Source organism: Syzygium oleosum, unplaced genomic scaffold (assembly GCF_021117445.2).
Source record: "Syzygium oleosum isolate NSW1041296 unplaced genomic scaffold, Sole_v2.1 Sole_v2.38, whole genome shotgun sequence".
In the NCBI taxonomy this organism is placed as follows: Eukaryota; Viridiplantae; Streptophyta; class Magnoliopsida; order Myrtales; family Myrtaceae; genus Syzygium; species Syzygium oleosum.
Window position 1 is genome coordinate 291,834 of NW_026607522.1, and position 72,089 is coordinate 363,922.

Here is a 72,089-nt window from a genome sequence, read left to right on the forward strand (position 1 = left end):
TTGAAAATTGATTTATATGACTAAGAGCATGGTGAATTTTGTATTGTGGTGCATGTGCATGAGAAAAGCCCGGCTTGATCTCGGGGGCTGACCGAGGCGCATAGCGCGGTCGTGGGAAAGTGTGAAATGTCCAGGTGAGGGACGGAGCCAGGCTTGATCTCGAGGGCGACCCGAGGCGCAGAGCGCGGGTCGTGGGAAAGTGTGAAATGTCCAAGTGAGGGACGGAGCCCGGCTTGATCTCGAGGGCGACCGAGGCGCAGAGCGCGGGTCGTGGGAAAGTGTGAAATGTCCAAAGTGAGGACGGAGCCCGGCTTGATCTCGGTGGCGACCCGAGCGCGATAGCGCGGGTCGTGGGAAAGTGTGAAATGTCCAAGGTGAGGGACGGAGCCCGGCTTGATCTCGAGGGCTGACCTGAGGCGCAGTAGCGCGGGTCGTGAGAATGGGCATGAGGCGCAGTGGCGCGGGCAGTGTGAAAGGACCTGGGAGGTCGTGAGAAAGTTGGCTGGACCACGCATGTTGCATAGTGTTTGATTATGAGGTGAATACTGCTAGGCATGGTATGGGACGTGCCCAAGTGGTTTTACCTTATAATCGAGACACGCGCGAGTGTTATTGTATGATGCATGGAAAATTTCCTTGTGTGATCTGAATATGAGCTCTGCTGGATACACTAATGTGATTTGACTAATGTACAGGTGTGGGCATGTGATTGGATGGCGAGGTAAGTCCATTGATGTGAATTTTATATGTTATGGGGTAGATTGCATGTCGACTTGTCCGGGTACGCATTGGCCTATGTGGGGTATAGGGGTTGCTTATTGAGACTCGTTCTCACGGTTATTATATAACCATTTTCAGATCTGCGACCGTGATTGATTGGAGACGCCACCAGGGTATCTCGGGGATGGAGGACGGGTCAAGTTACTCCATATTTTGTGTGCCCCTCTTTTGTATAGCGAAGTAGGATACCCCACCACTATTCCCTTTTGATGTTGTGTATTTGGAATTATTATTTTGTGCTATCCCTTTGTCATATTTTATTGTCTGGGTTGTTTTAAATTCGCTTCCGCTTGCCTTTATCTCTGATGTTTGAGTTGGGTCGGCGACGTGTCCGGGACGTCGCATTCAATGATCGACCATCGCGGGATGATCGCGGCTCGTAGGGTGCGGGGCGTGACATCCCCGTTGATTTGGTATCAGAGCAAGGTCAGCTCGAACCAAGATGGTCGAAGCTTGGAGTGATAAGGAGCGATGACTTTGGGGTAGCTAATTAGGGAAACTTGTTGGCCATGCGTTACCTAGACTGCTTGGTTGTGATTGCTGAGTGATATTATGCACTAATACGTGAAATGCAGGTGCGACAGGACTTGAGGTTAGTGCACGATCGCTGTTCTTTGTGATTGAGTGGTGTTGTGATTGGCTGCCCGCTTAGTGAATTATTGTTGTGATTCACCGCCTAGGGCTTTAGACTGGTATAGTTGGCCTAGGTCTTTAATTCCCGAGGGAATTATAGCGAGTAAATGGGTGGTGTGAACCCCGTGGAGTATGAGTAGCCGAGGAAGAGGTCGAGGTCGAGGTCGTGTAGGTCCGCAAGTTAGAGTTGCAGAGGATTCCATAGTGGATGGAATTTTGAGGGCACTCGAGGAAGTTGGAATTTTAATGGGAAGGCAAACTGAGGAGCGAAATGCTACTGTTGCCACTGATGCTGAGGCCATTATTGTCGCCGTTAATGGAAATGTTGGGAATCAAGGTCAAGGGCAAGTTAATGCAGTCAGATAAATGCGCCAGCTGGTTAGAAAATATTTGAAATTGAAACTTCTGAAGTTCGATGGTAAAAGTGACCCTGAGGCTACATTGCTTTGGAGGTATTCGGGTGCACTGGTGAGGAGAAAGTGACCCTGGCTATATATCAACTTTAAGGAAATGTAAATGATTGGTAAGAGAGCCCCCAAAGTGGGATATTTCAGAGGGCATATTTCTAAGCTGGGGTGTCGTTATCGAGGCTTTCAATGGGAAGTACTTTTCAGAGAGTGCGCGAGAACAGAAAATGATACAGTTTCTTCGGCTTCGCTAAAATTGAATGTCAATTGATCAGTACGAGGTCGAGTTTGTAAGGTTGTCTAAGTACGCACCAAGGATAGTCAATGATCGTGTGGATAGGACAGAGAGGTTCCAGGATGGACTGAAACCGAATCTCCGCAGCCAGTTGATGCTAATGAACTTAAGGGATTGTAATGAGCTATATGACGAGGCTTAAACGGTTGAAAGGGATATGAATGAGAAGGTTACCGTATATGGATCGCGGTACACGCCGGCTAAGGACAATAGGAACTTTGGAAAGAAGCCTATGACAGAGAAATGAAATTTGTCCCTCTAGTAAGAAAGAACTTGGAAAGCCGAACTCCGCATGCCGGTCTTACGAAAAGAGGCATAGGAATGGTCATTGCCAAGGTAGAAGTGGAGCATGTTGTGGATGTGGACAGTAAGGTCACCAAGTGAGAAATTGTTGAATCGACAGGTTAGGTCACTAATGCAATCGCAGCGACCACAGGTAGGACACTAAGCGAGAGCTACCCTGTAGATTAATCAGAATCGGCTATGGACGTAAGGAAAGATGTACACTGTGGTGGAGAAGGAATCAGAGGATGTGCCGCGAAAGTCTAGAGGCGTTACGTGTTGATATTGGGTACAATAGGCGATGATTTTGAAGTTGTAACGCTAATGGTCATGTACGACGTATAATTGCTTATAGTAGGTAGGCGCAATCGACTTAAGGATTTCTAAATTACTGACGATATTCTTGGACGAGTTGGGATGGATGAGTGTTGCTTAGGGATTACAGATTTTGTAAAGAACTGATGTGAGTTGTTTTTGAGAGACTGTTGGATTGAAATTTGGATGGATTGAGCTTTATCTTCGAGTTGTAAAAAGGTAATTATTTTGTGGATGACTAGTTGGTTGAGGAACCAAGGCTAAACGACATAACCGAGGTGTGTAACCTTCCCGATGTCTTTCCTCGGAATTGCCGGGATTGCCACCTAATAGTGAAGTGGAGTTTGTGGTTGAGTTGGCCCTAGGGATGGAACCAATTTCGAAAGCGCCCTATAGGATGTCGTTGTCAGAATTGAAGGAATTGAAGGTTCAAATGCAAGAATTATTGGAAGAAGGTTTTATTCGTCTATGTAAGTCTCCATGGGGAGCGCTAGTGTTGTTCGTGAGGAAAAAGGACTGGTCCTTGAGGTTGTGCATCGACTATAAATAGTTGAATCAAGTGACTATTAAGGATAAACGCCATTGCCAAGGGTAAATGACCTGTTCGACCAGCTTATAAGGGACATCAATATTTTCTAAGATTGACTTGAGGACCGGTTTCTACCAATTGAGGATCAAGAAGGAGGACATGCCGAAGTCGGCATTTAAGACGAGGTATGGACGCTATGAGTTTACTTGTGATGCCGTTTGGACTGACGAATGCCCCTGCAGCCTTTATGGATTTAATGAATCGGGTATTTAAGGAATTTCTGGATTAGTTTGTGATCGTGTTCATAGACGATATCTTGGTATACTCGCAGAATCCCGCTAAGCATAAGTTACATTTGGAAAAGAGATCTATGGACTTTAAGGGAATACGCACTCTATTCTAAGTTTAATAAGTGCGAATTCTGGCTTCATTGAGTGGCGTTCTTAGGACATGCGATACTGGGGAAGGGATTGTAGTGGATTCGACAAAGATTGAAGCCGTCACGAATTGGCCGAGGCCGACGTCAGTAACCGAGGTTCGGAGCTTCTTGGGTCTAGCAGGCTATTATAGGCGCTTCATGGAAGGGTTTTCGGCACTAGCTACGTCGTTGGCACGGTTGTTAAAGAAGGAGACGAGGTTTGAATAGACGGATGAGTGCGAAAGGTGCTTCCAAGAATTGAAACGAGAGGTTGACGCACCGCGCCAGTGTTAGCGATCTCGTCAAGTCCGGGAGGATTTGAGAATCACAGTGACGCGTCGTTAGGAGGATTGGGATGCGTGCTAATGCAACACGGGAAAGTAGTGGTATATGCATCGCGTCAATTGAGACCGTATAAGCTGAACTATCCGATGCATGACTTGGGATTGACCGTAATTATATTTGTCCTTAAGATTTGGAGGCATTACTCGTGGTAGGAGAAATTTTAGATTTATACAGATTATCGTAGTTTAAAGGTATCGGTTTCTCGAAAAGAACTTAGCCCGAGACATGGCGTCCTTGGATGGAACTCCTTAAAGACTACGATCGCGATATTTTATATCACCCCGGAAAGGCTAATAAGGTAGCGGATGCACTGAGTTGGAAATCGAGCGTTGCGCATATGATGGTCAAAGAATGGACCTTGTTGGAATGAGTCCGGGATTTAGAGTTTAAGTTTGAAGTGAGCCATGTTTTAAAGTCTACTTGCCGCATTGAGGATTGAACAAAAAATTCAGACTAAAATTAAGACTTTACAATATACGGACCCGGAGATTCAGAAGATTTTGATGTATGGATGCCACAAAAAGGAAATCGGATTTTCAGATATCCGAGGATGGGATTCTAAAGTTCCGTGGATGGTTATGTGTGCCAAGTGATACAGAACTGAAGGAAGAGATTCTGTTTGAAGCACACCGTAGTACGTATAGTATTCACCCGGGGAATACGAAAATGTATCAGAATTTACAGCAGCATTATTGGTGGAAAGGCAAGAAAGTAGATGTAGCCAAGCACGTGACCGAGTATCTAACATGCCAACAAGTGAAGACACGGCATTGTAAGCCGGGTGGATTGTTGCAGTCATTGGAAATCACCGAATAGAAATGAGAGCATAACGCGATGGACTTTGTTATGAAACTACCAAGAAGCCAAATGGGCCATGATTCAATTTGGGTTATAGTAGATCGGCTGATAAGATCAGCACATTTTCTGGCAATGCAAAAGGACTTCGCGTTCGGAAGGTACGCAAGATGGTGCGTGCAACAGATAGTTCATCTTCATGGAGTACTAAGTGACGATCACTTCGCATCGTGATCCTAAGTTTACCGCCGCTTATTGGAAAAGTCTTCATACGGCATTAGGAACAAGGTTACAGCTTTAGCACGGCCTATTAGTCGCAGACGAATGGCTAGTCCGAGAGACGATTCGACTTTGGAAGATATCTTTGCGACCATGTGCATTGGATTTTAGGGAAGTTGGAAAGAATAATTGCCCTTGGTTGAGTTTGCCTATAACAATAGCTATCAGCAGAGTTTTAGAATGGCACCATTTGGGGCATGGTATGGCAGGATTTGCAGAACACCGGTTTGTTGGGATGAGTGGGTGAGAGGAGCATCACGGGTCCCAAGTTGGTTCAGCAGTCAATTGAGACAGTCAGGGTGATTTGGGAACACCATGGAACCAAAGATGTGATGTGGGAAAGTGAAGAGTTGATGCGACATCAATACCCCCCATTTGTTTGAATAGTTGGGTTGGATTGTAAATTTCGAGGACGAAATTTTTATAAGGGGGGAAGAGTTGTGACATTCCGGATTTTGACCCATTTTTGGGATTTATAGAACGTGCAATTCGTCAGTGCGCTTATAATAGAATCTCGCCCGGGAACTGATCACTCTCGGGTTCTTGTTTTAAAAATAGAGATTTTGCTAGAATCGCACTCGATCGAATTTGGCCGTTATTTAGACCCCGAACTTGGCAGTAGATTTCCGGGAGTTTCGGGACGAAATAAATTGGACGGTGTCGATATTATTGTGGCCAGCCTCGAGATTGCCAGGAATAGTGGAAAAGTGAAATTTCGACCGGGTGCGGATTTAGACTAGCAGACCTCCCTCGTAGTGTGTTTTGAGTTATTTTATTTTACCCAATTGCCCTATAATATTAATTAGGCTTTTTGTGGGCCGTTAGATTGTTTTTGGATTCGAACCGTGTCCGTTGAATCGCATTCGAGTGCGTTGACTTTCTTTTTTCTCTCTTTCTCTCTCCTCCCCTTTTTCCCGCTCGCGTTCCCCCTGTCCCGTCTACTCTCTCTCTTTTCTCTCTCTCCCCTCTGTCGCGCCGAGCCCCAGACTCCGCACGTTTCCTTTTCCCGTGCGTCTGCCCTCTCTCCTTCCTCTCTCTCTCTCTCTCTCTCTCTTTTTCCCCCTTGCATGCACACGTCCATCACGCATGCACGCACGCCCATTTCCCCCCTCTGACACCCCACCCTCTCTCTCTCTCTCTCCTCTTCCTTCTTCTTCTTTCTTCTTCCTCATCTTCTCTTCTGCTCTTCTTCTTCAGCCCTTCTTTCTTCCTCCCCCGACGAGCCCGCATGCGCCCCCGCTCCGCCCTGGCCGACCCGCCTCGCCAATCGCCGCTCAGCCGGACCGACCTCCGCCGCTCGTCACCACCGCACACCATCCGACCGCCACCTCCGCCTAGCCGCCCGACGCCGCCTTCATCCTCCCGAGCGCTGCGAGCCTGGCTCGCCGCCGTGCTCGATGAGTCCCGGCCGTTGTCCCAGTTTAGCTCCTCAAAGATCGCCCTAACGCCCGAAGCATCTACGCCGCCGCCGCCGCCGAACGCCTGGCCAATGCGCCACCCGCCTCGGCCACCGCCCTCTTCTTCTTCCTTCGTTCCCATCGTCGCCGGGAGCCAGCCTCGCCGCCGCCGCGCCGTCGCTACCTCGCCCACCACCACCCGGGTCCCTTCGCCACCGCCATGCCGCCCGAGCATCGCCGCTCAGGAGCCCTCGGCCTGACTTCTTCTCTCTCTCTCTACTCCTTTCGCTCCACCCCCGCCAGACCTCCACCTCATGCGGCTCGTCGTCGCTGCTCGCCACCACACGCTGCTAGGCCGCTGTCAGCTGTGTCCTTCGCCCGCCCGCTGCGATCGCGCCCTTCAGGCACCAGTAGCAGCCAAATTTCCAACGGCCCGGCCATTGGCAAGTAGCCAACGGCCGGACCCAGGCTCGAGGCCGTGTGGCTGCTTGCCCTTACCAGTGATGCCCCGTCCAGACTGGCGCGTCGCCGGCCGTGGTGGCCTGGCCTTGCCCGTCAGGCCTTGCACCTCGCCCGTTCAGCCTTGCCAGGTGCGCCCGGCATGCCGTTCGGCCACCGCGCCCGCTTGCGGTATGCGCCGTCCGGCCTAGTGTGCCACGTTGGCCGGCCACCGCGCCCGTTGGCCCGTGCTCCGCGCCTAGTTCTAAGATTGTTCACCCGGGCCATTTTAGGCCCAAGCCGATTTTCTCCGGCCAAAACCAAGTAAGTGACTTCCTAAACCCTACCTAGTACTTTGGGTATTTTTAGACTTGTTTAGGGTGAAATTTAGTACCGCTTAGGACTTTAATTAGGTGTGGGCTAATTAGACTCGATTGTGCTTAATTGATGAATTATTGTGGCGATAATTGTGCGGGTGATTTAGTGATTTATCGAGATAAATATGCCTGACTGAATTGTCGTGGCGCTTGTGGGTGAATTGAATTAATTGAATGTGCCGACATGAATGTCGGGTCGGTGGACCGATGTGGGGAGCATGAATTGAGTTGACTGATGTGGCGTGCTAGATTGACATTGGCGAAATGGTGGTGATTGAAAATTGATTTATATGACTAAGAGCATGGTGAATTTTGTATTGTGGTGCATGTGCATGAGAAAAGCCCGGATCGATCGGAGGGCTGACCTGAGGCGCAGTAGCGCGGGTCGTGGGAAAGTGTGAAATGTCCAGTGAGGGACGGAGCCCGGCTTGATCCGAGTGGCTGACCCGAGCGCAAGAGCGGGTCGTGGGAAAGTGTGAAATGTCCAGTGAGGGACGGGAGCCCGGCTTGATCCGAGGGCTGACCCGAGGCGCAGAGCGCGGGTCGTGGGAAAGTGTGAAATGTCCGGTGAGGGACGGAGCCCGGCTTGATCTCGAGGTCGACCCGAGGCGCAGAGCGCGGGTCGTGGGAAAGTGTGAAATGTCCAAGTGAGGGACGGAGCCCGGCTTGATCTGAGGGCTGACCTGAGGCGCAGTAGCGCGGGTCGTGAGAATGGGCCTGAGGCGCAGTGGCGCGGGCAGTGTGAAAGGACCTGGGAGGTCGTGAGAAAGTTGGCTGAGACCACGCATGTTGCATAGTGTTTGATTATGAGGTGAATCTTGCTAGGCATGGTATGGGACGTGCCCAAGTGGTTTTACCTTATAATCGAGACACGCGCGAGTGTTATTGTATGATGCATGGAAAATTTCCTTGTGTGATCCGAATATGAGCTCACTGGATACACTAATGTGATTTGACTAATGTACAGTGTGGGCATGTGATTGGATGGTGAGGTAAGTCCATTGATGTGAATTTTATATGTTATGGGGTAGATTGCATGTCTGACTTGTCTGGGTACGCATTGGCCTATGTGGGGTATAGGGGGTTGCTTATTGAGACTCGTTCTCACGGTTATTATATAACCATTTTCAGATCTGCGACCGTGATTGATTGGAGACGCCACCAGGGTATCTCGGGGATGGAGGACGGGTCAAGTTACTCCATATTTTGTGTGCCCCTCTTTTGTATAGCGAAGTAGGATACCCCACCACTATTCCCTTTTGATGTTGTGTATTTGGAATTATTATTTTGTGCTATCCCTTTGTCATATTTTATTGTCTGGGTTGTTTTAAATTCGCTTCCGCTTGCCTTTATCTCTGATGTTTGAGTTGGGTCGGCGACGTGTCTGGGACGTCGCATTCAATGATCGACCATCGCGGGATGATCGCGCGCTCGTAGGGTGCGGGGCGTGACAAGGAAAACTTATGTTTTTGCAAAAATGGCACCCCCATATAAGATTAGAGAGAGCGAAGGTCACCTCTGTGCCTATTTGGGTCCGTCTTTATAATATCCCCCATGTTCTCTAGACCAAGAAAGGTTTAAGTTATGTCTATAGTGTTCTTGGTAGACCTTTATATATGGACTCGGCCACTGAACAAAAACGGCGGTTGTCTTATGCGAAAGTATGTATCCTAATGAATGTAGATAGCTCATTCCCAAGGAAATTCGATATCGACATGGGTAAGGGCGGCTTCTTTGAGGCCACGGTTCACTACAGCTGGTTACCTGTTAAATGCAAGACTTGCAATAGCTTTGGCCACAAAGATTGTAGAGCTACAAGTAAAGAAATCTGGGTTCCTAAGACCCAAAAAAATGTTGCCCCTCCTAACTCAGTCTCAACTCATCGGGGGACGACAGCTACTGAAGAAGTCGAACGGGTTACTCCGGTTCCATCGAATCCATCTCCCACCCCGAAGAATATTGCTAACCCCATGGTTACCCAGTCGAATGCCCATGCTGATGTAAGGTATGATCCTTCTTCCTCACAATATACGCTAGTTGGTAGAAAGGAAAGAGTATCAAACAGTAGAAACAAAGATGACAACAATACAGTGCCTTCTGATAATAGATTTGCTCCTTTGGAAGTGGAGGCTACTTCGGATTGTTCCGTGGATACATTGGGGGCATTGGGGGATGTAACGGAGCCTCCTGATTTATGAATATTGTCGCATGGAATGTAAGGGGCCTTAATCATAGCCCCAAGAGAAGGGAACTGGTGGACTTTGCTCTATCCCTAGATTCCCAAATTCTTCTTTTGTTTGAGCACAAGATTAAAGAAGAGAATGCTGATTTTATAATTGACAGTAGTTTTAGAAGTTGGAGTTATACTCATAACTATATGTACAGCAACTTGGGTAGAATATGGATCCTATGGAAACCGTCCACGCTTAGTCTAACCGTTTTGGAGGTATCTGCCCAAGTCATACATTGTCTCATTGAAAAACCTGGGGTGGAACCTTTTTTGCTATCTGCCATCTACGGGTACAATACCGAAGTTGAGCGGAGGCTTCTTTGGCGCAATATTTCAAATTTTTCTTCCGGACAAACAAGAGACCTGCCTTGGTTGTTAATGGGGGATTTCAATGAAACAAGGGACACAAGCGAAAGGATTGGCTCGACTCTTCATTGGACTGCAGGTATGGAGGAACTAAATACCATGATTGAAGAACTTGCACTTATTGAACCTCCGTCTACGGGACCTTTCTTCACATGGACAAACAAAAGCATGGGAGATAATTTCAAAGCGAGCAAAATTGACAGAGTCCTGATTAATGCAGAATGGCAGAACAAATACAACCACTATTCAGTCGAATTCCTACTTCTAGGAGTTTCAGACCACTCCCCATGCTTGGTGCGACTTGACACCACATATAGGAGAAGGAAACCTTCTTTCAAATTCTTTAATTTCTGGACCACTAGCCCGGGTTTCGTGCCGTTGGTGTCCACTTATTGGCAACAGGTTATCAGAGAATATAGAATGTTCACAGTGGAGGCAAAGCTCAAAGCACTGAAACAACAACTCAAGGGACTGAATAGATCTCAGTTTGGTGACTTACACTTAAAGGTCAAACAAGCTAAGGAGAACCTAAAACAACTTCAACCGGAGCTTGTGATTGACCCCTTTAATCCCATTACTCGGGCGGAAGAAAAGGCGCAACTGAAAGAGTTACTTGTTCTTAGTAAACATGAAGAGGTTTTGCTTAAGCAGAAATCTAGAAATCTATGGCTGAAGGAGGGTGACAATAATAGTAAGGTTTTCTTTGCCTCCATGATGCGGAGGAGTGCCCAGAACAGGATCAATCATATCAAACTCGAGGATGGCTCTACTATTACCGAGGAGGGTGCTCTCAAGAATGCAATTATAACGTATTATCAGTATCTCCTTGGAAATCCCAGTCTTACTAGCATTCCATACGAGAGATATGCTTCTTTATTTCATGAAGATATCAATACTCTTGTTACCTTTCTTGTAGTTCAGAGATCGGAAATCCTCAGAGTCTTGAAAGGTTTCAACGACTTTAAAGCTCCGGGTCCAGATGGCTTTAATAGTCTATTCTACAAAAGCGCTTGGCACATCATAGGGAAAGACATTGAGGAAGCTATCATGGAATTCTTCTCGTCAAAAAGAATGCTGAAGTCTATAAATTCCACGTTGATTACACTCGTACCGAAGGTTCAGAATCCATCTTTCCTCAAGGAATTCAGACCCATTTCTTGCTGCAATGTCATATACAAGATCATATCTAAGCTTCTTGCAGAACGGATTATTTGCATGCTTCCGAAGATTGTCGGCCTCAACCAAACTACTTTCATCAGCAGACGACAAATCTCGGAGAATATTCTGCTATGCCAAGACCTTCTACACAACTACCACAAGGGAGGAAATGGTAAACGGGTGGCAATAAAGATTGACCTCATGAAAGCCTTTGACATGGTAAAATGGGATGCACTCCTCGGGGTTCTCAAAGCTATAAATACTCCTCACGACTGGGTTGCTCTGATAGTTGAATGCATTACTACTCCGACATTTTCAGTGAACTTCAATGGTGAGCAGGTTGGCTATTTTAAGAGTACGACTGGGCTACGACAAGGAGATCCACTTTCTCCATACCTTTTTGTAATGGTTATGGAAATCTTTAACAGAATTGTTCGTGCGAAAGTTACTGCTTCTTCTTTCAAGTATCACTGGCGTTGCAAAACACAACGAATCACACACGTATGCTTCGCAGATGACTTGTTATTATTTTCCCATGGAGATGTAGATTCCGTCCTTTGCCTTGTAGACGCCCTAATCGAATTTGCAACTCTCACAGGACTGCGTTTCAACCCGGACAAATGTCAAATCTTTTTCTCTAGGTTGAATGAGGATAAGAAGCACCTTATATTGGACCACACGCCGTTTTCTATAGGTACCCTCCCCATCAGATACTTGGGTATCCCCCTTGTTATCAGAAGACTTACCCACACAGACTGTAAGAGTCTTACTGATAAGATCTTCAAGAAAATTGAAAATTGGGGCATGAAGCATATCAGTTATGCAGGGCGTCTACAGTTAGCCAAATCAGTCCTCATCTCCATATGCACCTATTGGATGCAAATGTTCCTACTTCCAAAGCACACTATATACGAGGTTGAGAAGAGGATTAGACAATTCTTATGGGCTGGTAATTCAGCAAATCATGGCTCGTACAAAGTTGCATGGCAAGTAGTATGCTCACCTAAAAGGGAAGGAGGTTTAGGATTGCCTAATTTGAACTTATGGAACAAAGTATTGCTAGGTCGCATGCTGTGGAATCTTATCAATCTTCCATCCTCTTCCCTTTGGAGTACTTGGGTTCACAACACCAAATGCAGAGGCACCCCAATTATGCAGCTCGACATCAAGGGCAGTATGGCTTAGAGCTGGAGATGTCTCCTCAAACTGCGACCCGTTCTAACATCGATTATACCGAGCCCAAAACACTGTTGCCAAGATATATATGATGAACTCAGACATGTGAGACCAACCGTGAAGTGGTATGACCTAATTTGGACTAGCGGCATTAGCAAACACAATTTTATTGGTTGGCTAGTTTGCAGAGATAGACTACCTACGGCAAGAATCGTCGCATAATGGATACCTTCAGTTGATATTCAGTGTAATTTCTGTAGGGCTGGTATTGAAGACAAAACACATTTATTCTTCGAGTGTGAATGGACAAACAACATATGGCGTTGTATCCTAGCACAACATGGGATCAGACGCCTTTTAGAAGGATGGAATGAAGAACTTCAATGGATGATTAGGGCAACAAAAGGCAAAGACTTGGCAGCAAGACTCCTCAAGTTGTCCTTTCTAGCTACCATATATTGCATTTGGATGGAGCGCAACAGCAGACGGTTTCAAAACAAGTCAACTGACTTTCATATTCTTTTGGCTAAGGTTCATAAAAATGTCAGAGGTAGAGCTTCGCTCTACCAAAAAATTAAACCTTCCCAAACAGATGTTGTATTAGCTACTATATGGAGACTTCCTACCTCCATCTTTTTGAATTATTAGCACTTTTTGTAATGTTGGGAGATGCCCCTAAGCTGCTGTACTTCATCTGGTTTATAATACTTACATTCACACAAAAAAAAAAAAAAGCCTTCGAAAAAAGAAGTGTTCTTGCGGGCATCGGATACGACCTCGGTGGGTCCCAGTATGGATTATTGATTTAGGCTTGCATGGATGATCAGAATTCCAATCTTCAATAGCTCCAGTCGGTCATTGACGTTGATAATTAGATTCATCGGGCTTTGGATTTGCTAGCCTCAGGTGAGCATCAATGTTTACTTGTTATCCATGTTGTGAGAAGTCTCTAGCTTTGGACCGACTAGACTAATATCTTTTGATCCACAGTGAGACAGAGAACAAAAATGGCAAAAGCTGTTTTCGGTATAGCTGGAAAGATTATTGCTAATCTGGTTCCTGAAGCAGTAGAAAAGGTTGGAAAGTTATGTGGCATCAAGCATGAACACGAGGCACTCAGGGACACGATCTCCACTCTTTTGGCTATGTTGACGCTACGGAAGAGCAATACCACCGGATGCAAGTTCGGGTTGATCAACTCGATAGAAGCTTTCTCCGATGCACATGATGTGCTTGAAGAATTTAATATAGAAGCTATGCGACGAGAACTGAGGGGCCATAGTAAAATGATGAAGGAGGTAAGGACATTTTTCTCAAGTTCAAACCAGCTTGGTTTTAAAATGAAGATGAGTTGCAAACTAAGAGCAGTGAGGGAGAGAATAGATGCCATTAAGGCTGATAAGGGGTTCCACTTTGACGAGTACCCCAAGGGAGAGCCGAGGAAAAGAGAAGAGACGCATTCGTTTATACGTGAGGGAGAAATTAGAGGGAGAGATGAAGATAAGAAGGCGGTCATGGAATTTTTACTGGATTCAGATGTGCAAGAGAACGTTTCCATTCTTCCAATAGTTGGTTTTGGGGGGATTGGAAAAACAGCTCTTGCTCAATGTGTGTATACTGATGAGATGGTTAGTAAACAGTTTAACTTGAAAATGTGGGTTAGTGTCTCTGATGACTTTGACATGAAAAAAATAGTGAAAAATATGATAGCTTGTGCAAAGAAAAAAGAACCAACTGAGGTTGCGATGGAACAGTTGCAAAGTGTGCTAAAGGAAGAGATTGATGGAAAGAGATACCTATTAGTTTTAGATGATTTGTGAAATAAAAATCGGGAAACATGGCTGCTCTTGAAAACTTTATTGTCGAGAGGTGCTAGAGGAAGCAAGATCCTTATAACTACATGCCTTCGTTTGGTTGCGGAGATCACCGGCACTACACCGCCTCATTTTCTCAAGGGCTTATCTGAAAGTGCGTCTCTTGATTTATTAATGCAAATGGCTTATCAAAAAATTGAGGAGATACAAGATCTTGACATGCTAGCTATTGGTAAAGAGATAGTTAGAAAGTGCTCTGGGATTCCATTGGTTATTCGAACTGTTGGGGGTTTACTCTTCTTTAAGAAAACTAAACTCGAATGGTTACTATTCTAACAATATGAGCTCCCAGATGTGTCTCAAAGGGAAGAAAACATAATGTGTGTTCTTCAGCTAAGTTATGATCATCTTCCTTCACATTTGAAACATTGTTTTGCATTTTGTTCATTGTTTCCAAAAGATTATGAGATCAAGAAGCAGACTTTGGTCAATCTGTGGATGGCAGAAGGATTTTTTGAGCCATCAAAGAGAAGTTAGGATCTAGAAGACATTTTTCATGGATATTTCATAGATCTACTTTGGAGTAACTTCTTCCAAGATTTACAAACAGATTCATTCACGAACAAGGATACTTGCAAGATGCCTTCTTTGATGCATGATCTAGCCTGCTCAGTTGCAAGGTCCGAGTGTTGGGTGGCTTGTTATGAACCTAAATTTATAAATAAAAGAATTCATCATATATCTCATGGTTTAATTTCCAATTTGATAGGTGACCCTCGAATCTCACACTTGAAAGCAAGTTCACTGAGAACGTTTCTTTCCGTGCCTACATCTCACGAAATGGAACAAAGAGATCCAACAACTGAAGTAGATCTACGCTAGCTCATTCAAAGTTTCAAGAGGCTGCGCATCTTGGATCTGCATGCCCTAATTGTCAAGAAGGTGCCAAGGTCCATTGGTAGGTTGAAGCATGTCGCGACCTAAATTTCTCAGGCTAATGGATTATTAAGTCTCAACTTAACTCGGGCCCTCCCAAGCCCTACCAATTCACAACTTAGGGTTTAAGTTTTTAACATGCAAAAGTTTTCATGCTTGGAGTCGCTACTAATCTATTTGTGGTAGGTCGATTAGAAACCTAAATAAAACATAGGGAGATATGTTTTATTCCTACGAACCAGAGATTCTAAGCTCGGGGACTTGGTTACGCTAGATCTAGTCTAACGCCCTTCGGCACCTTTTCTTTTCAAAATATTTATGCAGGCAGTCTGAATCCATTTTATTACCTAATTACTAACATGTGAAGTGTTCATGCAGGTGCGCAAACCACCAATTTAACACCCAAGAAAGCAATAAATAAATTGCAAGATTAGGAGAATGACGTACCTTAGAGCAATGCAAGCATCTGCATTGTTAATAGAAAATCACACAAACAATACTAATATGATTTCTAATTAACAAAACAAGGCACTCAAGATGTTCTTTAGGGTTTGAGCTTTATTAAAATGCAAACTAACCTATATGCAATGACATGCAAAAAATGACATGCGATTAATGCAACCTAACATGCGAACTATATGTCATGCGATGACGTGACCTAATTCTAATGACAGACAAATGATTTATTTTTGGTATTTTTCCAATGAAATTCGAAATAAAAAAAATGTCTAAATTAACATGCAATCTATCTTAATCTGTCCTAAAGTGACTTATTTTTTTTTGGGATTTTCATGGAAATTCGGAATCTAAAAATAACCTAAAAATCTATTAGGATTAGAATAACACCTAATTTAAACTACGAAATAAATTATCTCAAGTCCTAATTTAAATTAAATAATTATCCTATCTTCTAGATACATTTAGGGTTCCCTAAACACACAAAACTTCTAATTTAAATCCTAACTAACATATTTTTGGATTTTCTTTATTTAAAAAAAACAATCAAACAAAAATAACAACCGCATTCAAACAATCCATGCAATCAGCAAGATTCTTCTTATCAAATTTGAATTAGGAAAAGAAATCAAATTAACAGTTATATCTATAATGTTATAGATATCAATGGAAAACTGATTATTCGAATTTGGAAAGCGAATAAAATCTATGATCGTATCCAAGTAATTATGGATAAGATAACTATTTTCCGTATCGCCACGTATTGTACCTTAGGGATAAGGTCGGATAGTCGTCCAAATACATTGCCAAATTAGAAAAAATTTCTAATTTAGGGTATCTTAGAATATTGCGGATATCGCAAATATTATCCTAAGATATCTAATCAATCACGCAATATTCACGGAATATTCAAACTAAGAATTTAAATATTTTGAAAATATACCGGATAGAGATTTTTACCTAATTTGCGGATTAGTTTCCAAATTTGAATCATTGGCGGATCAGGATCGCGGAATGGCCAATGGCGAGTGACCGACGGCGGCTCAAGGTGGTGTTCTGGTCAACCGGGGGCGCAGTGGAGGACTTGCAGCAACTATTGGACACTCGTGCTCGAAGAGGATTCACGACAATGATTGTCGATCTTGGACCACGATGAACGCTTTTGCCCTCGCGTTCTCCTCGTTTGTGAATGATCCAAAGTGCACCCCTTTAGAACCTTCTCGCCACTTCACTCACGAATCACACCTGCACACAACGGAAATTTCTTTCGTTTTTCTATTTTAGTAACAACCGTCCAACGAACACGACACCCAAAGATCTCCGGCACAACTTCGTGCTATTGGGATTGTCCCAGCGATTGGTTCGGTGAAGCTCGGCTTCGCCACTAGCAGCAGTGGGGAAGAGGCTGATGTTGATCTTTTGCCAAGGAAGAGCTTGCGGTAGTGAGGTTCTCGACGGCAGCAACTCGTCGTTGGTGTAGCAGGAGTGTCGGGCATGAGATGCTTCGTGACCTGGCTGCTTCGTTCTCAGCCAGGGGTGCAGTGACCGTGAAGGTTGTTGGCGACGGTGAAAAGGCACGCCGGTGTGGAGGGTCTGCTTGGTCGTGAGGCTCAGCTAAGGGAGGGGCCAAGACTCCTCTTCTCTATTTCGATCCCTCCTCTCAATCTCTGCATCATATTTTTTGTCGTGCTTTCCCTGAACGTGGCACTGTCTCTCTAAATCGTGAAGCCCCTCACGATATCTTCTTCTCCATGTGCCAAACTCTCTACTGTGGCCGTGTATGTAGGGTTTTTTTTTGCTTGCAATTATTTCCTATTTTGATTCAAAGAAAATATTGCAATATCTCTGTGATAATATCAATTCATTCAATTTGAATCTTGATAATGTCAAGATTAACAAATCAATATTTTCCAACTCGACATTTTCCGATGAAAATTTTAGCTTTTATAATGTTCATGGGCTTGGCCAAGAATTTTCTTGAACTCATGCTTAGTCCAATTTTATTAAGTTCAGAGCTGTTCACTTGAGTCCATCCGCCGCCAGTCCAATGCAAATGCAGTTATATAGACTTAAATACTAATTCAAATGCTCCTAATCTATATGCGATTTAATTAATTTTTTGTCTAGGGACTAGGATCGATTCCTAATTTTTTATGCAATGAACGACTAACTGAGTCTCCAAAATTTAGGTGTCAACAAAGCATCTCACGTATCTCAATCTCTCTCACAATGATGCACTCAAAAGGCTTCCTAACTCCATTACGAGATTGCAAAATTTCCAAACACTTAATCTCCAAGGTTGTTCTACCCTTGAAGAATTGCCAAGGGGGATAAGGAAGTCGGTCAGCCTTCGAAATCTAAACATAGATTATTGTTACAGTCTTAGTTATGTGCCACATGGACTAGGGAAATTGAGTTCTCTGCATAGACTAACACGCTTAATTTTGCCCAAAGGTGAAGCTCTTGCTAAGAATTATTGTCGACTTAAGGAGCTAAATGGCTTAAAAGTATCCGTGGAAGCCTTAGCATTGAAAATTTGGGACACTCAAGACATGCATTAGTAGAATCCAGGGCGGCAAACTTGATAGAAAAGCATTCTCTGGAATCTTTGATACTTAAATGGGGCTATCTCATCCTTACCAAAAAAAAAAAAAAATGGGGCTATCTCGATACTGATGATGCAGTAATTGGCAATACAGATGAAGATATATTAGATGTACTGAGGCCGTACTCAAGTCTGTAGAAGTTGACAATCGACAGATATGAAGGTAAGAGCTTTCCAAAGTGGATGATGGATAGCGTCTCCTTGCAAAATTTAGTTGAGGTACACTTCCGGAGATGCGGAAGATGTAAACATCTCCCTCAATTGGGTCGACTACCTAACCTCAAGTCTTTAGCGATTTGGAGGCTCCCTGAATTGGAATACATCGAGTCAGACCATTCCTCCACTTTTGAATTGGAATCCATTGAGTTAGACTATTCCTCCACTTCAACAGCATCATTTCCGAGTCTATTGAGATTAGAGATCCGTCACTGTGAAAACTTGAAAGACATGCCACCAACTCCATATCTTGAGGATTTGATTCTGAAGAAGGTCAACCAAAAGTTGATAAATCAGATATTTGGCCTTAATAAGTTGAAGAGTACGGATATCTCTCAGATGGAGTTTCTAGATTGTTTTGCCGAGGAGTGTTTGCAAAGTCTCACTTCGCTTGAATGTCTTGTCATCAGTGAATGTCCTCGGTTAACTTCCTTCTCACACGGCATGCAACATTTGTCGAACCTTGTGCATCTCTCTTTTTCCAACTGTGAGGAGCTCGATTTATCCAAAGATGAAAGCGACAACATCTTTGATTTGCAAGGACTTAAGAGTCTCCGGTCCGTGGACATCCATGGTGTTCCCAAACTAGCATCTCTCCCACAGTGGCTTCTACAGGCCAGCAATCTCGAGCATCTTTCTATTAAAAAGTGCTTAAATCTGAAGGCTTTACCAGAGGAGATCAAGGCCCTTCAGTCACTTCAACAGCTTGAAATCATCCGGTGCCCCTCGCTGACGTCATTACCTGAAGGAATGCAAGGGTTTGCATCCCTTAGTCAACTAAAAATAGCAGGTTGCCCAGAATTGGAGGAGAGGTGCAAAGAAGATGCAGGCGAGGACTGGTACAAGATTAAGCGTATCCCACACATAACTCACAAGCTCGAATACTATGAACGCCACTTATGACTAGAAATTCTCCACTTTTCTTTTTGTAGGTATGTGGACCATTTCTTCCCAGTATTTACATAAGTAATTACTTTCAAATTATGTTTCGATACTTGATTCAATTGGGGGACATGGACAGATAAAGGTTTGGACACATCGCTGGATGCAGGTATTTACAGGGCGTGGAAACATTGACATCGATGTGGCTGTTCCTTCAGGATAGCCCTCAATGGGATATCCCTAAACAAAGTGCTCGCTTTATTCCCAAAAGTGCAAGAAAAACAAAGAAAATTCATACTCCTCATCCAACTCCGAGCTCATTAAATCTGGCTCTTGACTCACGCTGTAGATATAGTGTGAACTCTACTTATTTGATTTCACAAGGAGTACAAAGCCTGCACAGTTCGATGATCTGGAAGTTGACATGAAATAGTCTCACAGATGAAGTGATTAAATGGTTCTTTGAAGAAGGGCTTCTGGTTTGCTTCTCGTAGAAATAACTTTATCGCAATGTGTTCACATAGAATCAATATTTTTTCATCAACTGCATATTGAATACAGAAATCAAATTTCTATTTCCCTGATGTTCCGTCATTCTTTTTCGTTCATTTTCAGTCCTGGAAATCGATCAAGGTCAGCTCGACATCGTTGGGCTTCGTTCTGATTGGAAGAGCCACCTTCGTTTTTCCCCTATTATTCTTATCCAACTTGGTTAGGAAGTCTAAGTGCGAAAAGATCGATTTGGAGAAGCAGGTTGGAGATTATAATTTTCTAGTTGAATTTTCTGCGTATGAGGTAGTCAGCATGATGGATTTTCCTAATTTAACTCTGATATGCTCAGGTCACAATTTGGTGGGCAGAGCTTATGCATGGCGCTGTCTCCATGGCACTTGCTTATCACCAGGTAAGATGATCGGATAATGCGCATTCCAGGAGACTTTCCACAAGGAATTCCATAAGATTCTTTCTATTCCTAGCAATACGATGAATGTGGTCACCAGAGAAGCCTTTTTTAAGAGGTTTTACTATGTTTCCTCGCCTTCATCCGACACATATAATGCTCTGAAGTTCATTTTCCGTGCGCACAGTTTACTCAGTCCGACACGAAATTGAAAGGCAATGTGTTTATGATCGCAAGAACCATCACGGTCATTCTGTTTAGCCCTGTGGTAAGATGGCGTTTCATATGCCGAGTCTAATTGGTGGCATAACATGTACCTTATTCCTCAAGGTATCATTCTTCGATACAGGTGATGGGGCCTTGACTAAGCCTCTAGTGTAAATCTTGCTTCCCACGACCAAATACTTTGCCAGCACGAAACCTTCCGAGCCATCAAGTCCAAAATCCTTCACTCAGCCACTGCTCAGTAACGGACTCAACTTGGAGTCTCACCAGAACGGCAAAAGCATACTGCAACCGACCAGTTTGTGCAAGCTCCTGAGCACGCACTCTCACGAGATGCACCATTACTGGCGAAAATTTGTTGATGCCTTCATGAGGCCCGTGTTTGGCGGGCGAGGTTTCGTGCCTTCCATCCCATGCTCGCCCACCGATCAAGACGATCATCAGTGGCTCCTACGAAAGCCAAGGATGAGATCAAAGAACTAATGATTTTGTTAGGTGGTTTGTAAATAGGACACATTGATACCCAGGTTTATCTAAGTGTGAAGCTTCACGACTTTGACGAGACTGATGGCGTATACGGGGACAGTAGCGCCAATTTGTTAGGTGGTTTGTAAATAGCACGCCTTCTTTTATTCTTTCACTTTCATTTGCTAACTGCCGCAGTTCATTCTTCCATCTACAATCAGTTTTGTGTGGTTCGGGTAAGTTTTTGGTTGTGAAGGCATCGATTTCCAATCTGATTTTTTCCCATGGTGATTGTTTACATGAATTTCCACAAACCAGCCACTGATTAGTTTCGCCTCTTTCTAATTAGTTTGTGGTGTAAAGCGGTTTTTCCTGCACTAATTTTTAGCAAACGACAATTGACTTGGTCCGCTAAGTGTGTAGAATCCTCCTACTTTCGATCTTTTCCTTGGACATGATTCCGGTAATTCTCGTGTCAGCTAATGTTCACACCTATTTGCCATTGGTTGCAGGCACATTCTTGCCACTTTGCTGTTTGTCGCCGAGATCTTCATCTTCCTTTACATTGGAATGGAAGCGTATCGAGAAGTGGGGAGTTGTCAGCAATAGGTAATGACAAGTCTTTGTTACATTCTACATTTGTCAGGCAAGGTTTGCATGACGGGATCCATCTTCCTGATGTTTCGTGTTTCTTCTTCATTCATTCTCAGTCCTGGAGAAATCGATCAAGGTCAGCTCGATGTTGTGGGACTCTGTTTTGATTGGAAGAGCCGCCTTTGTTTTCCCCCTGTCGATTCTTGTTTAACTTGGCTAGGAAGTCTAAGTACGAAAAGATCCATTTAAAGCAGCAGGTTAGAAACTAGAATTTTCTTGCGGATTTTCCTGCCTATGAGGTAGTCAGCATGATCGAGTTTCCGAACTAAACTCTGACATGTTCAGGTCACATTTTGGTGGGCAGGGCTTATGCGTGGCACTGTCTCCATGGCACTCGCCTATAACCAGGTAAGATGATTGGATAATGCGCATTCCAGGAGACTTTTCACAAGCAATACCATGAGATTCTTTTTATTCCTAACAATATGATGAATGTGGTCGCCCGAGATGCCTTTTTTAAAGAGTTTTTACTATGTTTCCTTGTCTTAATCTGACGCAAATGCCTGCTCTGAAGGTCATTTTCTGTGCGTGCAGTTTACTCGGTCTGACACGAAATTGCGGGGCAACGTGTGTACGATCGCACGAACCATCACGGCCATTCTGTTTATCCCTGTGGTAAGATGGCGTTTCATATGTCGAGTCTAATTGGTGGCATAACATGTAACTTGTTCCTCAAGGTATCATTCTTCGATACAGGCGTTTGGACAGCTGATGAAGCCTCTGGTGAGAATCTTGCTTCCTTCGACCAAATACTTTGTCAGCATGAAATCTTCCGAGCCATCAAGTCCGAAATCCTTCATGCAGCCACTGCTCAGTAACGGACACAACTTGGAGTCTCACCAGAATGGCAAAAGCATACTTTGACCGAGAAGTTTGTGCAAGCTCCTGAGTACGCCTTCTCACACGGTGCCCTATTACTGGCGAAAATTCGACAATGCCTTCATGAGGCCCCTGTTCAGCCAGGAGGTTTCGTGCCTTTCATTCCATGCTCGCCCACCGGTCAATGCGATCATCAGTGGCTCTAACGAAAGCCGAGGATGACATCAAGAGCTAATGACTTTGTTTGATGGTTTGTAAGTAGGACACATTCATACACAGGTTTTTTCAAATGTGAAGTTCGACCACTTTGACAAGATTGATAGCGTGTACGGAGAGCAGCTGCATTTTATTCGACGCAGCCACTTTGCATTTTTGTGATAGAGGAATCTGGTTTCTTCCCCTTGTTTCTCTCTTTTGTTGTTTCTATCTTTGGTCTTGGGCTTGTATTAAGAGAATGAATGGCTTTTGTAACCTCCTCATCGCTGGATGATATCTGAATGTCTGAAATTCATTGCTTCATCAACTGCTTCTGTTCTCTTTTCCAACAGCTGAGCTTTTGAAGCTATCAGAGTTTATGTGCATTGACATCCGCCAGCCTGGCATCGCATTTAGGCATCGATTTAAATATGCACCGCACCATTAAATCGAGTTTCCATCATGCAGGGGCATATTGCGATTCTAGTTAGTAGTTAGAGAGTGAAGGAGGACAAATTTTGTCAAGATATTTAAGTGGATTCTCACTACACAAGGCACATTTTTGCTGGTAACCTAACTACAACCATCCCTTTCAGCACAACATTGCAAGCCATGGACATTTATGAGGGCTTAGCCAATAAATGAAAGTTGGGCCATTGATCTTAACTCTTTCTTCTCCAAATTCACATTTATGAAGTCACATTTAGACTTCTCATAATTAGAGTCTAAAAGAAAGTCTTAAAGAAGGGATGTGGCTAGACTTAACCCTGTTTTAAGCAGAACTGTGGCATCTCAAATTACATTTAGGAATTGATCCCAAAAAAATTACATTCAGGAACATGAAAAGTACAATGCAGCTTCTTGGATGCCCCGCGAGTTAATGCACTACTTTTGTTCTTTTTATCTTCGTACTTTTTTTTTTTTAGCTTGAGGCTACTAGCTATGAAATAAGCTGAGTAATGAATCCATATTGGGTAGAGATGCAATCGTACCCTTGAGCTTGCGGTGGCCATGGTTGCTTGAGCTCACTGTCATAACCGCTCAGATTAGTGGCAGCAAGTAAGTACGGTTTTGAGCTCAAGGCCTCTCAAGCTTTGAGCTCATGACAGCCATGGATGCTCGGTTTGAGCTCATGGGGACCATGGCTACCTAAGCTTTGTAGCTCGAAACTCAAGCGGCCATGACCACCAAGAGCCGAAGCTCGAGTGACCATGCGGCCTCGAGGTTCGCTGCTCAATGGCTGTCGCGAGCTCAGAGCTTGAGCTCGCCATTATGGCAGTTGTGATAGACTCCTCCCTCTCTCTCTCTATCTCCATTTTTCTTTTTTCTTTTCTATTGTCTGATGTGACATTTAATTTTCATGTCAGCAGGCGCGATGAAGAGAATGTACATGTGAAATAACACATCGGAACTTCAATAATTAGATGGAAACTTGATAAGGACCAACTATAAGTATCAACTGAAAGTGGGCACAAACAAAAATAAGTTAGTATCAAAATAGGAATTCGAGTCCAAGTTGATCATTTTAAGCGAAATAGGCCCAATTTCCATCGCAATTCAACCCTATTCCTCCCATCAACCAAATAGTGTCCAAAAAGACAATAGGCCTTTCTACTCATTCAAATGGCTTCCTTCTCGATTCCGCTCTTTTCCCTTTTAATCTCCACCGAAAAAATCACCGAAGATAAAATTAGCAGTTTCATACACTTCATGAAAAATGCTTTCTAGTGTTTTTTACTATATCACATGAATATCACAAGATAGTTTCCCCGTAATTTGAAACCTTTAGTTTATTCCAATCTGTAAATGACTTTGCGCAATCTACTCAGATGCCACATGTGAATTTGACCGTCATAATAGAGCCAAAACTCAACACAAATAAGAATAGAAGACAAAAGACAATCTAACACAAAAACACAATGAATGATTTAGGCCCAAAAAAATTAAAATCTTAAAGTGATAGAATATAGTTTTATTTAATTGTCATAATATTGATACATTAATGCATAATAAATTTCTATCATATGTGATTTAAGGTGTCAAAATAGGTTGAAAGCCCACTTTTTAATCCATATTCACTGGTACGAGTCATGTATGGATTAGCTGCTTCCTCTCTCACCCCAACGGCTTCTTTGTCCGCCAAGCCTACCATCAGGAGGCTTGCTCGCAGGGCAGGCGTCAAGCATCAGCGGCCCGATCTACGAGGAAACCCGATGATTCCTCTAGATTTTTTCGGAAAATGTGATCCGCGATACCATGACCTGCACCGAGCAGTGAGCACGCCTAAAGAAAGACGGTGACGGCGACGGACGTCGTGTACGCGCTCATGAGGCAGGGCCGGACTCTGTACGGGGTAGGAGGGATCTTCTTGGGGCCCAATAGTTTTCTTTTTTCTCTTTGGGTATTTCCGTGATGTATTCAAGGTCTAGTGAAGTTACAGGGTTGAAGACAGAATTCATTTGTTAGCCGAGTTTTGTTGCTAGTGTTCTCTTATGTCAAACGCAGTATTTTTGTTCTCCTTGAATTGTTCTTTTTTTTTTTATTCCTTTTGTTCAATCCTAGATTGTTTCGTTAGGGATGGACTACATTGCACGCCCCAACTGTTTGATAAAATGCTTAACCGAGCAGGCGTTCGCACGAATTGTGACCAAAGTTTTGTTCTTCCGGAAATAACTACAATCGATTACTACCAAGGATCTTTCCCATCAATCCATGGAACTCATACAGCTATGATTCGACGGAGCATGATTTAACTTTCTGAAAATGTTCAGGATGTTGTTGGGTTTGACAAGCTTTATGCTTGTGAAAATGGGCTTTGTTAGGCCTGCTGCAATACGACCAAGTTTGCTTTGCCAAGTTAGTGCGGGAAAATTGGCTGATAAGAATTACCAGTGCTTTGTCTAGGGTGTGTTGTTCTTCGGCACGTATGAATGGGATATGGCAGGTCCCACTTCAGCGTGGGGTTTCTAAACTTTGGTTTTTCTCTGTCAGCACGTGGTGTGTGTAAAAACATAAAAAAATGACTCGGTGAACCGAACCATGAAGTCTCCCCTTCACTCACATGAAGAGTTTAGAGTTGATTAAATGGATTGGTACGAGTTTTCCTAAATTGTATAAAATATGGATGTGTTTTGGTAATATGTGTCGTGTCGGGTATAGGTTGACCATGTATCGAGTCAGGTATGGATCGATAAATCTGTATTACATGGAAATAAGTCAAAATGGGTTAAATTGGCCAATTTAGGCCGAACCATTTTCGACTCGATCCACCCGTTTGACGGACCTACATATGATCCTGTTGTTATCATGGTAATTATTCATTCATGAAAAGGAAAGAAGTAGATCTACCATATCTGAAAATACTGATACAATCATATCATACACAAGAAATTGGGTTCATAATACCATTGACTTTTCAAGCTTGAAAAATAAGTATTATCACAAAACTTTCAATAAGCTGCAGTTATGTTCGACCGAAAAAAAAAGTTACACTTATGGCGTGATAATTGGTTACATGTCATTATTGGATGAGTAAAACGTGTGCTTTGAGCTATATAGTGATTAGGTAAATTGAATTCTTCTGCATGTCAACTATCTAAGGGTGATCATGTAGATGAAACCTCTTATAAATATTATTTGGCTTCTGAAGGCAATATTAATATGTCAGAATGAATAATGGAAATGTAAAGTACTCGGAAAAAAAACCAGTTGATGATAAGAGGGAAAAAGAAAGAGGGTCACTAGCCTTCTTTATACCACAAAACAAGGACATTAGCTGATTTGAAAGATACTTCACAGGGAAGAATAATTTGAGAGCTTAAGCATTTTTGCAATATGTAATGACAATTGGCAAGCTATATTTAAATGTCATATGTGAATTTTCACCATCATAAAAGGGCCAAAACACAAGACAAAAAGAAGGAAAATGACAAATACCACTAAAAATCGTAAATTATGCTCACTGTGATATAAATATCTTCAACTATTTTCCGTGTCATGAAAAATCCAAACTCATACATGTGTGACATATACACCCTTTATTACAATTTCATCCGGAAGATATTTATCACACTGATATAAGTTTGCAGTTTTTTATGACACGGAAAAAAGTTTGGGGTTGTGATAAGTTTAGGAGTTTTAGTGGCAAAAAAATATTTGGGATATTTGCGTCATAGCATGTATAGTTTGGGATTTTTTGTTATATTAACCCTAAAGAAAAAGATAGAAAAGTTAGCAAATTAAAGATAATGACAACAATATAATTAATCTCGTCCCCGAAATATAAAACTCCTAAATAGAAAGAATATAGTATAGAGAATTGTCCTAAGCTAGATAAATTAATACAAAAGAATACTTATTACATGTGATCCCATCATAAGAAACAAAGAAGAAATTTTACAATTACTGTTAGAAATTGTAGACGTGGGTCTAGTCATTACCGACTGTCGTACGTGACATGCTGACGTGGACAACTTTACTTGAACCAACGTTCTAAGTGGACCATTATGTTAGTAATTTCTAGCGTCAAGTGGCCGGACGGACAGTGGAACTTCGCGCAAAATATATTTAGGATTGAATTGATATCCATACAATTAATTTAGGATAGATTTGGTAATGTTCGCTTCCTTAGTTGATTTGACTATTAGATATTGCCTATTTGACTTTTTGTCTCATTGGCATTTCTCTCATTTTGTCCGGCTTTCTTCGCTTTCTTTCCCTTTTCTTCCCATCTAATTTTCCTTCCCTTTCTACCATTCTAAACCTATGTCGCGACACACTTTCGCTCTTCATCAATTTGGTATGAGAGATTGGTTAGTGTGTGTCCTACTGTTGCACAATGACCCAAGGAAATTCAGGAATTGATTTTTCACGCCTGATTCCACATAGGTGAGATTTTAGTGGAACTTGTAGGATTGGCGTCAAGTCTTAAGACCCCATGGAATCATCCGTGAGGTGTTCAAATATTTCACGTAAACGTTTTCTTTCTAAATACTGTCTTCATTAGTTATGAACACTAATTATCAAGATAGTTATAAATTTATAACAACTTTGATCGTCAAAATTATATCATAATTACCAAGATAATTAACCGTGCGAAGTTCAAGATCTTTGTCTCAGACTATTGATTTGTACGAAGCTGTCCAATCTGATCTGAGAAATTTTAGAGATGATAAGAAATGTGTGTCTGAAATTATATCTAATTGAGCGTTTGCTCTCTTCTGCCTGGATTGGTATTTCTTTTTCTACTTTATTTTTTTATTTCTCTTTCTTGCCATTTCATTTTCCTCCATTTGCTATCAGTTTCCGTATTTCGCGAGGATTGTTCTTCCAATATTCGATGAAGATTTAAACAACAATTCAAAGATCAAGCGAGGATTGATGCTCATTATTTTTTAATCTTAACCTTTCTTTTCTTTTTTTCTTTCTTGCTTTTCTGTTTTCTTTTTTTCTTTGATTAAACTTAAGTTTGGAAACACACATGAAAATCTAGACTTAATTCTAGCAGACAGGTACAATAGAGATTAATGAATAAAAAATCACAAATGATTTAGCGTGAGAAGAGTTGGACGGAAATTACTATACTGTTAATTTTGAGCAAGAGGTAGAGCTTCCCTCTACAAAAATATTAGACCTTTTCATGCTAATGTTGTATTGGCTATCACTCTCTGCCCCTTGTGAGTTCAACGAGTGCTTCCCTTGGCATCACACAGAGGTTCTTCCGATTAACCGTGATTTCATCTGTGATCTCTCCGTGTTCGTTTGCCATTGTAACTGTTCTCCACGATCTCCCTTAATGGGTCTACACGTGCCTGAGTCTTGATATAGTCTTTATTTTGAATCGATCATCTTGGTCAGCATGCTGATCGACCAACTCTGGTCTAAGAATCAGCAATCATTTGCCGTTACTTGTCAATATGTGCCAACATTTACACCAAAGTCATCAGCAACATATAAAATCGACCAATCTACAGTCTGCATCGATGGGTTAGCTAATTTTCGGTATAAACAAAGGCCAACGAATAACTTCTTACGGGCTTGCCTTCAAAAGCTCAGTAAGCATAGGGGAATTTTCAGCATTTCTTTATTTATTCTTTTGTGGTGTTTTCATGATGAAATGACCAATGAAGAAGTCCATTTAGTATAGAGGAACGGCGTAATCAAAATAAGATTAGAAGAATTGCGATAAATTATCAGGTATCGGAATGGGAATTGATTCAAAGATTATTAGATTTAGTGACACATTTCAATTGAAATGTATGTTCTCTTTTTGTGGTATGAATTATCCGTTCAAATTGCTGTACATAATAGCAAATTAGATAAGTGTTCTTACCACATCAAACTTTCTCCATGCAAAATTTCTCTGTCTACTATTCATTAATCTCCATATCTACTTGCCTTTTTCAATGAACTTACTACCATTTGATTCCCATTAATTCTCACCTTGCCCATGTTAAAAAGAATGCAGTAATGCATCTATTTCATATCCAATGGACCACTATTCCCATTGACCAAATAGTGCCAAGAAAGACAATGGAGCTTTTCTATGCCCATTCAACTGGCTCCCTCCTCAGATGACCAAACATGCCCAGAATCAATGATTTGGGCCCAAAAAACAAAACTAAAGTGATAGAATGTAGTTATTTCTAATTGTCATAATTTAGATACATCAAAACAAAATAATGTACATTACATGTGATCCCCAGTATTATCATGGTAATTTATATATTCATTCTAAAAAGAGAATAGTAGATCTGCAATATCTGAAACTTAAAGAAAAATTCCGGAAATACCAAAACAAACATACCATACATAAGAAATCGGGTTAACCAAAAAAGTTTTATGCACTTTTCAAGTTCGAAAAACAAGTATAAACTTGAATCAGGTCCACTTATGGTGTATAAAAAGGCGTTCCATGCCATCGTTGGAAGAGTAACAAGTGTACTTAATGCTATTTAGGGATTACATAATTGAATTCTTCCGCATGTCAACTATATAATAGTGGTCGCGCAATTAAAATCACCTATAAGTATTATTTGACTTCTGAAAACAATATCAATATGTCATGAATGAATAATACAAAATAAACAATTCCGGTTGATGTTACAAGGGAAAAAAGAAACAGGGTCACTAGTCCTTTTTTTACCAGAAAACGGGGACATTATTTGATTTGCTAGTTACTTAACAGAGGATAACGATTTGAGAGCTTTAGCATTTTGCAATTCGTAATGACAATTGGCAAGCTATTTGGATGTCATTTATAACATCATGTAAGAGCCAAAACACAAGACAACCAAAGAAAAATGATATTTTGCCCCCCAAAATAATGACGACAACATTGTTAATTTTGCCTCCAAATAAAAAAACTCCTAAAATGACATAATATGATATTTCTAATTGTCTTACGTTAGATAAGGGATAATGTGACATTTCGAATTTCGACCCATTTTTGAGATTTATAAAACGTGTATTTCATTAGTGCGCTTATAATAAAATCTCTCACGGAACTGATTACTCTTGGATTATTTTTAAATTAGAGATTTCGCTAGAATCGCACTCGATCGAATTTGACCGTTATTTAGAGCCCGAACTTTGGTGTCGAATTTCTCAGAGTTTCGTGACGAATTTAATTGGACAGTGTCGATATTATTGTGGCCAGCGTTGATATTGCCAGGGATAAGTGAAAAGTGAAATTTTGACTGGGTGCGGATTTGGACTAGTATATCTCCCTCGTAGTGTGTTTTAATTATTATCTTTTGGCATTTTTCCTAATTTATTAATTAGGATTTTCATGGACCGTTGGATCATCTTCGGATTTGAACGTGAGCCGTTGGATCGCGATCGATTACATTGACTTTCTCTCTCTCTCTCTCTCTCTCCTCCCCCTCTGCGCGCCCAGCTACGTGCGCGTCCTCTCCCCCCAGCTATGCACGTCCCCTCCCCCTCTGTCCCATGCAAACTCTCTCTCTCTCTCCTCCTTTCTTCTTTTTCTTCTTCTTCTCTTATGTTCTGTTCCTCTGGGCCGCTGCTTCTGCTTCTTCTCCTTGCTGCCCGACGCCGACCGCCGCTCGCCGGGACCAGCCCAGCCACCGCCCGCTGTCCGCCTTACGCCACCGTCGCCTTGACCGAGCTGCGTCGCCGCTCGTCGCCCGCGACCTCCTGTCGTTGGCCTGCCCACGTTGCACACGAGCAGCAGCTCGTCGCTGCGTCCGCCGCGGCCCGACGCTGCCCAGCCGTCCGCCAACCCGTCCTCCGTTGCCCTGCCACTCGCGACGCCGCCATGTCGCCTCCGGCTGCTGCGCGACCTCCCCTCCCCCTGTTTCTCTCTTCCCCGGCCTCTCTCCTGTTTCGGTTCCCCGACTTCGCCGCCGCTTCGCCTCCACCACCCAGCCTCTCCCCTCAGCCACCTCCGCTGCCCAGCTGCCCCCCCTTGGCCGCCATCACCTCCCTTTCCCCTGTTTTTCCTCTCCCTCGATGCCTTCCCTGTTTTGAGCTCCCCTCGGCTCTGCCTCGTCCAGCCGCCGCGCGCCATCGTTCCGACCGCCGCCGTTGCTCCGTCCGCCACCACCCAGCTCTCAGCAACGCTGCCCAGCCACCTGCAGTCGCCGTGCCCGCTTGGACAACCCAACGCCACCCTAGCTCAGACTTGGCCGGATTGTCCCAGTCGTGGCTGAGCCTCCGCAGCCCAGCTGCTGCCCAACCGTGGTCAGATAGTCTAGGCCGCTGCCCAGCCCGCGGCCGAGTCGCCCAGCCATCGCTCGTCCACCTAGGCCACTCGCCTGGCCGTGGCTGAGAGTCTTGGGCGTGGCCGAGGGCCGTGCTGAGCCGTGGCCGGCCACTGTGCCCTTCGCGCCCTCGCCCGCGCCGAGTCGCCACTGTTCACCCAGGCCATTTTGGGCCCGTGCCGATTTTTCCCAAGCCAAATTTAGGCAAGTGACTCCCTAAACCCTACTTAGCATAATGGGTATTTTTAGACTTGTTTAGGGATTGATTAGTGTAGGTTTAATGGCTAAATTAAGGGTGGATTTGCTGTGTACATGTGGTTGGTTCATAGGCTGATTTGTGGTAATTTTGGGGGTCAATTGGTGGTTGTGCATGGCTGGTTAATGGCGGTTTAAATGGCTAAATGTTGGTTAATTTATGGCTTGGAATATGAGTTAAATGTGATGAATTGGTGGGCCTGTGTATAGCCAGTTTGTTGCAGCACTTGTGAGTGAATTTCGATGCTCGAGAGTGGATGACTCGTGTTGGTTTGTGGGCTGTTTGTGTTCCGGCTTGAATACTGAAATTGTGAGCTATTGTAGTGAGTTTAGGACTTGGAAATGGGGCACTTGAAATGTGTTAGAATGCTAGTTGTGCAATGTGGTGAACTTGTGATGCCTTAAGGAACGAATTTGGTACTCGCATTGATTGATTGGAATGAGTGGCGATTGAGTATATTATGGCGTGGTTTGATTATGTGAATGACGTGGGAATTGATTGAATTATGTGGCGTGTGTGATTGCTTGAACAAGCCCGGATCGATCGGAGGGCTGCCAACTTGTAGGGTGTTGACCCGAGTTATGAGAAAGGACCTGTGGGGTGTTGACCCGGGTTGTGAGAAAGGTCCTGAGGCGTGTTGACGAGGGACAAAACTTGGATTGATCGGAGGGCTGACCTGAGGCGTGTTTACGCGGGTCGTGAGAAAGTGAAAAAGGACCTGTGGGGTGTTGACCCGAGTCATGAAAAAGGTCCTGAGGCGTGTTGACGCGGGACAAAACCCGGATTGATCGGAGGGCTGATCTGTGGGGTGTTGACCTGGGTCGTGGAAAGTGGCTGGACACGCATGCGATATGTGCTTAATTGAATTGGGTGAATGTACTTGTGTATGACGCTCGAATGATAGTGATATGTACATTGGGTGTTATTGCATTAATGTGAATTGACTAATATGCAGAATTGGAGCATGATTTGAGGAGAGGTAAGTACGTTCATGTGGATTTTATTTTTCGGTTGTTATATTGCATGTGGAGACTCGTCTGGGTGCGCATTGGCCTATGTGGGGTTTAGGTGGTTTACTTATTGAGATTTATCTCATCCCCCGTTGTTAAACATTTTCAAGTTTGGAGTGACGGATAGTCGTCACGTGCGATTCAGAGACCGGAAGTGACCTTGGGCATATGATGCTTCGTTTCATCTTTGGATGCCCCTCTTTTGTATAATGAAGTAGGCTACCCAACCACTGTTCCCTTTTGATGTTGTGTAATTGTGAATGTTGTAGTGCTATCCCTTGTCATTAACTATCGTCAGGGTTGCTTAAATTTCGCTTATGCTTGCGTACGTCCTTGCATGTTTCATATGGATCGGAGATGCGTCCTGGGACGTCGCGTTCAATATGGCCATCGAAGGGGTGTCGCGAGCCCGTTGGGGTTCGGGGCGTGACAAATAATGGCACAAGTGGTCTCTAAACTTAAGCCCAACATGTAGTATGGTCCATGAACTTTAGCCCAATGTGCAATGCCGTCCCTGAACTTTTAATTTGTTCAATGTTATCCCTAAACTCTTGATATATGTTCGATTAGTCCCTAAATCGTATAAAAATGTTCAATGTAGTCATTCTATTAATTTAAGTTCATGGACAACATTAAACATTTTCATACAGTTCATGGGCGTCCATGAACTAAATTGAACATGTGCCCAAGTTTAGGGACCATATTGAACAAATTAAAGGTTCAGGGATGACATTGCACATTGAGCTTAAATCCAGGGATCGCATTGAACAAATTTAAAGTTCAAGGACTACATTATATATTTGGTCAAAATTTAAGGATCATTTGTGTTATTTATCCTTAAATAAACTAATACAGAAGCATACCTTACATGTGATCCCATCATGAGAAACAAAGAAGAATATCTACAATTTACGCACTTAAGAAATAATTTTCGAAAAACACTAATAAAAATATATAATGCACTAATCGGATTAATATTTGCATTTTATTTGCAAGTTTCAAATAAGCATTGCTAGTAAGACTTCGACCAACTCTGCTCACGGTGTTAAAGAAATTACACTTCACTGTTGGAAGAGTAACACGTGTACTTAAAGTAGAGAATTACAAAGTAATAACAATTGTGATCTTTCTTTTCAAAAGAAAACTGTAGCAACAAATAGATAGCATATACACTTCCAATTGCAAAGTAAATTGATGTTATTAATATTTAAACTCTCCATGAACATAATTAGGGAAAATTTAAAAACTCACCTAAGTACTGTTTACCCAAATTAATTTTTGGTCCATGTACTACCTTTCATGCATATTTAGGATGCGCATGACAATTATTCTGTGCCCGGGAACTATTTCTACTCAGAAATGATTCTTTTTTATTCTGTGCCCGGAAACAATTTCTGAGCATTTGAAGGCGTTTGGTAACTGTCCAAAATTTCTATTCCTGGGATAGAAAAAAACAGAAATACGTTTGGTAACTACACAAAATTTCTTTTATTAATAATATTTTAAATTATTTAATATTTTTTTTCTTTTTTTTTTCTTTCTACCCTTCCCTTCTTTGGACATGGGCGGTTGCTAGTGCCGGCGACCGGCCACAGGCTAGGGCGTCTCGGCCCTGGCCGCCTGCCTCATCGCCGACCTCGCCCGATCTGGACGAGGCCGACCTCACCCGATCTGGGCGAGGCCGACCTCACCCGATCTGGGCGAGGCCGACCTCATCGTGGGTCGCGACGGCGAGGCTCGGCCTCGCTGTCGCGACCCGCGGCGAAGCCGACCTCTCCGTTAGTCGTGACGGCAAGGCTCGGCTTCTCCCAATTTGGGCGAGGCCGACCTCACCGTGGGTCGCAACGGCGAGGTCGGCCTCGCCGTTGCAACCCACGGCGAAGCTGACCTCGCCGTCAGTCGCGACGGCGAGGCTTGGTCTCACCCGATCTGGGCGAGGCCGACCTCGCCATGATCGACGGCGAGCCGCCTCGCCCAGGCGGCGAGGGTCCAGCCCTCACCCTTGCCGGCGAGGAGAACCCTCGCCTCCGCCGGCGGCTGGCGAGGGCCGTGACGCCCTCGTCGGCCCTGGGCTATGGTCAGTCACCTTTGACCGGCCACAGCCCAGGGAAGAACAACACAAAGAAGAAAAGTAAAAAAAGAAAAAGAAGAAAAACAACTCATTCTCAAAATTGTGCCGAGAAACAAGAAGAAACTTTTTTTTACTTCTTGTTTCTCTTCCAAAACTGTTTCTGGGCACAAATTTTTGCAAAAATGTGCCCGGGAACAAAAAATTTACCAAACGCATTTCTGTTCCAAACTATTTTTGGGAACAAAAGAACAGAAATTTTCACTGTTTGGCACGTTACTAAACGGGCCCTTAGTCTCCCAACTTATCTCCGGTGACAATTTAAAGACAAAATTCAATTTTCCGTCCATTAGCTGACAAATTAACACGTGGCACCCACGTGATACAAGTTTCTTAAATATTTATACTTTTGGTCCTCGTACTTTTAGGAATGTTCAAATTCAGTTCTTGTATTTATTTGTTTTTGGAAGTGACAAAACAAGTCCTGACGTTATTTTTCAACGGACACTTCATTCCTTTCATGACATCTCCGTTTGAAATATTTTGAAAATGTCAAATTAAGACCAACTACTGATTGGTGATTGCTAGGATTATAAGTGTGCCCAATCCGATTGATAGTACCATTAAGATTGTCTCCGATATATGAAATAATGGCATCATCGTTTTCGGTATAGATCCATACAGAATTATCTAGGACTACTTCTAACAACATTAGATAGCTTTTACTTATTGAAACTATAGCTCTAACTCATAATTTCGTAGGCAAAATATTTTAGACAATTTGTATGAAACCTCTACATTATAGTAGTAACAACTAGTGCCCATGATGTTTATTGTAAAAGAATAAATGATACAAATGGTCCATGAACTTTGACCAAATGTCCAATGTGGTCCTTAACTTTAAATTTATTTAATGTGATATTTCAACTTTAGCCCAATGTACAATGTCGTTCCTCAACTTTTAATTTGTTCAATATGGTCGTTGGACTTTTGGTACAAATTTAGTTTAATCCCGGGACTATATTAATATATTTAGTGTTGTCCCCGAATTTTAATTAATGAACGGACAATATTGAATATTTTCATGCAGTCCAGGGAAATATGGTACAAATACAAAAAATGAATTCGAGTAATAATAATAGAATTATGAATTCTATAATTTCTCTAAAAATTTATCTTCTATAATATGATGAAGATTAATATGGGAATTACGCTCACGAGAAATTAGAAATACGACTCCATTCACTGTAATCAACATCCCCAACGGTGAGGTTTTACACATATCTTGATCTTTTACTGCGGTTCTATCTTGCTCACATCTTCCCCAAAATAAAAATCTCTGGATTAGGACTTACCTTAAACAAGATCGAAGGAGAGAGAAACCGAATCAGGAGCTTTTCCTTTTTCAAAATTGAGTGGGAAAATGCTTAAATAGATAATAGTGTGCAAACTTTAGGGACCAAATAGCAAAGAAGATTTAGGGGATTCATGCAAGAATTCTAGAAGGCTAGCAGCTATTTGGCAACTCAGAAGTGTAGCGAATGCTGGAATTCAATCTTAATGAGGTTTTGATTTTATATGCAAATTAATCATAGAGTTTTTCGGACGAAGCTCCTACGTGCAAGTGTCCGCCTAATCGTGTTTGTGCAAGGTGGAAGCTATGTCGTGGCGTGTCTGACCTCTTATGTGCATCGTTGACGGTCTTGGTCTTTGTTTAATCTTTTTGATTTCTTTTTTCTGCTTTATTTGTCTTTCTTGCCATCTCATTTTCATTCCCATATTGGATGTAGACTTAAACAAAAATTTAAAATCTGAGCGAGGATTGATGCGCACCTTTTTATTTTCCTTAGTAACCATGGCCCTACTACTGTGGATCCTTGCTGGTGGTTTACTCAGGTACCTCACCAGAACAGGGGTAGCCGAAGTCACCAACTAGAGCTTTCGTGACCTGCCTACCAGCTTGCTGACACAGGCTCCATAAATGCATTCTTTATTTCAACGTGCTGATGTCCTCATGTCCAGCCCCTCTCGTTGATGATATAGTTTTTTCTTCCCTCTCACTAGGGAATACCCTCGAAGTTTAATGCCCTAGAGTTCAGGCAAAGCCTTTTAAGGACATGCTTAGGTCCACTGACCTTTTATGTGCATCGTTGACAATCTTGGTCTTTGTTTAATCTTTTTGATTTCTTTTTCTTCTTTATTTGTCTTTCTTGCCATCTCATTTTCATTCCCATATTGGATGTAGACTTAAACAACAATTTAAAATCAAGCGAGGATTGATGTGCACCTTTTCATTTTCCTTAGTTTTTTGTTGTTTTTTTTTTCCTTTTAAGTGTTTCTTTTTTCTATTCTTAAACTTAAATTTGAAAAGATACACGAAAAGATCTAGACATAATTCTAATGGAAAAGTGCAATAGAGATTAATGAATGAAAAATCACAATATGATTAAACATGAAAAGAGTTGGACAAAAATTATAATATTGTTAATTCTAAGCAAGAGGACAACAATCGATAATCAATACTAATTGCCAAATAATATTTCATTCAAACAAAAAAAATTAGAACTCATGTAACGCGTGGAAATTCTACTGGTAATGAAAAAAAAAATTCATTTCCATAGGGATAGAAGAATAAAAATATGATATTCTGTAAAGTCACGGTCTTCTTGAATTTATGGTTAATTTAGATGAACAAATATATAATTGTGGAAACTCCAAATATCCAAGGATATTCTCTTAGTATTCCGAAACAAGCACTAATGGATAAAAAGCATTTTATTTTTATTTGTCTAATCTCTGATGCGCGTCCTTGAAAGTCCTGGTCTTTGATTAATCTTTGTGGTAGGTGAAGGTCTTGCTCTTCTTGGACTTTATAGTTTTCTCTCTCCATTAGCTCATTATCACTTTGCTTCACCATAACACTTAATTGTTCTTTGGAGGGACTGATTCACCCATGGCCACTGGAGAGACCATTGTAGGTTCCCTCTTTCAAGTACTGTTCGACAAGTTCATTTCTCTGGGATTGGACGTTCTGCAACGAAAAGGAATCAGCACCGCCCTACTCAATAAGTGGAAGAGGATGCTGGTCACACTCCATACAGTTCTGGATGATGCAAAGGACAAGGAATTAAGCGGCAACCGTCTAGTGAAGCTGTGGCTGGATGATGTTAGGGACTTGGCCTATGACTTGGAAGACTTGATCGATGAGTTTGCAACAGAAGCTGCTCAGGCCAAGTCGGAGGTCGAATCTAGCACAAGCAGAGGTTAGGTGAAAAGGAAGTTGTCTTTCTTTGGCCAAGATGAATCCTCTGGATCGAATCCGAACTCGTGCGCGCTCGTGTACGAAACCAAGGTACAGGAAATCAATGACAGGTTGGAAGAGATTGTCACCAGGGAGGCTTGTCTAAGCTTGAGAAAGAATGTTGTGGACAGATCCAACTACACCAACAAAAGGCTCCCCAGCACATCTTTGCCGGAGCCTCAGTTTTTCGGCAGGGAAAAGGAAGAAGCGGAGATACTGGAGCTATTGACCAGTGAAGCCGAAAATGATTCCATACTGAGCATAGTCCCCATAGTTGGGATGGGCGGTATTGGAAAGACAGCCTTGGCCCAACGACTTTTTGATAATGCCAAAGTGATTAGATGTTTCGAGAGTAGAGCATGGGTATGTGTTTCAGATGTTTTTGATGTTCTTGACATAACAAAGAATATTTTGCAGTCGATCACCGGGTTATCCTGCGAGGGCAAAGATCTTAACTGGGTTCAAGTTAAGTTGAAGGACAATCTATTTGGGAAGAAGTTTCTTTTGGTTTTAGGCGATGTGTGGAATGAAAAATATGGAGAATGGACTGCCCACTTGAAGCCATTTGAAGTGGGGGCTAAAGGAAGCAAGATCATTGTCACGACTCGCAACCTTTCTGTTGTTTCCATAACAGGAGCTTCGCCCTATCCTTTGGAGGTGCTGTCCCTTGATAATTGTTTAAGCTTATTAGCCTATCATGCTCTTGGAGCAACAAATTTTAAGAGTGACCCATATCTTGAAATAGTAGGCAAGAAAGTAGCTAAAAAATGTAAAGGTTTACCTTTGGTAGTGAAGATATTGGGTGGTCTCCTACGTAATAAATGGAATCCTGATGAATGGGAAGCTATCTTAAATAATAGGATGTGTGACCTTCTGACAGGAGAAAATGGTGGGGTTCTCCCAGTTTTGAAATTGAGTTATGTCCATCTTCCTTCTTATTTAAAGAGATGTTTTGCTTATTGTGCGGTATTTCCTAAGGATTATGAATTTGAGAGGGATGAGCTGGTACTCTTATGGATAGCGAAGGGCTTTCTAGATGGACGAAAAGCAAAGGAGAATATCTTGAGCTTACGACGGAATCACTTTGATGAGTTAGTTTCCTAATCCTTTCTTCAACAATCAAGTCTCGACGCATCTTGGTTTTCGATGCATGATCGTTTGAATGATCTAGCAAAGTCAGTTGCGGGTGGGACATGCTTTAGCTTAGGGGAGTCTCAGCTGGTAGGTAATGAAGATGATGCGTCTCTTGAGAAAACTCGTTATGCATCATTCGTCTCATCGTGGTGCATTACATCAAATTCCTTGAGAGCATATGATGAAATGAAGGTACTAAGAAGTTTAATCCTACTAAATGTTGAATATAGTAGGAATGACCAATTCCATATTTCCAACAAGATGCTACATGACTTGCTAACAAAATCGAACTACTTGAGGGTGTTCTCCTTATGTCATTGCGACATCATAGAGGTACCAAATTGTGTTGGTGATTTAAAACATCTTCGATATCCCAATTTCTCATACACTAATATTGAAAGGCTACCTGAATCAATTGGCGCCTTGTGCAAATTACAAGCTTTGATCTTAAGAGGTTGTCAAAAGCTTTCAATGTTGCCTTTAGGTATCGCAAAGTTGGACATCTTACAATTTCTTGACATTAGAGATACGTGGAGTCTAAAAGTGATGCCATTAAGTATCACTAATTTGAAAAATCTTACTATCTTGTCCAAGTTTGTGACGGAACCAGAGAAAGGCTTACGGTTAAAGGAGTTAAAGAAATTGCCACACCTTCAAGGAGAATTACTTATATCAGAATTGCAAAAGGTGGAAGAAGTTAGAGATGCCATTGATGCTAATTTGTTTGGAAAGCAGGGCCTTAGCAACTTATTCTTCAATTGGGTAGAAGACAATGGAAATCTCTGGAACAATGAGCGCGAAGCACCAGTGCTTCACTCTCTGTAAACTCACACTAATCTTGAAAATATCACTATCTTGTATTATAGTGGCGCAATGTTCCCTTCTTGGTTAAATGGTCCATCCTATTCTAAGATAGTGTCTTTGTGCTTGCTTGGCTGTCCTAATGTAAAATCGCTGCCATTCCTTGGACAACTACCTTCACTTAGGGAATTATCTCTTGAAGGTCTACATGCAGTAAGTATGATAGGCTCCGAATTTCACGGAACTAAACGATCTTTTCCATCATTGACAACTTTGAAGTTTGAACATATGTCGTCATGGAAAGATTGGTCTCGTTATGCCAGTGGCCAAGGAGGAGAAGTACCGTACTCTTGTCTTCAGCATCTTGTTGTTCGGGCCTATCCTGCGTTGATCGAGACATTGCCTTGTAAACTAGATAATCTCATGACGCTTGAAATTCGTTCGTGCCCACTTTTGAATATCTCCCCTTGTGACATTCAAAATTTCGACCCACTTGGTATTTATGAAATGCGTAATTTCAATAATGTACTTGTAGTAAATCTCGCCCAGATTTGATCACTCTTGGGATACTAACCAGTAGGGAAAGGCTAATTAGGGATCTAGATTTGCGCGACCATAGAACCTGACCATGGATTGACTTTCGACCATAAGGATTGTCGAGGTGATATTTTGGGCTAATATAGACCGATCTAAGGGTGGTCATGGATCGATTTGCGAATGTCGTATAATTGGATCGCGGGTGATTCCGTCTCGCCAGAGTACGAAATTTGCAAACGATCTCAAACCTATTACAAACGATCGCATTCTTTAGAACTAGTGATTGATCCTCGCAATTATATAACAATCGAGATTGCCATGGCTCAAGTGAACTTAAACGTGGCTCGATTTAGTATCAACCACGGGTCGAATATATGAATTTTCCCGAAAGCCGCCCGTTAGTTTGAGATAAGCTCAAGTCGCGTTTATTTGAGTTTGGCCATTAAATAGAGACTGAATTTGGGTGTTGAAAATTTTGAAAGTCATGACAAAGTAATTGGACGACGTTGTTATTAACGTGGTCAGCCTCGGATTTGTCCATATTCGTTAGAAAACTGAAATTTTGACAGGAAGTGGAAAATGATCGTTTTGCCCCTGGGATTTTGTGAACACCAAGTGTAAAATGAGAAGGACATTTTGGTCATTTCATACCAACTTTAGAGATAAAAATTTTTAGACGATTTTGCCCTACACTTTTTGTGAAATTCCAATTTTGCCCTTGGATATTTTTGGTGGGGATCGATCTGGGCTGTCGATTTTTGGATAAGATTGAATCATGGCCATCGGATAGAAAGTAGAGAGAGAAGGGAAAGATGGTAATTTCTCCGGGGTAGGCTTAGACTAGCCTTTTTTCTCTTCTTTTTATCTCTTTTCTCTCTCTCTCCCCTCATTTTCTCACGCCCAACTTCCCTTCCCCCCCTCCCCCCCCCCCCCCCCGCGGCCGAGTCCCCCTATCCCTCATGTGAAAGTGGCCAGCTGGCCATGCCTTTGGCCGCAGCCACACGTCCGTCCGTCCGTCGCCGTTCCGTGAAGCCGCCGTTCGCCCCTCCGCCTCGCCACACCACCGTCCCTCTCTCTCTCTTGTTTTTTCCCTTTGCCGAAACACCATCACCAGCCTTCATTTCTGTTCAGCCTAGCTGAGGAAGACCAGCAGCTCGTTGCCGTCCGCCGTCATCCGCCCATGGCCGCCGTGAGCTGCCGGTGGTTCTTGCCGCTCGCCGCCGTCTCTGCTGCTGTCCCTCCTCTGTTCAGACACCTTCGAGTGCTCGAGCTCACGTAGGACCTCGAGTAAGTGATATCCTAAATCTCGCCTAGGATAGCGGGTAATTTCAGGATAGTTCGGGTGCGTTTTAGTGAGTTTTAGGGGTTATTCGTAGAGAAATTGGTGGACTAAGTTGGCTGAGTTGCTTGGATGAATTTGTGGAAATTTTAGAGGTGGAATTGAGGTTAGAATTGACTAAGTTGGTGATTGGGATGATTACGGATTATTATCGGGAATTATTACATGAAAAACGGGCTTAAATGTGGCGTTTTAGTGATTTTTCTGTGGTGGCTAAGTTAATGTACACATCATGGCTAAATTGTGGCATGCCTATGTTTGAATTACTATATGTGGTGAATCGGGATTTGTGGCATAAGTGCGACGCCCTTGATTGGTGAAAATTGGCCTAGAATATGAAAATTGTGTTAAATTGAGCTTATGCAAGTGGAATTGATGAATTTGTGGGTTAATGTGGCTTGTTAGTGATTTGAATACTTTGGGTGTCATGTGCGGGTTGGTCATGTGAGGTTGATATGTGATGGGGTGATTGATGTGTTGCACGATCATTAAATATCCTAAGGCGTTTTTATGAGGGGTTCAGATAATAAATAGAAAATGTGTGCACGTGTGATAACATAATCCCTGATACGTTTTACGCGGGGAATTGAACCCGTCCCAAGGCGTGTTACGCGGGACGATGCCTGGTTATACCGGAAGACCGTCAACCTGATGCGTTTTACGCGGGTTGTGTCGTAAAAAGGAGATGGTGTTGCGCCTAAGGCATGTTACGCGGGCGAGAGACATTGAGCCCGAGGCGTTTTGATGGGGCTATAGAAGTGTTGTTCAACCTGATGCGTGTTACGCGGGTTGTGTTATAAAAAGGGAGATGGTGTTGCGCCTAAGGCATGTTCGTTTACGCGGGCTAGAGACACCGAGCCTGAGGCGTGTTCGTTCACGCGGGCTATAGAAGTGTTGTTAGACCTGAGGCGTGTTTACGCGGGTCAGAGATCGATTGCTAGTTTTTGGACCTGAGGCATGTTTACGCGGGTCAGAAATGAATTGGATGCGTATGCTCAAGTGAAATGGGAATCGTATGATGTTGTGTTTGTTATGCGAATGTGGGCATGAATATGGTTTGATTGGTATTATTGAGTGCGACATGGTGTCGATTTCTGACAATAATGTTTGAATTCGCATGTAAGTTTTCGTGCGTATCAAGGTGAGACATTTGTGCCTGCTATTGTTCTGGCTTGATAGTTGTGTGATTTGTGTGCTCGAACATGCCCAGAGATACGTGTTAGCCTAGGTGGGGTTTAGGGTTTCGCTTATTGAGAAGTGTCTCATGGTTGTTAAACCAAATCATTTCAAACCCCCGGCTGGTACGATGAATATCCCTCCTCCACAACATTTTGAGATCCCGATGCACACGGATCATACAGTTTTGGAGTATCTTATAGATGAGAACCATACATGGATTAAGCATACCGGTATAGTTTGGGTAGATGTGGGTGAACAATTGTGGCAACCCCATACCTATGTAGCATGGAGTTTCCGAGACGGGCTAGATGAGTTCGGGCCAGTGCGAGGTTTCGATGTCCCATTCGATGGAGTAGGTGATTGGGACCCATCGGCTATACCTCCCCCCAAGGGCGAGTTGACCAGTACAGTCACCGGTCTTGCGGAGTCTGGGCACCAATTTGCACCCTTGGAGTCAGATCAGATGGAGGTAGCCTTCGAACCGATACCCGAGGAGCCTCATCAAGAGGAAGCACCGATAGAGTCGGACCCGGAGGAAGATCCCGAAGAGATGGAGCCAGAAGAGGAGCCCGAGGAGTAACTCGAGATGGAGTTCGAAGAGGAACCCGAAGAAGAACCGGAGGAGGAGCCTGAAGAAGAGGAGATGATTGAGGTTCCATTAAAGTCGAGAGATGAAGATAACCCGATTAAGATCGATGCTGAGTCTGAGTCCTCGGAGTATCGGACTGACTCAGATGAGACTGACTTTGAGTGGACCCCCTCTAGGGTTAGGTAGAAGCTAGGCGTTGGACCCTTTTTGGTGTAAGTGATAGTCTACCCGAAGCCGCTAGTCCTTTTTGATATCGGCGGTTGTCAGTGCGGAGATTTGATGGTTGCGATGGTTTGTATTGAATATTGTGAATATTGTGGGTGTGATGAAGTGGTTGGTTGCTTGGTTCATTATCCCTCCATGTTACCCCTTTTCAAATTCTTGTCCGGGAGTTATTCTCGTTTCCGCCGTGTTCGAACTCTGATGTGTTGGTTTGGGTCAGCGATGTTCTTGGGACGTCGCACTTTTTCGACCGAGCTTGGGGCATCGCGCGCTCGTCGGGGTTCGGGGCGTGACACCCCTAATGTGGTATGTCTTCCATCTCCATGAGTTATACCTTGAGGATTGTGACAAGGAGATCTTGAAGAGCTTGGTTAAATTAACTTCTTTAACCATTCTCCAAATTGAAAATCTTGCGGAGCTTGTTTGCTTTGATGATGGGTTTATGAGCTGCTTGGTCAAGCTTAAGGAGCTGCATATAAGAAGCTGTGACAAGCTAACATACTTGTGGCAAGATGGAAATGAATCGCTAAATCTTACTTGCCTTCAAAAAGTAGTCATCGAGAGATTGACATCTTTTGTGCTCGGAGAAGAGTTGCCCTGCAACCTTGAAAGGATGGAATTGAGAGATTGCACAAGTTTGGAAAAGTTTCCTAGCAAGATACATGCCCTGAGCTCTCTCAGACATCTATCCATTTTTAATTGTCCAAAACTCATGGGACAAACCATTCCTCCAGGTGAACCAAGCAGCAATAGAATGATGTCTCAACTTGAATATCTGCAGATAGGTAAATGCGATTCTCTGACATCTTTTCCGTTTGCTAAGGGTAGACTTGCTACTCTTAAGACACTTAATATTTATAGTTGAAAGGGAGTAGAGTCGCTGGAAGAGATCATTGTAGAATCGCTCAAATCTATGAGTTTTCATCACTGCGAGAATCTGAGAAGCGTACCACAGTGCCTTCACAGGATCTCCCATCTCACTAAATTGGAAATAGAGGATTGCATTGGAGATGGAGTGCTTCCCTCCCCTTCCCATCACCCTTTTGTATCTTAGACTTGATAAATGTACAAAGTTTAAGCCTCTACCAAATTAGTGGTGTCATCTTATATCCCTCCATACGCTTAAAATTAGGAGGTGCCAAAATATCAAATGCATCCCCGAAGGAGGTTTGCCTCCCAATTTGCTGCGTCTCACTGTTGATGGATGTGAGAATCTGAAGCAGCCATTGAGAGAGTGGGCCTTACACATGCTTACATCCCTTGAGTATCTAGATATCGACTGCAGCATGGGTGGCGAGGGAGACAAGGTGTTGTTTCCTTCGGAGGACGAGGATGGATGGAGTATTCTGTTTCCTTCCTCTCTAACCTCTCTTTGGATGAAAAACTTGAGGAACGTGGAAAGACTATCATGCGGTCTTCACAACCATCTCTCCTCTCTCATTCATTTACATATTGGAAATTGCCCGAAGTTGAGGTACTTGCCAGATGATGGCTTCCCTCCCTCCCTCCCTCCGATTATTGCGCTTCTTTGGATGCGAGATGCTGAAAGATCGATGCTCAAAACTCACTGGCGACTATTGGCCCCTCATACAAGAAATCTCTTACATCCGCATTGGGGACGTTCGGATCAAATGAACTGCAATCGATCACACCCGACCCGTGCTAAAAGATTTCTCTACGTGGACTACTTTTTTTTCTTCATGTAATGCTTCCAACTTCTTTTATTCTTTCGCTTTCATTTGCTAACTGCCGCAATCCATTCTTCCATCCACATTCATTTTTGTGGGGTTTGGGTAAGTTTTTGGTTGTGAAGGCATCAATTTCCGTTGTGATTTTTTCCCATGGATATGTTTACATGAATTTCCACAAACCAGCCACTGATTAGTTTCATCTCGTTCGAACTAGTTTTTGGAGTAACGCAAGCGGTTTTTTCTGTTTGTTCTTTCATATTTTGCGAAGTCTTTTCATGTCTTTCCCCCAATCTCAATAATAGCACTGGTCCCTGTACTAATTTTTAGCAAACGACAAAGGACAATTGACTTGGTCCTCTAAGTATATGGAATCCTCCCACTTTCGATCTTTTCCTTGGACATGATTCCTGTAATTCTCGTGTCAGCTAATGTTCACATCTATTTGCCAACGATTGCAGGCACGTTTTTGCCACTTTGTCGTTTGTTGCCAAGGTCTTCATCTTCCTTAATTTTGGAAAGGATGCGTTAGACGCGGAGAAGTGAGGAGTAGTCAGCAATAGGTAATGACAAGTCTCTGTTACATTCTACATTTGCCAGGCGAGCTTGAATACTGGGAATAGAGTTTCGATTTTCCTAATGTTTCGTCATTCTTCTTCTTTCATTTTCATTCCTGGAAATTGATCAAGGTCAGCTCGACAGTGTAGGGCCCTGTTATTCTTATCCAACTTGGCTAGGAAATCTAAGTACGAAAAGTTCCATTTAAAGCAGCAGGTTAGAGATTAGAATTTTCTAGTGGAATTTCCTGCGTATGAGTTAGTCAGCATGATGGATTTTCCTAATTTAACTCTGATATGTTCAGGTCACAATTTGGTGGGCAGGGCTTTTGCGTGGCGCTGTCTCCATGGCACTCACTTATAACCAGGTAGGATGATCGGCTAATGCGCTTTCCAGGAGACTTTCCATACACAGTACCATGAGATTCTTTCTATTATTAGCAATGCTATGAAGGTGGTCGCCAGAGCTGCCTATTATTACAGGTTTTACCATGTTTACTTGTATTAATCTGAAGCATATGCTTGCTCCGAAGTTCATTTTCTGTGCATGCAGTCTACTAGGTCTGAAGCGAAATTGGGGGGCAATGTGTTTATGATCGCAAGTACCATCACGGTCGTTCTGTTTAGCCCTGTGGTAAGATGGCGTTTCATATGCCGAATCTAATTGGTGGCATAACATGGAGCTTGTCCTCAAGATATCATTCAACGATACAGGTGTTTGGACTGTTGCTGAAGCCTCTCGTGAGAATCTTGCTCCTTAGACCAAATACTTCGCCAGCGTGACATCTTCTGAGCCATCAAGTAGCCAATCCTCGCTCAGCCACTGCTCAGCAACAAACACTACTCGGAGACTCACCAGAATGGCAAAAGCATACTCCGTCCGAGCACTTTTGCACAAGCTCCTGAGCACGCCTTCTCACACGGTGCACCATTACTGGCGAAAATTTGATGATGTCTTTATGAGGCCCGTGTTTGACTGGTGAGGTTCGTGCCTTTCATTCCATGCTCACCCACCAATCAATATGATCATCAGTGGCTCTAACGAAAGCCGCGGACGACATCAAGAGCTAACGATGTTGTTTGATGGTTTGTAAATAGGACACATTCATACACAGGTTCTTTCTAGTGTGAAGTTTCCACTATTTGGACGAGATTGATGGTGTACGTATACCGAAAGCAGCAGCATGTTATTCGACGCTGCTGCTTTGCCATTTTGTGACAGAGAGATCTGATTTCTTGCCCTTGATTTTCATTTTTTGTTGTTTATTTCTTTGTTCTTGGGCTTGTATTAAGAGAGTGAATGGCTTTTGTAAGCTCCTCCTCACTGGCTGATATCTGAATGTCTGAAATTCATTGCTTCGTCAACTGCTTCTGATTTCCTTTCCAACGGTTGAGCTGTTGAATTTGTCTGTGTTTAGGTGCATTCACATCCGCTGGCCTGACGTAGCTTTTAGGCATCGATTTAAAGGTGCACCGAGCCATTAAACCAAGTCTCTATATTGCGGTTGCGGGGGCATATTGCAATTCTAGATTGTAGTTAGGGAGTGAAGGAGGGCAAGTTTTGTCAAGAATTTTCAATGGAAAAGCAAAGTTGATCCCAGTATTATCGTGATAAGTTATATCTTCATTCCTGAAACAGCAAAGTTGTAGATCTGCAATACCTGAGACTTGAAAAAAAAAGTTCCAATCACTTTTCAAGTATGGAAAAATAAGTATTATTAGTAAAATTTCAACCCGCTCCATTTATGGTGTAAAAAAAAGTTACATGTCATTTGATGGATAATAGCACATACTAAAAGCTATTTAGGGATTACGTAGTTGAATTCTTACACATGTCAACCATTTAAGGGTAATCATGCCAATAAAATCTCTTATAAATATTATTTGATTTCTGAAAACAATATCAATACGTTAGAATGAATAATAGAAAAGTAAAATACTGACATTACCAGTTGATATTCAAAGGGGAAAAGAAACAGGGTCAATAGTCTTCTTTTTGCCACAAAACAGGGACATCAGTTGATTCGAAAAATATTTAACAGAGAATGATAATTTGAGAGCTTTAGCATTTTGCAATATGCAATGACAATTGGCAACCTATTAAGATGTCATATGTAAATTTTGACCATCACAAAAGTGACAAGACACAAGACAACATAAGAAAAAAGACAGAAAATTTAGCTCATTAATAATAGCGACAACAACACTATTAATTTTTCCCCCAAAAATTTAAAAAAAACTCCTAAATTGATAGAGTATAGTATTTTCTAATTGTCCTTAAATCGTGTTGGCACTTAAAAAAATTGTGTCAATAAAAGAAGTTGCATTCACTTTGCAAGTTGAAAAATAAGTACTATTAGTAAGATTTCGATCAACTCTGCTCAGGATGTTAAAATAGCTATGAGTAACGCGAGTACTTAAAGCTACTTAGTGATTATGTAAATAAATTTCTCCACGTGTCAGCTATCTAAGAGTGATCATGCAAATACAATCTATTACAAATGACTTCGACTTCTGAAATCAATATCAATATGTCGAAAGGAATATTAGAAAAGTATAAAAAAAAATCAGAAGCAATACTAAGTCCATGTTAAAAGAGAAAAAAAAATAGGACATTAGCTTATTTGAAAAATATTTTGCAGAGAATCACAAAGTACTACCATTTGTAATCTTTCTTTTCAAAGAAAACTGTGGGAAGAAAATAAATAGCGTATAGACAACCTATTGAAAAATAAACTGATGCTATTAATATTTGAACTTTTCAAAAATACATTTAAGGGAAATAACAAAACTCATCCCAGTACTATTTGTTCGAATTCAATTTTGGTGCATGTACTATCTTTCATCGATGTTTAGTCTCCCAACTTTATCTCCAATGACAATTTTAGGACAAAATTCAATTGTGCGTTGAAGTGTGTACATAATATGCCGAGTCAGTACTGACAAATCTACACGTGGCGCCTAAGTGTACAAGTTTCTTAAAGATTTATACCTTTTTTTTTTTTGGTAAAGGTAAGATGTATTAAACTTTTCAACGCAAACATACAAGAGGAAGCCGAACACAAAAACCTCGAACCAAAAGTGACAGAGAATGTCCCGCCAGGTTCAAAGGTGTTACAGCAAAGGCTAACCAAGCCAAGAGCCCAGAAAAACTAAGCTATACAGAGACCAACAGACAGGCCAAAGAACTACAGAAAGAACAGCTAATTACAAGTGAAAATGGAATCGGAAATGCCCCAATTTTCTTGTATCCTTCTATTAAGAGGATTATCTTGGACCGGCTTGAGGGAGAGACCTTTGTCTCTAACGACCTTGGCGAGGTGGACCCTGAGGGATGGCACAAAGAGGGTAACATTCCTAAAAAGGATGTGGTTACGTTGTGTCCATATGAGATGGCATAGTGCCCCAAAAGCATATCGAGCAATACGATGCTGGAAGGAATTTCCGCAAATAGACTGGGAGGCCCACCGAAGATTGTGTTGCCACGATCCATTCTGCCAAGGGAGGTAACATTTAGTGGCCCAGAAACGCGCAAGGGAGCCCGTAACAGAGCAACCGAAAAATAAGTGATCAATAGAGTCAGGCCTACCTTGGCAAAACGCACATACACCTTCAGCAATTCTATGATAGCTCAATAAGAGAACCTGCGTGGGAAGCCTCTTAAGTGATATCAGCCACAACAAAACACTATGTCTCGGTGCAATGTGGCAGTCCCAAACAAAGGAATTCCAAAATATTAGTTGACCCATTTTCCAGATCAAATCCCACGCCAAAGCGATAGAGAACACTCCTGAAGGATGTCCTTTCCAAATAAGTTTATCCTGGCTGTCCGAATGAATAATAGGGAGAGGATCCGACCAAGAATTGAATGATTGCAACATATTAGACTGGTTCCATTCTGCAGAAAGGAATTCCCAAACTGAGGTAGATCTCGGGATTCTGGAACAAAAGATATCCCTATTAGAGAAGAGTTTATAAAGCGGACCTTTAGGGTGCCAAGAGTCGAACCGGAAGGAGGTAGCCTTTCCATTTTCAATTTGCTAAAGGAACTGATCCTGGAATTCCAGACGAATATCATGAATTTTCTTCCAAGACCAAGAACAGACATTTGGCCTTGGGGCGACCCAAAAGTTTTTCGATTTGAGAAATGTACAATGGATCCATTTGCACCATAGTGATTCTTTGTCCGTAAAGAGCACCCAAATGTGTTTGAGCGTTACTGCTCGATTGCAGTCGACGAGTCTCCGGAGTCCCAAACCACCTTCTTGTTTGGGGAGGCATACCATGTTCCACGCGACTTTCGCCCCTCCAGTCCACAGATCTGGGCCTTTCCAAAGGAATTGTCTGAGAACCAATTCAATCCTTGATAAGACCGCCCAAGGAAGAGTGAATATAGAGGCCCAGAACACATTAATAGCTTGGAGGACTGACTCTATAAGTTGAAGACGACCCGCAAACGATAGAAAACGCTGGGACCACGAGCGGACTCCAGCAGTAATAGAATTTATTAGTGCTGAGCAGTTGGTCTTACTCAAACGAGATGCAATAATAGGGACACCAAGGTAGCGAAAAGGAAGCATACCTTCTTGGAAGCCAAAAAATTGCATGATCTGGTCTCTTATGTCAGGAGTACCCCCTGAGAAATATATCTCACTTTTATTGATGTTTGGCTTAAGGCCAGACCACCATGAGAAACGTTGCAGGCCTTCCTTAAGGAGGGTGGTCGAAACCAAGTTTGCCTTAGCAAATAAGAGGACATCATCAGCAAAGAAAAGGTGAGTGATTCTAGTAGTTTTACACCGCCAGAAATATTTGAAACCAGGGAGCCGTGTTTGAACATTGAGGATTCCAGTAAAAACTTCCATAGCCAAGATGAATAGGTATGGAGACAAGGGATCACCTTGGCGAATTCCTCTTCGGCTCGAAAAGAAACCATGAAGAGTACCGTTAATGGCTACCGAGAATTTAGGGGTTGTGACACACTCCATAATAAGATTAATAAACATTCTGGGAAAATCAAAAGTTTGCAAGGTTAGCTCGAGGAAACCCCAATCAAGAGTATCATATGCTTTCTTGAAATCAACATTGACGGAACATTTAGGAAGATAGGGCCGATGATGAAAACCAGCAAACAGTTCTTGAGCGAGAAGGATGTTGTCCCCTATACGTCGCTTCTTGACAAAAGCATTTTGGAAAGGGCTTATAATAGAAGGCAAAACCGAGGCAATTCTATTAGCCAGAATCTTAGTGATGCACTTGTATACCGTATTGCAGCAAGCAATGGGCCTGAAATCATTCATAGATAATGCATTAGGTACCTTGGGCACAAGTGTGAGAATGGTGGTGTTAGTCTCCTTGAGTAGAGATCCGGATTGGAAGAAATCCTTGATAGCCTTCGTGAAGTCGGATCCAACAATATCCCAAGAAGAGATAAAGAATTCAACATTGAAACCATCTGGCCCCGGGGCTTTACCTTTAGGAAGGGAGAACAGGGTGTTCATGATTTCTAGATCAGTCACCTGCCGAGACAAAAATTGTGTTTGATTCTCATTGAGGGAGCAATGAAGCACTTCCTGAATATCTCATCTTTCCAGCCGAGAGGTTGAAGGAGTTTCCGCAAGTAAGTACTGGAAATGAGATACAATATGTTGGTGAACCAAAGTTGGTTCAGTAGTAACAGAACCATTTTCATCGGAGACGGACATAATGCGGTTATGTAAATGTCTTTTATTGACAAAATGGTGGAAGTATTTGGTGTTGCGGTCCCCTTCTTGTAACCCTTTGATTTTAGATTTCTATTTATAGAACAATTCTTCCTGGATTCTGAGTTCCGAGAAAGCTTGAAGTTGAACCTTTTCAAGATTTGCCAAAGACAAGCTAGAAAGGTTGTTGGCAAGTGCGTCTTGGGTTTCAGTTAACTCTGCCCTTGCCCTAGCAGTGCGCCTAGATATGTCAGAGAAAGACTCACTATTAAGAATTTTTAGACGACCTTTAAGAGCCTTTAGCTTGCGATAAAGGATGAACATGGGAGTGCCGGAAATATGAGAATCCCAGGCCTGAGTGATAGTAGTTCGGAATGAAGGGTGGGACATCCAGCAATTAAAGAATTTAAATGGTTTCTTACCAGAAGATGAAAGCTCAACTCCGATAACCATTGGAGTATGGTCTGAAACACCTTGTGCTAAGAAAGTAGCTTCCAAGAAAGAGAAGGTTCTGGACCACTGATCATTGATCAAGACTCGATCAATCTTCCTCTGTTTACGATAAGTACCAGCAGAAGTTGACCAAGTGTATATGTGGCCTACATATTTAAGATCATCGAGACCAGCTTGGTGTAAGCAAGAAGCAAGCTCATCAAAAGCGGGGATCTAAGAGGTGGAGCTGCCGAGCCTATCAGAATGGTCACGAATGGCATTGAAATCCCTCGCAACCAGCCAGGGTTCATTAGCAAAATTCACACTCGACTGGACAAGGTCATTCCAGAGTGAGCGTCTAGCAACAAAAGTATGCTCCCCATAGACAATAGAGACATGGCAGGTCTTATTCAATCCCAACATATGTAAACGGACGTGGATAGCCTGAGCAGAAGTAGATAGGATGTCCACATTTACCTCTTCGGATTTCGAGCCAAACCAAATTCTCCCACGGGGGGAGGATGCATAATTACAAATCCAGCTCCAACCCGGCACAAGGCTAGCAAAATGGTATCAAAAGAGGACTGGGTGACCTTAGTCTCGATAATACCAACACAAGAAAGGTTGAAAGATCTCACTAAAGATCTGATCTCGGCCTGTTTGAAGGGGTCCATGAGACCCCTAATATTCCAAACTCCAAAAAACATATATACAGGAATGCCAGAAGCTACCTTCTCTTTGAGCCTCCCCGTCTCCTAAACTTCGAGTTGGCCTTCCTAGTTGTGCCTAGGCTGCTGTCTAGAATAGGAGGAAGCAGCAAAGGGAGTAGGAGTAGAGGATATTAGGCAGTCGATAGGAGGCTCACCACCATGGGGCACCCCTGATTTCAATCTTGTGGTTGGTGGAGCAGGGGAGGGGGGTTCCTCCTCCATTTCACTACCAATATTGCTGGCTGGACCATCCTCAGAATCGTCCGATTCAGACAGGTCCTCAGAAGTGGCTGGAGATGGCAATTCTGGGACAGCGGGGGGCTGTTTAAGAACGGGGCTAGGTAAGTCCACAGGGGCGCAACTAGCTGGATTGGAGTCAGGGACCTTTGACGAAGCCGAGGCTCTATGAGTAACCACAACATGTTTCTTGCTTACTGTTTCCCACTTGCCCTCTCCCGCGGGAGGACCTATCTCATCTGCAGTTGTTTGAATTGAAGGTTCTTGAATGGGAGAATGTACTTCAGTGGGAGGCGTACACTTATGGCCAAAGGTACCACATCGCACACACGACAACGGCCGCCATTCATACTCCACGTTAATGGACCAGACAGCCTCATTCAGCAAGACATCAATCGCTTTAGGGAGGGACTGAATAGCCTTGATCTCAATGCACACCCTTGCATAGGAGATCATTCTCGTCTTCTCGGTTTGGACATCAATTAAAGATTTATACCTTTAGTCCTTGTACTTTTAAAAATGTTCAAATTTAGTCCTTGTACTTTGTTTGATTAACATAACAAGTCCTTACATTATTTTTCCGTGAAAATCTAGTTTCTTTCATCACATCTCCATTTGAAATCTTATGAAAATGTCAAATTAAGACCAACGACAAATTGGCGATTCCCACGCTTACAGGCGTGCCCAATCTGATTGATAGTCCCATAAGATTATTTTCATCATATGTAATAATGGCAGTGTTGTTTTCAGTAGAGATTCATACATAATTATCTAGGACTACTTTTAATAAAAAGTAGATAAGTTTTACTTATTCAAACTACAGCCTTAACTCGCTATCTTGTGGACAAAATATTATGGATGATTCGTTCAAAACTTCAGATTGAATCAAGCACACACATGGATGCAATCACAGGGTCGTGGAATCTTGTGAAAGGAACAAACGGTTGCAAATGGTAGGACATTTGCAAATCTTATGTTTTTTTTTTTTTTGCAAATGGCTTAAGGAATCATTTGGCCATTTTTTATATTTATGCAAAAAAAAAAGATGCTAGAGTATTGAGCATCATCATCTCTATTGTGATAAAAAAAAGTTTGAATGAGACTCGTAGATGTCTCCGTTGCCCTACCAAGATGCTTGTCCTCGTCGACCAATTCATAAAGAAGACTCTTTACTCTATGCCAGGATAACATAAAGATCAAACAAAGGTCTATCAATCATTTCCTTCGTAACATAGATACATTGTCGAAATTGTACCGCAATCGGTATGATGTGAATCTGGCTCGAGCAGCCGCCCGATACGCAATTCACAAAGGACAGATGGTACTGCATGGACCGACACTCTTCCAATCAACTGACCATTGATGTGCTCAATGCTATCAAACTTACATATTGGTTAGTTTTAAACAGGAAAATATGTAGGAGCGGGCTTTAAACATGAAAGGATCAAACTCTGTATGATAGGCATTTTATACAAAAACAGGGCTGCTGTTTTGGTTAGTTTTACACCTCTAAACAAAAAGTGTTCGTGCAATGATGTAGATCCTTGGTTTATTTCATTTCAAAATCATGGCAAACTTCACATCTTTGCTCGGAAAAGTACAAATAAGACTAGCAATATGTCATAAAAGTTAGAACATTAGATAAGAGCCCCGGATTACCTTTAGCATGCCGTGATCCCATAATTGTTTGTTTTAGTTTGTCCTACTCTGACTCTTAACTCACTCTCAGACTTTTACTCTACCTCTTACAGAGCGTGAGAATCGAAACTCACATTTGAAACTACACGCCCCTACCCTTAGCCCCCTGAGAAGGTGGGAAATCAAACTCCCTGCCTCTCTCTTTCCAAGTAGGAAAGGTGGTCACTGGAACAAATTCTAGTGGTTTAATCCCGTAATTGTTGCCCTTGGGATTTGCAGCACAATCCATTTAATTCTTATTCAGAATATCACTTCCTCCCCAAATTACAATTTACAACCAAATGTGGAAGTTTTGTCGTGGAACTTGGTATGACACTGAAATCCTCGTCATATTCAAATGCAAAGATCAAATCACGTGGAGAATGATTAGAACAGTCTGCATCGAGATGGGAACATTCCTATAAGAACCGTCATGGGACAATCCTCGTACTCTTTCTGAATGTGTTGTTCCGTGAGCACTTTTTTTGTTTTGTTTTGTTCTCCACATTATTTAGTAGCTTTATTTTTGTTATGCTATTCTCTTGTTCTCCTTCACATTACGTAGCTTCCTAGAAATTGCTCATCGGTAGCATCCGATAACATGTCACCCGACTGCTACGTGTAAATTACCGTGTCCACAATTAAAAGATGTGCATGCGAGATAAAATGACATTTCTCAATCCCTCGTTAACAAAGTTTCTATATCAATTTTTCGCATTTGCGTAATTAAACAAGTTAAAGATTTCATAAGGATAAGAAGATTTGGATAAATGTAGCATACACAGTTATCATGATGAAATAGGAAGGATGACAGTATGAACAGTATCTGGAAAACAGAGTAAGATTCAAAATTAGTACAAAACAAGTATCTAAATTGCACCTGAACGATGTCAATCTTCGATGCACCACTCCTGGTAAAATTTTGTGCAGCCTCCTGCAAATTGAGAGCCGCATTGGTCTCCATTGGGGTTGCAGGTGAAGAAAAGGCCCAAAAATTAACTTCGGGTTGATGATCATCTCGTGTTCTACGTCATATTGTGGCTGAACCTCTGTCTTCGTGCATTCAATTCAATTTTTCACTCGTTTTTGGAGAAACATTTTGCGGCTTCATCGTGACGAATCAGAACAATGGCCAAATGATTCCTTAAGCTATTACTTTTCATTCATGTCTACGATTTACAGAATCGAATTCCACTCGTGACACATCAATGAGTAGGCACTAATCAGACATAGAGATCCACTGACTTAAAATACAATATACCCAGAACTCTTGACTTCACTTATCCACCAATTTGTACCACCCATCCACTAATCCACAAGATGATAACTATGCACTATTTCAGGACATGTTGCTACAAACCTCTCATTTCATGATGCCTTATTATTAAAATTTAAAATTCAATTTACTATGTGAGATTTTTCCATGATTCTCGCATGCTCAATTTGATTGTTCACATTTACGAGCGCACATATTTTTTCGGACGCAATATTGAGTGAACTTTTTGTTTTACAATACCAAAAAGAGCATGAAAGGAACGCGCACACGCTTCAGATCTAATACACGCTATAACAATTTATGAACTGTTAACCCCACCTCATGCAATAAAATCTCAAAAAAAAAATTATTCTTTTATTAGTTTAATATGAAAATTGACTAAAGACAATGGGGATAAAAAAGGGAATAGAGAAAAGTAAAGGAGAAAAAAACGAACGAGAAGAAAACAGCATTTCTTGGGCCCGGGCAAATAGTTGCCCAGCTCCATGCATATTGAGGAATGGGCCCATTTTCCCATACCCATACTGTAGAAAAGCAGGCCAGCAGGCCTACGTTCGTATTTGCCATGTCATCATATAATGCCATATCATTCTATTTATCACGTCACCATACTTGCCATTGAATTTTATTATGTCGTCAAAAATTGCCCCTTCATCTTAGTAGCTCACATTATCATAATGTGTCACTTTATCGAAGTTCCCACGATATTACCATATATCTAGACAATCACACAAACAATTCTAAACATATTGTATAAAAACCAATAAAAAACTAAACATTTCAATTGAAGCGATGTAGTCCTAATTCTTTGAGGGAAAAAACGTAATCAAGTCCTTTTAACCAAAATTCGCCGAATTTTTCTGACGTGACACCGACCGTGCTATGTTAATTTGTCTCCACAAGGTGCTGCGGGCTGATAAACTGGTTTATTTTTTATGACTCAGTGGAGGCCAACGACAAGACAACCACCCCGAGTCATGCCTCGAAAATCAATGTTAAGAAAATTTTCGTTGAATTTCTTTTTTAAACTTGTTAAAATTGAAAATGAGACACAACAATTCATTCTTTCAAATTATATTATTATTGTTAGATTTATCCGACGATGCAGAAAAATTGTTGCACGTTCACTGTTGAATGAGCGACGTGTATGTTTAGAGTTAATTTTATAATCTAATTGTTCCACATGTCAACAATCTAACGATGAATGTGTAAGACGCTAACCGTGGATATAATAAAAATCCGAATTATACCCACCTGAATTAGAGGACTTTGACTTCATAGCAATTGAACAACGCAAAATCTATATTTTTAAGACAAAGCCAGTCAAATTTCTGGCCATGCACGTTAGACTTGATAATTGAACTGTTTTTGGGAAAGAACTTGGAAGGTGTTCTGATGTGAGAGTAGAAGATGATCAATATAGTTGGACATTGGAAAAATCAACATCCCAAATTACTTTTAATTAGGATATAACCGTATCATGTTTGATAATTTCATTATTGTACAATATATTGACACTCAATTTGGGGCTCAACTAGTGTATTTTATCATTTACCCAACCAAATGGACGATGAAGGTAAAATTTTGAAACCGCTCCCAACTTAAAATCGAAAGCTCATTTAACATCTTAGATGAATGCGTCGTCTAACGCTTAACTACTCTAAATTTTTCAATACTCTAAACTCCCCCACACATACGGAAAAGTATTTCATGTGACAGACACGCCAAGTGAAAAAACTGACCAAAAGAAAGAGAGTTCTTAAGTTCAAACATAAATTTAGCTGGAATAGATGTGATTGGTTGATTATGCCTTGTCAGTTGTGTGTCTAACAATGTAACTTTTTCATGCATATAAATCCTTGAAAGTCTAACGGAAAATGGGAAGATGAATAAGGGATGTGAAAGATTAGATTACTAAGTCTCTTACCCAGCCCGGTACAATGTAGAATTTTGTGAAATCACCATCAAATTATCTAAAAACTTAAAATTATTGGACAAAAGCATGGTTCAATATTTCAGTGCAAATTGAGGAAATTACCCCAAAAGTCATAAAATTGTTGTATGAATGCCAATCCAGTCCTAAACTTTCTAATTTGGCTAATATAGCTTTAAATCTTTTGACGATTTCCTAATATAGTCCATCTAGTCAATTTAAATTGCAAATCGCTAGCATGGTGGTTTAGTTATGGCCAGCTGTGCTACGTGGCATGGCCGATGCCTGACGTGAAAGAAATGAATTGAAACAATGTTGTTTTGCAATTTAAAAAAAAAAATCAGAAATTTGTTTTTTTTTCATTTTCTTTTCTTTCTTTTTCCACACTACTGTTCATCTCCCTTATGTCTTCGTCACTGTTCATTGCCGAGGCCGGTGGGGGTCGTTGGCGCCTGGGCAAGGGCTTGCATGCCCTTGCTCGCCATTTCTTTGTGGATTGGTCTGGTTTGCACTAAATTACAGAATGCCATTTGCAGTACATCTTTGCCTCCGATATTTTTGGAAATCTCTTCCTTGGCCCTTACACTCCACATCTTCCCTTATGAGATTACTTTTGAATGTTTTGTCCCACGGCTGCTTCTAAAGTGCGAGTTTCCGTTGTACGCGTGTGATAGATAGCAAGGCATATTCAAATGCAATGTCTCTGGACTCAAATCAGAATAGATAAGCTGTCAAAATTATATCTAGTGTTAAACCATTCATGATCACTCTTGATTTGATCAGGATACGAAGCAAAACACCATTTACTATCCTTTTAGACTAGAACATGTTTCAAACGAAGCAACGGATATTCTCTTATTTTGACTTAAAAATGCGAGTTTTTTTATTACCAGTACAACATCAAACTTGTGACACAAATATTAAACCAGTGCAATCAGGTGTATTTTGGGTGAGCTTCCCTCATTTGGTTCAAAGAAGTGCACAAAAGCGCAGGATATTAGGGAAATTGAACAGCTAGAGTTTTTAGGGGACACTTAGCATTGTGCAGGAAGAGCAAAAAAGCACACTTATCACAAGAAGAAAAGAAACAAAGGTGTAATCAAAGTGAGATACCTACCAAGAGATTTTCAATGGAATTTGCTCGTAGGAGCCTGACCTTTTGCCGACTTGGTGACTATCAATCAGCGCACCCTAGCTGTAACTTGACCATCTTTTATTTGGAATTGTTCGCTCAAGCCAAGTTGTACCATCAATAACCAAACCAAGGTGACAAGTTCTCCCCCTTTACTAAGTTGTTGAGCATGCATGAACGGTTGGCAATGAATTGCAGCATACGCCGGCAATTCCACCCAAACTTCACTCACGATGTCCCACTTCCTGTCCTGAAATTTTCCCAACTCTTTAGCCAGAATACACGCATCAAAGAGCGCAGATTTACTTCTGTCTCCTTTCACTACAGCTGGATTCAATTCTGTAGGAACAGAAAGTAGTATTCGGCAGGCCTTCGCTTTGCTCGTTTTCCACTTATGCAAGATATTTTCATCGAAGAACCTATCTGCCTCAGCACAAGTGTCTCGAAACCTTATTTGTCCAATCCCAGCCACTGCAGACATCATACTGGGTTGTTTGATCATAAGATGAAGCATGTAATCTGACAAGACCTTACTGGTTTCACGGAGGTCTTTTGTACTTTCATCATTATCAGTGTTGTAGCAAAGTTCGGTGGCGATGTGACACAGTAAAAGACTCTTTCCATAATCAACATCACAGACGAATGGAAGCAATTTTTTGCATTTTTCCCCTTTTTTAGTATGCTCCAGAGCCCATTTACCTCGAGAAGCACAAATCTCATTTGTGCTTCCCCAAGATGCCTTCCGTTTCAGCTCTTCAAAAATCAGTTCGCCTAATTCATCACTGTACTGTTCTACTCGTCCAGACTTCAAGTCATCAAACAATTCCTCCAGAGATACGAGACCAAGGAGTTTCTCAATCCATTTTGGCCACTTTCTCAGCCGGGAATCTAAAAAATTGTACTGGAAGATAGATTTAGACCATCTAGCATGTAGTATTTGCAATGTAAATGGTGAACTTTCAGATTTGAATTTGAGGAGGTACGTGATGAAGATGCTCTCAGATGTTGCTATATTTGCAACTGTCCAGTCAGAGCAAATGAGCCTACCGAGAGCTACAAATTCCAGGCCAATAGCTCCAAGGAACAAGGTGTATGTAATCTGTATATCATATTCGTGAAAACCATGCTTGTTGAGGACATAGAAAAGTGCAAAAGCAGAAACAATGGAGCCAATTCAGAAAGCTCGGAAAAGGTACCCTATTGGACAGTGAACAATGGCAGCCTTGGTATAAAGAACATCATAAAAGAAGTTGAGCTCAGTCTCAATGACCCGAAAAGCATCCTTCGCAGTTCTTCTCCCGAAAAATTGGCTGCCGTCGTTGCGTTCACGGAAGCTGTAGATGAGATCCACAAGGAGGCCTTTGAAGGTTGTGAAGTAAGAAAACGCCTCTTTTATCACTGTTCTGTCGTCCAAAATGTTTCTATATTCCGCTTCAACGTGTACCGATTGATTTTTGGACTCCGGCACCATGGCCAATATCTTGGTGCTAACGTATTCTTCTGCCACGAGCTTGGCATAGTTCGGTCCAGCATCAGCAGGTGGGAGCAAGGAGCCACGTAATTTACTGAAGCTGGCGAGATGCAGAGCACGTGTTCGCTCTATGTATTTAATGGTTCCACCAATAAACATGAGGATGGTTGGGACAACTAGCTTGCTACTGGGGAAGGATTGATAAAATACATAGCCTGCAGCGCCTAGCTGGAACAAGAGATTAAGCAAGTGCCTACGCCACAGCTCATTATCCTCGAACGCGAAAGCAGTTATGGTGTCTGGTCCTCCGAGATGTAGCAGAAGAAACGGAGCCCAAAATACCAAAAGGTCACCATATGCATCAGCCTCGGAGTCTGAAGTACCACCAGTGACTTGGGCTCTAGAAATGAGTCCAAAGGCATAGTTACCGACCAAGTCGGCACCCAAGTAAGCTGACCAGATGAGCATCAGGAACCACCAGTTTGAACACCGCTTTCGAATGGGTGCCAAAAAAATGAGAAAGACTTGAAGAGATAGGCTCGCAAGGATCGCCCCACGGACATTGAATTTCATCCACAAATTCTTGGCTTTTGCAAGGATTTTCATATTTCCCATTTTATCGTCACCGTCTGACTAGATCCTGGAAGGAAATCTTTTAGTCAGCATGAGTATGACAGTAAGGCAACAATTCTTGAATATATATGCAAACTGGAGAACATAACAACAGAAAAGGTGACTTCTGTAAGGACTAAAATGCATACGCTGGAAAAACTGTGGAATATGTCCGTCATTTTGCCCTTGCGTGGGAATCCCTTTGAAATTCATGCAAAAGGAGCGACATGCATAAAATGCCTAAATATGAGACTTTAAGGGTTAATACCACAAAAAATCTTAAACTGGTACACCTGTGACAATTTTACCAAAAACTATTTTTTTATCACAAAAAATTCTAAACTTGTACACCTGTGATAAATTTACCCCGAACTATGTTTTTGACCACCAAAAACTCCAAATTAGTACATTTGTGACAATTTTATTCCGAACTATTTTTTTGACCACCAAAAATCTCACATTGATACACATGTGATGATTTTACCCTCGAACTAATTTTTTTGACCCCAAACTGGTACATTTGTGATAAATTTACTCTCCGTTAGTATCCGTTAAATTGGATTAATATCACGAAAAATCACAAATTGGTAAACTTGTGACAAATAGAGGAGTAAAACTCAAAACCGGTACACCTATCAATTACCACGTGTCATTAAACTTTGCAATTTGATAATAAAATTTAATGAAAATTAACGGAGGGTAAATTTATCACAGGTATACCAGTTTGGGGTTTTTGGTGGCAACAAAATTAATTCGGGGGCGAAATTGTCACAAGTGTACCAGTGTGGGGGTTTTTTGTGATAAAAAAAATAATTCGGAGTAAAATTGTCACAAGTGTACCAGTTTGGGGTTTTTTGTGGTAAAAAAATTAGTTTTGGGTAAAATTGTCACAGGTATACCAATTTAGGGTTTTTCATGATATTAACTCAGACTTTAATCGCACAAATGTGCAAGTTTTGATATTGCCTAGTATGGGAATAGATCTTCAAGGCAATTCTCTTTTATTTAGAGAATAATTAAAAATAAAGAAAGAAAGAAATAATGTAGAACCATTTAATCATAGGAAGGAAATAAATTGGAGAGATTAGCAAGGAAACTTCCCTAATCAAACTACAATGTTTTGGTGAAACAATAGTAGCAATGTTATGTGACAATATGAGGAAGAGTTTTGAACTTAGAGGTATAGGGCATGTTTGGTAACATGAGTGTTTTTCTCTTCTTTTGTTCTCCGGAGTTGAAAAACAATTTGTTTGTGTACGTCAGTTAATTTTTTCAACTCTCCGGAATAGATTAGTGGCCAAGGAATAGATTTAGAACAGAAACAAGAAGTAAAAAAAAAATCTACTTTTTTGTTCCCACTAACAAAAAAAGAAACAAGGCAATTTTAGAAAAACAGCTCAGTGTGATCTAAACAGTAAACTCTAAACCCTGCACCCTAAACACTAAATTCTAAACCCTACAACCTACACCCTAAAGCTCAAAAGATCTATGCACGTCTTTATAGTATCGCCTAAAGATTTACTGTCAACCTCCTCATATTGTGAGTTATAAACTAGTGGAACTCTATACTGCCATTTCCAATTATCCATCTTGGAGTAACTATTAGGTTGGATTTTCTAAGGCCATCTTAGAATATCTTGATAAATTAAGTCCTTACAGAAGTCCAGTTTTATCCAAAAATGAATTGTTAAGTCTCCACTGACATTTTTATAATTAAATGAAAAAAATTGGGAATAGGAATTTTTAGGGTCTTATCAAACACATTTCTGTTCTTTTTCTATTCCGGGAATAAAAACTTTATGCAATTACCAAACATGTTTTTCTGCTCAGAAACTCGTCCATTGAATAAAAATATAAAAAAACTATTTTTGAACAGAAATTATTCCTGGGAAAAGAAATATTACCATAGGCACCTATAGTGGTCACATCAGTGTTAACAAATCGATCACGTTCCATATGCATATAGAATTATTTTTGGCTTTGACATTAATCTGCTTCACTAGTTTGAGTTATTTATCTTGATTCCTAACCAATCCTCTTTTGTTTTCTTCCTTCAGACTTTAATTTTGTTGACCAAATTTTAATCTAGTTCATTACTCTGATTTTAAAGAATCATATCTAGATTTCTAACCAATCCCCAATTGTCTCTTCTCTTAGATTTTAGATTTTTTGGCCTTATATATCTCAGTAAATGTCCACCGAATTGAGTAGGGTAAGTTGATGTAGATATATTGTTCTAGTATGTAAAAGATTAAATGGGACGATTGAGTTTTTTTCCGCTTTATTGTGAAGTAATAGGGTTTTGAGCATTGATGACGTAGGATTTTGCATTTAATGTGTGTAATTCAAATATTTTCTATTATATATTATTATTGTACACTTATATTATCTTAAGAGGTTTTTTGTACAATAACTGAGCTAGGGAGCTCATATTAAGTTTTATTGTAATAAATGAGGTGATTGATCAATAATGAGGGACAATTAATAAATTAATATTAATATAAAATCTCTATTCTAATCCTCGGAGGGCTGAAATAGAGAGGCCAGAAGTAGCGAGCGATTCTAATGGACTTGAATGCTGCATTGCAGTTGAGGAATGCCGAGTCATTTGTTGGAGAGTTTGCTTGGTGGTTCGTTACCGAAGTCAATTGGATTGCTGAAATCTTTAGAAGTTAAAGAAAAAAGGTCTGTTAATGAGTGAATTGAAGGGGTACTTCTAATGAGAGGATCAATCCTAACTAAATATCGTCGTTGCTACATGCGGTGGGCCGAAGAGTTTTTGTAGCTATGGGTTAAGCTACGAAATAGATGTGATCAACAGTCGGTCTTGGATTTAACTCGGCCCTTTCATTGGACCTAATTTGATACCAATATCAAGTTAATGTATTTGAGCATTCTTATGATCTTATGATCTTCTTCAGAGGTGGCAAGACTTCTTATCTTTAAATTTAGATCTCTAATTTTTAAATATTTTTTTTTAGCGAAAACTTCACTAGAGCTTTATTTGGAATGGGGCTGTCTACTTTATTTAGATCGAAGGAAGCCTGTGCCTCGTGGCGTGCCTTCCCCTTCTGCTAATCGAGTGACTTTTTTTACAATGTTGTTAGTCCCGAGGCAGATTTAAAGAGAGGTGATGAGATGTTTCGTTGGAGAATGGCTTTTGGTGTGCTTCCTTTGGGAATAATTTTGTCTCAATGTGTCCGCAAAGAATCAGTATTCTTTGCATTAATTGCATGATGAAACCAAAGAATCATCTGTTCACGGTACCGAAGAATCATCTGTTCACAGCTTTAAGGAAAGGATTGCTAGTTTGGTCGCTCGGCCTGCTTGAACTTGGTATAACTTCAACGAATGCATTTGATTTCACGTTGCCTGGGTTATTCTTTGATTCTCTGGTTTCCTACTTTTCACGCTAACACCATTCCTCAGGAAATAATTACGGCAAAAGGACACTATAAGTGTCATAACTTGTGTACGGAGATCACTTTGGTGCCATAACTTTTTTTCGGATCACTTTGGTGCCAAGTCGGAGGAAAAACGATCACTTAAGTGTCATAAGTTTTTTTTGGATCACTTCAGTGCTAAAATTTTTGAAAAACGATCACTTAAGTGCTAAAATTTTTTAAAAATGATCATTTAAGTGCTAAAATTTTTGAAAAACGATCACTTAAGTGCCAATCTCCGGCGAGCCACGTCAGCTTCAGAAATTAATAAAAAAAATGCCACGTCGGATTTCCGGCGAAAAATTGTGTACGGCACCGGAGTTGGTACTTAAGTAATCGTTTTTCAAAAATTTTAGCACTAAAGTGATCCAAAAAAAACTTATGGCACCAAAATGAGCGCCGTACACAAGTTATGGCACTTGTAGTGTTCTTTTGCCAAATAATTACTATGTCAAGTTCTGCAATAGATTTACTTATATTGTAGTAATTGTTCGAAAGGAAGAACGTGGTTTTGCTACACACCGCAACAGGAGAACTTACATTTATGCTTGATCTATATCACTAACTTATATGTGGGGTCTATCAAATGACACCCCGATTTATTTAACTTTATATATTTATACTATATTAACTACTAGAAAAATGATAACTGACGACGACAGGCAAACCCATCCCTAAGAGCAAGAATCCACGTCCAAATAGGCATAAGCGGCGGCTCTAAGTTTGAATGAATTTGGGGACAGCTTTGATGCATCTATAATTGGTTTTCCATTATGATTGCCCAGTAATGGGCTGGATAAATTTTTGCCCCATTCCAGATGTTGCCTAACAACTATTGCGAAACATATCGCTGGGAAGTGCAAATCTACTTCCTTATAGTTTAACAATGGGCATCCTGGAGTTGCACTAGACGTTTATTCTTTTAAGAGTCGTGTAAAATGCCGACTTGAGATGAATGTTCTAGTTTCAGACATTATTTATGGTGATAATTGGCAATGGCCCCCTGCCAGACGTTGAAATTTTAAGCAAGCTTATGTGATTCGATATTGCCATGCTCTAACGCCATTTGCTGATGCTTGGGAATTAGTCAGAAATAGGAGTTCCAAGTTGCTATGCCATAAACTTGTGGTTTAATCCTAATGTTCCAACATCGGGGTGGACACCCTGAACAAGCTGCTTACTAACAAACTTGGCCCATGTTGCTTACTAACAAACTTGCTCATCTATGTGATGTTTATCTTGAATTTAGGTGTCACCTTTCCATTGAGTGCCCTTTCTCTCGGACAGTTTCGGGACACGTCCTATCTTTTTGTGATGCTGACAAAGCCAACGGATGTGGGACATTGAATTTCAGTAGGCTTTTCAATACCTCAAAAGGGAAACTGTTTGGACTGAAAGGAACTCTACATGTCATGACGATACTTCCCCTTCTGCTAATCGAGTGATTAGTTAAATAATGTTTGCTGTTAGAACTCAACCGTAACATTTTATCATCGAGCATAAGCTGATATTGTCCTTTGAACACCAGAGAGTGTGCAGCCATTGGGGCATTCCCTGTGCTACTGCCGTTGTCTAAAAGATGCAATGAGATGGTTGCAGTGTCCTTTTAGTGAGATGGTTTCCATTTTCTAAGCCTTTGAAAGTGGATGGTGATTCTGATGCGTCGGCCAACGAAAGTGAAAAATTGTGGCTTTGCTTCACCAAAACGTTGTCTTACACTTTTTCAAAGGAGAAGTTTGGAATAAAGGAAAAGGGAAAGAGACTCCACATCAAGGGCAATGATATGGTCCGCCACGTGAAGTTCAAGCTTTACGCTCCCGCAAACCTCAACAAAATCTTTCAATAAGGGCTGTGTTGATAGGTTTTTATATATTATTTTTTTTAATCTTGTCTCGAATGAGTTTTCACATATTTTTTTGGTCAGAAACATGTTAAATTTTCGCAACCGTTATATATGATACGTAATTTCTATTTTCAAAATCGTTCTGATATTTAAATAACATTTTAAATTTTAACAGGAGAGTGAAAATTTGTTTTTGCATTTTAAAAAGCATAAACAGACAAAGTCCCATCAAAACTCAGCTAACCCTGATCATCATGATTTACCTTCTTTCGTTCTATTTTATTATGAGTCATTTGCGAAACCAAACTAATGCAAATATATATATAGCAATAATGAGAAAGGTGGGCATAATGGAACTTAATAGTTGTCACGTCCCAGCCAAGACCGCGACCCGTGGCTCACTTTGCATCGTCCCGTTTATTGTTATTTTTCATTACGAATAAGCAGAAGCATGAAATCGGGACAACTATAATCAGAACAAATAACGGAGTCAAGACAAACGTCAGGAGCAAACCATGTATTTACATGATAACTAGGACATTTTACATGCCAAGTCTTTTACATGCCCTTATCTTTTCTTACGGGCCAATTTGCACATATATACTAGCTATAACAAAACACAAGTGGGGTTACGCCTAGCCCCGCTACCGTGACCTCCTTTAAAAGAGTTCTCCTAAAAAAGGTTCCTCCCAAAAAACGCTCGGTCTTTCCCAAGTCTGATTGGCCGACTAGGCCCCGTTCGCGACGGTCCCAGGTGCCAGTCCGTTGGCACCACCAAACGGGCCATTAAACTCACGAAGGGGTCCGATTAGTTCTCTGTCCTCGGTCCACTCATACCAAGCTTCGAACATGTGCGGGACATGTTGTTCAAGGCTTCCATTAATCATGACTTGGGAAATGACCTTACGATAGGTTCTCCCTCCGGTCGCGTCGATCACATCCACAATTGTCTCTACGGGGGTTCCAAAGCGAACAGGAGGAGCCACCATCCTATAGGTATGAGGGAAAAACAACGGGGAGTGAGTCAAAGACTCAATAAGTAAATCATCTAATTTCAAATTAGAAAGAAATAATCGTTGTTGAACACGAGTCCAACCTCACTGCCTTAGTATCGATGGCAAATCAATAGCAATGATGTCATTACCTTGCCTAAGTTCAATTCATACCACAAGAACAACAAGATAACACCAAGCATAGTAGCAAGCGATGCATGCAACATCGAGACAAACAACAACGACAAGCAAGTCCCAATAGAGGCTCGGTTGGGAGTACAAGCCAACAACACATCATAACTTCCTATTTCGAGATTAGGGAATCCACTTACTCTACTCGACAAAAGCGAGATTTAGTGGAGACCAGGAAGGTGACGTGAGGGAGAAAGCGATAGTAGGCGTGAGAGTGAGAGACAGCGTGAAAAGAGGGAGTGTGGCGTGAGCAAGAGAAAGGGAGGCGTGAGAGTTGGTAGGGTTTGGCATGGGAAAAAGGTGACCAAGTAGGGACTAAGTCTATTTATAGTGTGGTCCACTAATGGTTACTAATGAAGAAGAAGCCAAATCTAACAATGAAAGGCCCTAAAAGTCTAAGTTAGTGATGAAGTTGATCTTAAAGTTTATGGCTATTATTAGGCTTCCTCTTCAAGCTTTTCATGAGGACCACATATTGCTGCTTGGTTTCCAAGTTGTTGACATAGGATCATTATACCCTACTAAACCATGTATTGCCTAAGTTGTCAAGAAGGCCATAATGACCTCTTTCTCTCCTTGGACATGAATTACCTAGTCTTGGTCTCCAAGACACAAATTATTGGTGTCTTCCTCAATACACCTCAATTATTGGCCCTTTCTCTATTATTGGTGCATTTTTGGATAAGCTCCATTATTGACAACTTGCTAAATAAGTTGTCTATTTGTCTCTTGTTCATGAATCCCTTCCTTAGGTGTGGCCACTTTCTAGGATACTAAAATTGTCGCGCCCCGACTCGGCATCACGATCGATGCTTGTTGATTGATCACGACCCGTTCGAGCCCGTGACTCGTGAAAATAAATTAGTGTGTACCATTCATTTTAAATACGCAAGCGGAAGCAATAGTAAACGAGACGTCACAAAATATCATAAGCAAACATCACACGTTATATTTACATGATCCATGCTTATTTTGACAAGCCCCTCTTTCAGACCCTTGCAAACCACACTTATATTTTACATGCCAACTTCAAAGACGGTTTCGCACACGAGCCAACTATAAACAAACAAAATTTTGGCTTGGTAATCCTACTCCCACTACTTCTTACGACTACTCACTCCTCGCTCCACGCTCGTCTCCTCTCTGCATCCCGTCCATCTGGCCGTTTTACACCCCGCCCGTGGCCTGTCCCGAAGCTAGTGCGCCTGTTCCTCCAAACGGCCCGTTGAACCTACGTAGGGGTCCAACCCAATCTCCGTTCGCGAGGCGATACCATGCCACATGCGGGTAAGGAACCAATTCCTCATGGCCTTCATCCACCACAACATACGTCGTGATCCGACAGTAGGTGCAACCTTCTCGAGCATCTATCACCATGAACAACTCGGCTCTCATCTTCACGGGGTTACCAAAGCGGGCTAGGGAAGACACCATCTTACGGATCTGAAAAGAAGAAAACAAAACAACGGGGAATGAGTCGAGGAGACTCAATAAGTGAAAATACTAATATCAAGCGAGGATGAAACAATCGCCGTTAACATAAGTAGGCTCTTACCGTACCGGCATCGATGGCAAATCAATAGCAAGGTTCATGCTACGAAACAACAAAAGAACATCAAGCATGATTGGCACGCGTAAACATCACTAGCCAAAGAAGGAACATGCTATAATCGACCAAGCAACCGACAAACCGACCAAGCAAATCATGTTACAACGCATCTCAACTTCCTTTCCCGATATTAGGGAATTCACTTACTCAACGTAACACTAGAACACGTGAGAATAAAGAAAGCAAGAGGCGTGTGATTTGAGCACGTGAAAGGCGGGGTCTCGGGCTGGTTTCGAGCGTGGGCTCCTTGGTTGGCCAAACAAAGCAAGAAGAAGAAGGATGGTCGGTGAGGCTTCTTTGGGCGCGCATGTGTAGGTGTGAGGGGGCTTCCATTCACGTTGGGGTTTCCTATTTATAATGGTCTAATACTTGAAGAGGAGGCAAAACCATAATGAAGAAGAGACAAAAGCCATCATAAAATAGCTTCAAAAGTCTAATGGTCATTTATGAGCAAGAGCCAAAAGCCATGATGAAGAAGATCCTAGCAATCTAAGCCATTAATGGCCTCAATTGTGGCTTCCCCCCGCCCCCCTCCCCCCCCTCCCCTTCTTTCTTGGTTGTCTCTTGGCTCCCTCTTCCCTTATTTTATGCGCATTATTGGTGACCATGAGTCACCTTGCTACATTAATAGAGCCGGATAACTCAGCTGATCAGAAATAAAGAAGGGGGACACCTAAGCTTCGGGTTTAATTATTAGTGGCTTCTAGAGAGAAATTGACTTAGTCAACAATTTTGTCCTCTTGTTCTCTCAATATCTGAAACGTGAAACCTTGTTTAGACCTCCTAAGTATGCTGGTTTCACTCACAAACTACTCGGGCTACTCGGTTAACACAAAACCGACAAATCAATACTTCATTCGCAACCCTGCATCATACTCATTTAACTTGTTTTCCGAGGGTTTTTCCGCGATAAAACGCGTTCATTAATCCCATTCAATCCGGGCCTAACTGGGCGCATGGCCTAGTACGCTGCCGGGCCGCATGGGCACACGACTGGGTACATGGCTGGGCACGTGGCCTAGTGCACGGGCGCTATGCCGAGCTGCACGAGCAGTGCGCCGAGCATAATGCCGACCCACATGGGCAAGGGGCCGGTTCATGGGTCCAACATATGCATTGGCTCATTCATGGGCACAAGGCATGGCTCATGGCCAAGTTCATTGGACACGAAACTAGATCGGAGCCAGATCTGACGGGCATATTTCCTGGCACAAGGGTCAGGTACAATGAATGACATACGACCGGGCACATAGCCGGTCCGTGGCCTAGCTGACAGGCACGATGGCTAGTCATGTCTGGACACGAGGCCTGGCCGGCATGGTTGGCATGATGCCTGGCTAACGACCAAGCCACTAGGCTTGTGATCCAGTACATGGCTCGTCTATGGCCTACCCAACTTAACGCGACGATTTATAGCCGATTCGCAACCGGTTCACGTTCGAGTATTAACGAGTCATGGTCGATCCTCGGTTGTCATGTAGCATTGTGGAATCCAGTACCCCAGAATCAACTCATGGTCACCCGTGACCGATGCATGATCGTGCGGAATCACCTAGACATGGCCACGAGCCGATTTCGGCTCGGAACCGGCCCGGGTCAAGCCCGGGATCGGCCCGTTGACCGGGCCCGTGGTTCGGAACCAGCCCGTGGCCTACGGGTCCGGTTCCTAAAAAAAACGGCAAAAGGACACTATAAGTGCCATAACTTGTGTACGGCGCTCACTTTGGTGCCATAACTTTTTTTTCGGATCACTTTGGTGCCAAGTCGGAGGAAAAATGATCACTTAAGTGTCATAACTTTTTTTTGGATCACTTTAGTGCTAAAATTTGTGAAAAACGATCACTTAAGTGCTAAAATTTTTGAAAAACGAACATTTAAGTGCCAAAATTTTTGAAAAACGATCACTTAAGTGCCAATCTCCGGCGAGACTCCGGCGAGCCACGTCAGCTTCAGAAATTAATAAAAAAAATGCCACGTCGGATTTCCGGCGAAAAATTGTGTACGGCACCGGAGTTGGCACTTAAGTGATCGTTTTTCAAAAATTTTAGCACTTAAGTGATCATTTTTCAAAAATTTTAGCACTAAAGTGATCCAAAAAAAAGTTATGGCACTAAAGTGAGCGCCGTACACAAGTTATGGCACTTCTAGTGTTCTTTTGCCTAAAAAAAACTACAAATTTATTTTTTTCTCTCTTTTTTTCTCCAAATTTGATTACAATGTACATTTTGATTACATTTTATATTGAATAATTCATTATTTCATAATTTGATAATTCATTATTATTTTATTTCATAATTTATTTTTTAATTTTTACCGGTCGGTTTCGAACCGGGCTGGAACCGGAACCGGCCCGAAACCGACGGTTCCGGTTCATACATGGCCACGAACCGGAACCGCCGGTTCCGAACCGTGGCCATGTCTAGAATCACCTATTACTGACACATGCCGACACGGCACTGATCCATAGCTATTCCGAACCGTCTCATCAATGGCCCTTATGGTCAAAGGATCAAACCATAGCCATATTACTCTAATCGATTTGCGTGATCGAGGAGTCATTCCATTGTCGATACCATGGTCAATTCATGGACAATCTTTCGATCGAACCATAACCCACCCTCAGTACACTCATTCCGACCATGCTGTCCGTCCCGTTACCGACTCTCGGCTCGGACTACTTGCTCATTCTTTTACCATATACCTTCAGCTTTCTAAGCCCGAATTCGGGGATGTCACAATTCTCCCCCTCTAATAAAATTTCGTCCTCGAAATTTAAATGCGTACATGATTTCTTGAATAAATGCAGGTACTGATTTCTCGAATAAATGCAGGTATTGACGCTTCATGATTTCCTCACCCTTCCAGGTGGCTTCTTCTATGCCATGATGACGTCATAGGACCTTTACTACAGGAACGGTCTTATTTCTCAGCACTTGCTCCTTATGATCCACAATCCGCACCGGCTCCTCAATATACAACACTCTGCTATCCAATTCGACCTCGTCGAAATTCAGTACGTGTGCCGGATCGGGCTCA

The 72,089-nt window shown here is 41.9% G+C and overlaps 3 protein-coding genes, 1 long non-coding RNA gene and 2 pseudogenes across 7 annotated transcripts; 5 read left to right on the forward strand and 1 right to left on the reverse strand.

Annotated features, from left to right (window-relative positions):
* The first annotated feature begins 13,227 nt into the window (after positions 1 to 13,227).
* LOC130135832 (putative disease resistance protein RGA4) lies at positions 13,228 to 14,040 on the forward strand. Its single transcript, XM_056305628.1, has one exon. The coding sequence runs from the start codon at positions 13,228 to 13,230 to the stop codon at positions 14,038 to 14,040; it is 813 nt and encodes a 270-aa protein (XP_056161603.1).
* A 4,177-nt stretch (positions 14,041 to 18,217) lies between these two features.
* On the forward strand, positions 18,218 to 19,600 carry LOC115661937 (putative disease resistance protein RGA3). The gene is made up of 2 exons (XM_030584128.2): positions 18,218 to 19,179; positions 19,299 to 19,600. Exon 1 carries the CDS (start codon positions 18,218 to 18,220, stop codon positions 19,148 to 19,150), a length of 933 nt encoding a protein of 310 aa, XP_030439988.2. The 3' UTR covers positions 19,151 to 19,179; positions 19,299 to 19,600.
* A 1,030-nt stretch (positions 19,601 to 20,630) lies between these two features.
* Positions 20,631 to 22,472, forward strand: LOC130135864 (uncharacterized). 4 transcript variants are annotated; one of them, XR_008815047.1, is made up of 5 exons: positions 20,631 to 20,956; positions 21,233 to 21,329; positions 21,431 to 21,571; positions 21,660 to 21,722; positions 21,909 to 22,472. It is a non-coding gene; the product is annotated as an uncharacterized LOC130135864 (long non-coding RNA). The 4 variants fall into 4 exon arrangements; XR_008815048.1 differs by having other exon boundaries at positions 21,679 to 21,722; positions 21,909 to 22,471; XR_008815046.1 differs by having other exon boundaries at positions 21,431 to 21,722.
* Positions 22,473 to 37,398: 14,926 nt separating this feature from the next.
* LOC115661938 (putative disease resistance RPP13-like protein 1) lies at positions 37,399 to 38,850 on the forward strand. The gene is made up of 2 exons (XM_056305629.1): positions 37,399 to 37,708; positions 37,745 to 38,850. Exons 1-2 carry the CDS (start codon positions 37,399 to 37,401, stop codon positions 38,848 to 38,850), a joined length of 1,416 nt encoding a protein of 471 aa, XP_056161604.1.
* A 216-nt stretch (positions 38,851 to 39,066) lies between these two features.
* On the forward strand, positions 39,067 to 45,182 carry LOC115661939 (putative disease resistance RPP13-like protein 1; annotated as a pseudogene).
* A 13,743-nt stretch (positions 45,183 to 58,925) lies between these two features.
* Positions 58,926 to 61,014, reverse strand: LOC115661940 (uncharacterized; annotated as a pseudogene).
* Between the last annotated feature and the right edge of the window lie 11,075 nt (positions 61,015 to 72,089).

What these genes read in the sequence shown, in the direction of transcription:
- LOC130135832 (XM_056305628.1), top strand. Translation starts at nt 13,228, where the DNA reads ATGGCAAAAGCTGTTTTCGGTATAGCTGGAAAGATTATTGCTAATCTG.
- LOC115661938 (XM_056305629.1), top strand. Translation starts at nt 37,399, where the DNA reads ATGGCCACTGGAGAGACCATTGTAGGTTCCCTCTTTCAAGTACTGTTC. An exon ending in CGAATCTAGCACAAGCAGAG is followed by an intron (nt 37,709 to 37,744) that starts GTTAGGTGAAAA and finishes TCTTTGGCCAAG; the next exon opens with ATGAATCCTCTGGATCGAAT.
- LOC115661937 (XM_030584128.2), top strand. Translation starts at nt 18,218, where the DNA reads ATGGATAGCGTCTCCTTGCAAAATTTAGTTGAGGTACACTTCCGGAGA.